Source organism: Lactuca serriola, chromosome 7 (genome assembly GCF_051521515.1).
Source record: "Lactuca serriola cultivar US96UC23 chromosome 7, Lser_US96UC23_V15, whole genome shotgun sequence".
Lineage (NCBI taxonomy): Eukaryota > Viridiplantae > Streptophyta > Magnoliopsida > Asterales > Asteraceae > Lactuca > Lactuca serriola.
The window spans coordinates 9,330,218-9,402,306 of record NC_136414.1 but is presented as its reverse complement, the minus strand read 5'-3'; the positions used below and the strand labels follow the sequence as shown (position 1 = coordinate 9,402,306).

At 36.6% G+C, this 72,089-nt stretch overlaps 1 protein-coding gene, 4 long non-coding RNA genes and 1 pseudogene across 11 annotated transcripts; 4 read left to right on the top strand and 2 right to left on the bottom strand.

Moving 5' to 3' along the window:
• Window positions 1–29,208: 29,208 nt before the first annotated feature.
• Window positions 29,209–30,315, top strand: LOC145063724 (peptidyl-prolyl cis-trans isomerase FKBP62 pseudogene; annotated as a pseudogene).
• A 4,057-nt stretch (window positions 30,316–34,372) lies between these two features.
• On the top strand, window positions 34,373–35,145 carry LOC145062695 (uncharacterized). The gene is made up of 3 exons (XR_013687683.1): window positions 34,373–34,587; window positions 34,732–34,831; window positions 34,922–35,145. It is a non-coding gene; the product is annotated as an uncharacterized LOC145062695 (long non-coding RNA).
• Window positions 35,146–42,268: 7,123 nt separating this feature from the next.
• On the top strand, window positions 42,269–44,320 carry LOC145065010 (uncharacterized). Of its 6 annotated transcripts, none has more exons than XR_013688200.1 (5): window positions 42,269–42,437; window positions 42,567–42,963; window positions 43,095–43,391; window positions 43,498–43,809; window positions 43,965–44,320. It is a non-coding gene; the product is annotated as an uncharacterized LOC145065010 (long non-coding RNA). The 6 variants fall into 6 exon arrangements; XR_013688202.1 differs by having other exon boundaries at window positions 42,567–43,199; window positions 43,296–43,391; XR_013688199.1 differs by having other exon boundaries at window positions 42,567–43,391; window positions 43,498–43,547; window positions 43,652–43,809.
• Window positions 44,321–45,443: 1,123 nt separating this feature from the next.
• On the bottom strand, window positions 45,444–49,483 carry LOC145063723 (protein FAR1-RELATED SEQUENCE 9-like). Its single transcript, XM_079011311.1, has 3 exons — window positions 49,400–49,483; window positions 45,553–47,820; window positions 45,444–45,470 (listed from the first exon to the last, which is right to left on the bottom strand). The coding sequence occupies exons 1-3, from the start codon at window positions 49,481–49,483 to the stop codon at window positions 45,444–45,446; spliced, it is 2,379 nt and encodes a 792-aa protein (XP_078867437.1).
• Window positions 49,484–59,102: 9,619 nt separating this feature from the next.
• LOC145064936 (uncharacterized) lies at window positions 59,103–63,805 on the bottom strand. Of its 2 annotated transcripts, XR_013688154.1 has the most exons (5): window positions 60,362–63,805; window positions 59,930–59,943; window positions 59,728–59,804; window positions 59,350–59,477; window positions 59,103–59,283 (listed from the first exon to the last, which is right to left on the bottom strand). It is a non-coding gene; the product is annotated as an uncharacterized LOC145064936 (long non-coding RNA). The 2 variants fall into 2 exon arrangements; XR_013688153.1 differs by having other exon boundaries at window positions 59,728–63,805.
• Window positions 63,806–64,024: 219 nt separating this feature from the next.
• On the top strand, window positions 64,025–64,806 carry LOC145064935 (uncharacterized). The gene is made up of 3 exons (XR_013688152.1): window positions 64,025–64,163; window positions 64,298–64,397; window positions 64,488–64,806. It is a non-coding gene; the product is annotated as an uncharacterized LOC145064935 (long non-coding RNA).
• The last annotated feature ends 7,283 nt before the right edge of the window (window positions 64,807–72,089 follow it).

Genomic DNA, 72,089 nt, shown 5'->3' with positions numbered 1-72,089 from the left:
CATGTTAGCCTTTCCGGGATGATATCGAATCTCGCATTCATAATCATTTAGTAGTTCTACCCACCGTCTTTGTCTCATGTTGAGTTCTTTCTGGTTGAGGATATGTTGGAGGCTTTTATGGTCGGTGAAGATCGTACATTTCGTGCCCTAGAGATAGTGCCTCCATGTCTTTAGAGCGAAGACGACTGCTCCTAGCTCAAGATCGTGCGTTGTGTAGTTCACTTCATGCGTCTTTAGTTGCCTTGAGGCGTAGGCGATGACCTTCCCTCGTTGCATCAGGACACACCCAAGTCCTTGGTTTGATGCATCGCAATAGACCACGAAGTCCTCCGTTCCTTCTGGAAAGGTTAGGATGGGCGCACTACATAAGGCTCGCTTTAGTGTTTGAAACGCGATGTCTTGTTTTTCTCCCCAGTCGAAGGTCACACTCTTCTGAGTTAGGGTGGTGAGTGGCTTGGCAATCTTGGAGAAATTTTGTATGAACCTTCGGTAATACCCGACAAGTCCCAAAAATTGCCGGATTTCTGTAGGGGTTCTTGGAGTCGTCCAAATCTTTATTGCCTTGATCTTAGAAGGATCCACGTGTATCCCCTCCTTGCTTACTACATGTCCTAGGAAATCCACTTCCCAGATCCAAAATTCGCACTTTGAAAATTTTGCGTAAAGCTTCTCTTCCCTCAATGTTTCCAAAACTTGACGGAGGTGTTGGCTGTGTTCTTCCTGGCTTCTTGAATAGATGAGTATATCATCTATGAACACGATCACACATTTATCCAGGAAGAGACGGCATACTTGGCTCATCAAGTCCATGAACACTGCTGGAGCATTTGTCAACCCGAAGGGCATCACTACAAACTCGTAGTGACCATAGCGTGTTCGGAAGGCCGTTTTGGGGATGTCTCCTTCCAGCACTCGCAGTTGGTGATAACCAGATCTTAAATCAATCTTTGAGAAGTAGCTTGCTCCCTGCAGTTGGTCGAACAGATCGTCTATGCGCGGTAGGGGATATCGGTTCTTGATCGTGAGTTTGTTCAGCTCTCGATAATCGATGCACATGCGAAAGGATCCGTCCTTCTTTTTCACGAATAGGACCGGTGCTCCCCATGGTGAGAAGCTCGGTCTGATGAAGCCCTTGCTCAGCAGCTCGTTTAATTGACTGGACAGTTCCTGCATCTCGGCTGGGGCTAAACGGTGAGGCAACTTTGCTACTAGAGTAGCTCCGGGGATTAAGTCGATTCTGAACTCAACTTGGCGCTCTGGTGGAATTCCTGGAAGATCTTCTGGGAAAATATCTGGGAAGTTGAAGACTTCCGGAATGTCTTTAATGTTCTTTGGTTCTTGTTTCTAGTCTACTACGTGGGCTAGAAAGGCATGGTATTCCTTGTGAAGATATTTTTGTGCTTTAACACAGGAGATGATTTGTAAATTTGAACTAGGTTTGTCTCCATATATGACAAGAGTTTCGCCGTTGGGCAGGATGAGACGAACGGCCTTTTCCTGACAAAGAATATCGACATGGTGAAGACTTAGCCAGTCCATACCGATGATTATATCAAAACTTCTTATCGAAATGGGCATAAGGTCGATTTGAAATAAATGTTCGTTTAAATTTAATGTGCACCCTACGTACATATCGCTTGTGCTTTCCGTTTTACCGTTAGCCATTTCTACAGTGAATATTTTATTGAGTGGTTGGGGTCTTTGATTAAGTAAGTGTTTGAATTTATGACTCACAAAACTTCTCTCCGCACCGCAGTCAAAGAGTATGCATGCATAAATGTTGTCGAGGAGAAACGTACCCGTAACCACCGTTGGGTCGGCTATTGCTTCATTTTGTCCTATTGCCAGCACTCTCCCAACGCCGCCAACGTTCCTTGTCTTGGGGCAGTCCCTCTTGAAGTGCCCAGTTTCTCCACACCCATAACATGCCTGGCTTATCCCAGTACCAGGAACTTGAGTGACTGGTCGCAAAGGTGCCTTACAGAAACGGGCTGTGTGCCCTTTCCTGTCGCAGTCCTTACAGTGCATCTCGCGGCAATTACCGTGGTGATGGTAGTTGCATTTGCTGCACTTTGGCAGGTTCCCCGCATATTGTTTTGTTGGTGCAGGGGTAGCAGGAGTTGTGGTGGGAGCAGTAGCAGCATGAACCGCAACCATTTGTTTCTTTGAAGGTTTTTGCGAAGTTTTCCCCTTTCTCTTGTTCCATAATTTCTTCTTGCTGTTGTTGTTGTGTAACGCCCGTAGATCAGGGCTAGTCAATTTAGAGACGATAAACGTCAAAAATGAGTTTTTCTCTCTTCTCTCTCCTGTTTGCATCGTTTTGCGTGCCAGAAGTACCCTGAAGCCCCGGTAATATCCTCAAGCCCCGAAGCAAGTCCCGAGATCCCGAAGATCCCGAGAAGTGAGATTCCCGAGCCGAAGCTCTGCCCGCGAGAAGCTCGATTTTTGTAGAGATCTTCCAGATCTGCTGAGGATTACTACTTCTGTAAGTCGTAGTGTTGTCCGATCATCTTCTGATCAAGTGAGTGTATACTACCTTTCATAAACACGATAATAATACAAGTATGGTTTGAGTGTATTAAGTATATTGTTGTTTATATGTGTGAGTGTGTAGTTACTTTCTTCTAACACATAAATATGAAGTATTTGCTATGAAATACGTGTTATGTGTTTATATATTATTTGTCTATTTGAGATGGGCGTGGAATTGATGTTTTATACAAGTGTTAAATGATTTAAACTGTGTAAGTATTTATATCTACGAAAATGTTGGGTAGAACTTGGGTAGATGGGATAGTTGGTGACTATGGAGTTAGCGCTTATTGTATAAACCTTGGCGACGATGTGACTTCGTGCCTATTTGATGAACCTTGGCGACTATGGAGTTAGCGCTTGTTGAGTAAACCTTGGCGACTATGGAGTTAGTTAGCGCTTGTTGAGTAAACCTTGGCGACTATGGAGTTAGCGCTTATTGAGTAAACCTTGGAGACTATGGAGTTAGCGCTTGCTAAGTGAACCTTGGTGACTATGGAGTTAGCGCCTGATAGCTATGGATTTAGTACTTGATAAATAAACTTTGGCAACAATGGATTTCGTGCCAAATTCCTTAGGAATAAATGAATGAAAGATAGTTGGTTCTTAGGATAAAACCTTGAGAAGATAATGGGGATGGGTAATTGGGTTGATTGTTTGCTGATTAAATATAACAATTATATTATTGTGGGTTGAAAACCCTATATGCTCACCAGGCTCCCGAGCCTGACCCACTCAGTTTTCTTTTCATTACAGGTAATGGCACAAGGGTATAAGTTGGTGGACTTGACGAGAGATTTTGGATTATGGATCAGTAGTTAAATAACTATTGTAAGGTCTATTTTATATTGTTTATGCTTTTGGTCTGTATCGAACATGACATCCCAAGGTTTTATTATTTAATGAAAATACATTCTCTTTGAGAAATGTTTGGATAAATGGTTATCATATTTTTGTTTTTGGGAGCAAATTCCGCAACAGTTTTCTTTAAACGATTACTCTGATTTTAAAAACAAAGCATAAACAAATCGGTCTTTTCTGGCCGTGAAATTGGGGATGTCACAGTTGGTATCAGAGCATTAGTTTAAGCGAACTAGGAATATGGATTTATTTCTAGACTTAAACTTAGAATGCTAAGCAATGATTGTGAGTTGAGTGTGTCCATTATATTTTAGGTAGTACACGTAAATTGACTCAGGCACTAGTTTATTTTAGGAAAATTGCCTAAAATGCTATTATGTGCTAATTGTTATATGTTTGCCATATATGATGTTAATTGTTCGGATCTATGGTCTGTTGCCGACCGGATCTGGAAACCTTATGTGTTTAGGATTCTAAGCGTGCGTCTACGATATTAGAACTAGCATGTAAACGTTTCGGAGTGATAAGGATGATTTGAATATCTATCGTGAATAAGGATCTAATTTCACCTTATTCGGTGTATAGATCAAAAATGGTGAGAACGAGGAGTGGAGTTGGAAATGACGATGAAAACAGGAATCAAATACCAGTGATTGAACAAATACCTGTTGTAGCAGCAGCACCTGAACCAATGACAATAGACGGAGTTCAAGTGATGATCCAGGCAATGTTGGATAATCAGATGGAAGAAACCAGACATCTGATTAGGCAGAATCGCAAAGAATTGTCAATTCAAGTTGAAGAGCCCGAAGTAAATGGAGGGCAGTCTGAAGGAGGAAACTACAGTGGGACCGTTGGTCAAGCCAACCCACCAGTAGTTCGCCAAAACAACCAGGATGGAGGAAATGACGGACTTGGATGCAAGTACAAGGATTTCATGGCATCCAAACCACCATGTCTTTCTGGGAGCCCGACACCGGTGCAAGTCATGGACTGGATCTCCGAAATGGAGACAATGTTTGAAAGTTGCGAGTGTAGCAACAGACAAAAGACCGCTCTTGCAATCCCTCATTTTAGAGTACTGAGCTGGTGGAAGTTACTGGCTGGTTCGATGCCCAAGGGGGAAGCTAGCAAGATGTCTTTGGAAGAGTTCATGGTGCAACTGAAAATGCAATACTGCTCTGAGCAAGATCTTCTGGAAATCAACAATGAGTTCCAGAATCTGAAGAAAGGAAAATTGAGCGTCACTGAATATGCTACGAGCTTTACGGAGAAGATGAAGCTTATTCCAAACCTAATTCCAACTGAACTTTCCAAGGTCAACAAGTTTGCCAATGGATTACTAGCGGACTTTGGTCCGATAGTCAAGCAAGCAACCACTCTGAAAGCCGCCATCTGGGCAGCCAAGAATGTTGAGACCCAAATAAAAGAAAAGGGTCTGGAAAGAGCTGAAGTTGGAGAGAAAAGGAAGCGTGAAGGATCTTCAATAATCGACAAAGAAAGCAAATTCTCGAAATCTAGGGGAAGAAATGAAGTTAAGTGGTGTGAGAAGTGTAAGAAGAAACACTTCGGGAAATGTAGCGAGGAGATGACTTGCTACAAATGTGGGAAGACAGGGCACTATGCCAACAAGTGCGCACCCATTAAGAAGGTGTGCTATAGATGTAATGAAGAAGGGCATATTTCTAAAGACTGCCCAAAGAAAGACACACCTCCACAGCCAAGGGCATTCCACATGTTCCTCAACAAAGCAGAAAAGGATGGGAGGATTAAAAGATGAAGACTTCATATTAGCATATAAAGTCTGTATCAGGAAGCACAGGCTGTTAGAGGCATAGTATGGGGTGAACTTGAACTTTTGTGTAATAGTTTCAAGAATTAATATAAACCCTGGTTTTGTTATCTGATGTGTTGATTGATTATATGATTTATGTATGGTGACTTGGTTAACTGCGAGACAATGCTTGGGACGAGTATGAGTAGGTGTGAATGGTAGTAGAGATCTATACTACCGGAAGCACAGGACTCGCACTTGGATCAGGGAAAGTCAGAAGGTTACCAAGAAGCTAGAAATTGATTCCGTTTTATTCAAGTATGTCATTACCATTGTTTCGGTAATGACTAGTAAGATGTTTGTTATTTCGACCCTAGTGGTCATATCAATTGAGTCCGACTACGATGAGAGGTCATCGGGACACGACCCATCGGTTAGTTACAATAGATAAATGAATGTATTTATCCTAAGAGGAAGACGGAGTCCACAATAAGGATTTATTTTGTAACTTGAAGGTTACGATTTAAAGTCCAACATAGTAAGAAGAGCAGATGCAGGATTGAGCATCAAGGTTATTACTTAGGATGGAGAGATAACTTATGGAGTCAGTATATGAATCCTATTTCGTTGATGATTCCGGGACGTAATCATCCTAAGGGGGAGATAATTGTAACGCCCGTAGATCAGGGCTAGTCAATTTAGAGACGATAAGCGTCAAAAATGACTTTTTGATAAAAGATTATTTAGAATGAATAATCTTAACTAAGTTTTAGTATATGTTACAAGGATTCCGTACATATATAGAACGCCCAAATCTGACTTCGTATGAGGAAGTTATGATTTATTGAAGTTTCGACTTAGCAGTATGCAGCCCGAAATACTCGATTTGAGATCGAGCGGTTTTTAGTTAAATCAATCTAAACGAGAATCGAAGATCTTGTTGCTGGTATCAAAGCGATGAAAAGTTAGGCGAGAACGGACGTCAAACGAAGAAGTTATGAATTTATAACGAAGTTTTCTGTCCCGGCCTACTAAAAATAATTATTAAAAATAAAAGTCAAAATTAGCCGACGAAGTCAAAATGAAATTTGTAGAGCGTAGTCTCACCTACGCGTGGATATAAAGAACGTCGAAAACGGAGTTCGTATGAAGAAGATATGAATTTCCGAAGTTTATTAAATATTTAATATTTAAATTTAATTCTAAATCTTGGTATTATCCAAAGAGGAGTCATCGGACTCATCCGAAGTACGTCCAGCGTACTGCTGTACGCCCCGCGTACCGCGAAGCATGACGCACCTCGCACTCAAGTGACATCGGATACGTAAGCAATGACGATTTCGGACCAGCACGCCCCGCGTAACGCCGTACGCCCCGCGTACTCCGAGGCTCTAGCCTCCTATAAATAGAATGCGAGGGCAGCCGACTCAATTGCTCTTTTTCTCTCTTCTCTCTCCCGTTTTGCATCGTTTTGCGTGCCATAAGTACCCTGAAGCCCCGGTAATATCCTCGAGCCCCGAAGCAAGTCCCGAGATCCCAAAGATCCCGAGAAGTGCGATTCCCGAGCCGAAGCTCTGCCCGCGAGAAGCTCGATTTTTGTAGAGATCTTCCAGATCTGCTGAGGATTACTACTTCTGCAAGTTGTAGTGCTGTCTGATCATCTTCTGATCAAGTGAGTGTATACTACCTTTCATAAACACGATAATAATACAAGTATGGTTTGAGTGTATTAAGTATATTGTTTTTTATATGTGTGAGTGTGTAGTTACTTTCTTCTAACACATAAATATGAAGTATTTGCTATGAAATACGTGCTATGTGTTTATATATTATTTGTCTATTTGAGATGGGCGTGGAATTGATGTTTTATACAAGTGTTAAATGATTTAAACTGTGTAAGTATTTATATCTACGAAAATGTTGGGTAGAACTTGGGTAGATGGGATAGTTGGTGACTATGGAGTTAGCGCCTATTGTATAAACCTTGGCGACGATGTGACTTCGTGCCTATTTGATGAACCTTGGCGACTATGGAGTTAGCGCTTGTTGAGTAAACCTTGGCGACTATGGAGTTAGTTAGCGCTTGTTGAGTAAACCTTGGCGACTATGGAGTTAGTGCTTATTGAGTAAACCTTGGCGACTATGGAGTTAGCGCTTGCTAAGTGAACCTTGGTGACTATGGAGTTAGCGCCTGATAGCTATGGATTTAGTACTTGATAAATAAACTTTGGCAACAATGGATTTCGTGCCAAATTCCTTAGGAATAAATGAATGAAAGATAGTTGGTTCTTAGGATAAAACCTTGAGAAGATAATGGGGATGGGTAATTGGGTTGATTGTTTGCTGATTAAATATAACAATTATATTATTGTGGGTTGAAAACCCTATATGCTCACCAGGCTCCCGAGCCTGACCCACTCAGTTTTCTTTTCATTACAGGTAATGGCACAAGGGTATAAGTTGGTGGACTTGACGAGAGATTTTGGATTATGGATCAGTAGTTAAATAACTATTGTAAGGTCTATTTTATATTGTTTATGCTTTTGGTCTATATCGAACATGACATCCCAAGGTTTTATTATTTAATGAAAATACATTCTCTTTGAGAAATGTTTGGATAAATGGTTATGATATTTTTGTTTTTGGGAGCAAATTCCGCAACAGTTTTCTTTAAACGATTACTCTGATTTTAAAAACAAAGCATAAACAAATCGGTCTTTTCTGGCCGTGAAATTGGGGATGTCACATGTTGGCATTGATATCGTTGTTGTTGTTCCCTTTGGTTGGTTCAGCCATGATAGTCGTGACTCCTTGGCAGACACCATGATCAACGAGAGATTGCTCCAGTTCCTTGGCGCTGTCGAAGGTCATGGGTTTGGAAGCTAACACACTTCCTCGAAGTTGGGGTGATAGTCCCCAGATGTATCTCTCGACCTTTTGGCTTTCCAGGATCAACATCCCTGGGCAAAGTGTTATTAAATCACTGAATCTGTTGGTGTAGCCTGCGATGTCCGAGCCTACCATCGAAAGGCCCCACAATTCCTGTTCGAGCTTCTGAATCTCGCCTCTTGGGCAGTACTCTCGAAGGAGCATTCGTTTCAGGTTTTCCCAACCCATGGAGTTTGCCACCACCAAGGTTAGTGTCTTGACGTGGCCATTCCACCATGTCAGGGCGCGTTCAGAGAAAGTAAAAGCAGCAAATTTTACTTTGCTTTCTTCAGGGCATGCGCAAATTTCGAATACAGCTTCCGTTTTCTCTATCCATTGGGATAGAGCCAATACTCCCCCAGTCCCATAAAAGGGAAAAGGTTTTCCGTTGGTGAAATCTTTGTAAGTGCATACTCCTGAACGGCCTTGACCTTGGCCATTTGTAAAGATTTTTGTTCCTCCTCCTGACCCGTTGTTGCTCATTTGAGCCATCGATGCGGTTACAGCAGTTTGGAACATGGCGGCATCCATAATTGGAGGAGGTGGTGGAGGTGGTGTTGAAGTTGAGTTTCTGCGTGCTGATCTACGAGGAGGCATGTTCTGGTAGAGAAAATAAGAATGAATACTATAAGTTTCTAATGTTTTGACAATCGTAAGCTAGAGGGTTAGTTGTATTTTGTAATTTGTTTTGACTTTAGTTTATGGTTTCGAGGTAGGTATAGTAATTTAGTTAATCCCATAAGTTTCGAGAGGTATATAAAGAAGTACTTCATTTTTATATATATGTCACACCTAAGGTGTGTTACATTATGCTTCTTGTTTTAGGAAAAGTTCAACCTATGTAGAGGTCTCCGATTACAGATACAAAGGAAATAAGAGAAAAACTTTATCCGAGGTCCTATGCAATATCAAATCTGTTGGAGTTGATCAAGTTCTACTTGCGGCGTGTTGTACGTTTGGAGCTGGATTCGGCATCCGACTGCTTGACCCCCATCAGGCGCCTTTCAAAATCTGCTTGTTGTTCTTTCACCTCTCTTATTTCTGCTAGTGCTGTCAACATTTGATTCTGAAGCGTCCCTGTGTAAATTTGGGTATTTTTCATGTAGTCCTTCCAAACGACGGATGTCTGCGGCGTTACCCTGTGTAGCAGCATTGATCTCGTGAACTCTGGCTGCTTGCTTGTCCGCATGGTAGTTCTAGGTAGCTATAGTGCCCACAATAACAGGAAGTGCTCGATCAGTTGAGCCTCCCCCACTGACATTGTAAAAATCTCGACACATGCCGAAAGGAGGGCGTACACCGAGTTGGCAGCTCCAGTAATAGAGGTGGTTTCCCCACATGGGAATGGGTCCGGGTTGATATGGTCTGATTTCGGGAAGATGAGGGATGGGAGGGTCGATTACTTCCGGCTCGGAGTCTGTTCCACTAGTAATTTCCTCGACCTCCTCGTCGACTTTGAATTCCTCTCCGACTTCGACTTCGACTTCGAATTCTTCTTCGACTTCCTCTTCGATTTCCTCCGGGTCTTTTTCTATCCAGCCGCCGTTGCCTTGGTTTGGGTAGTAGGGATCTCCTGGTAAATGGAATCCGACCATTTGTCTGTACTAGGATAGAGGTATGAGAATTTCATAAGAAAAGAAATTTCTATTTAACGACATCCTACTTTTAACTATATCTTATGGAGCGCAAGTTCTTCATTGTACTATTATTTATAACAATACTCTTATAGTATTTCAAATTGACGAATCTAAAATAATTTTATTTGGTAAGTTTTTTTTGGCTTGTCCGCTACGACCATTCCTTGACGTACATTGGTCAAATCCAGGATAAATATAGTTGATCAGGCTATATTTATTCTCGATTTGATTACATACCCCGAGACCCAATCGTAGTGTCGCAACTTGCCTTAATACTTTTTAGAAAACTTGTCATGATACGAGACTAATACATGCGAGTAAAAACGTATATTTTTAAAAGAAAATATATTGTTTATGAAAACGTTTTGTCAGAGGGTTTTTGGTCCCCTTTGCATTTATAGTTTGTATATCTTATGTGGTTCGATATACTTAGTTCACTATAAACAATGCTCTGATACCAATCTGTCACACCCCCAAACCAGAATGGCGGAAACATTCGGGGGTGGATGACTTCACGTAGTATCACAACAATTGAATATTGTAAAGAAAGTAACACAACCATCATATATATAATAAAAATGTATATTGTTGCGTTATACATATTTGCAAAAGAATATTACATTATGATGATATAAATGTTTAATAATAAACGTCCTTAGCGTTCCTTCTTCAAAAGCTGGTGGTTACCTGTATTACTGATTCCCTGAGAAATACAAGTGGTTTCGAAAAAGTGTCAACAATTAAGTTGGTGAGTTCATAAGTGTTTTGTATTGAAAAGTATGTCCTTTTGGTAGAAAATCGATGAACGTGGTTTTCAGAAAATCCAATATTTTCTATATATAATTTGAAAAGTTCCCAAAGTTTGGGTGCGTTAGTATTTTTCGTACTTGAATGATAAAGATAAACTTTGTGTTCCAAAATAATGTAAATACTGAATGCATGTATGAATCTCGTAAATCAAACTTGTTTTTATACTTTCATGTGAGTTTTATAACCATACTAATGACACTGACTGCCTGTAGCAACATTCTTCAGGTGTTGTAGTGTTATGACATTTTTCGCGTTCTTTATATCCACGCGTAGGTGAGATTATGCTCTACAACTTTCATTTAGACTCCATCGGCTAGTTTTGACTTTATTTTTAATGATATGTTTTTAATAGGCCGGGCCTCCTAAAGTCCGTTAAAAATTCATAGTTTCTTTATTCGACGTCGGTTTTCGTTTGTCTTTTTATCATTTTACTCCTATTGTGGAGGTCTTCGACTTTCGTTTAGGTTGCGATAGCTAAATAACGCTCGATCTTCAATTAGAGTTTTTAGCCCTCTACTACTGTTACGAAACTTAGAAAATTCGTAACTTCTTCATACGAGGTCCGATTTGGGTGATCTTTTTATGTACGTTTACAGTTTAACGAACTCTACAACTTTTGTTTAGATACTTAAGGCAAAAATGCATTTTATTGTAATTTCACTTTTTACGTTAAATAATGTTTTAACGGTGTGCCGTAAATATTCGCGTGGTTATAATTTCTTCAATATAACTCGGTTTCAAATGTTCTTTATGTTTTTGGAAACCTTGGCGCGATATCTAATATTTGATGGATCCCAATTTAGATATTTGAACACTTTATTTTTTAGGTTAATTTCGTTGATTCCAAATAGTTTTCGTTGTATTTGACTTTTGAGTGTTACATTGCTTTTGGAAAATATGGGGTTGTCACAAAAAGTAACTACATGTTTTACACATTCCCAATCTTAGTTACTTTAGGGAAAAGTGAATTGATGCAATTCCATGAAATTACACTTTGTGCCCTTGCGAAGACGTTAGTGGAGCGTGCGTGGTTAACCGACACACTAAATGGTTCTAAGCAAAGGTAGCAAAGGGTGACTCAATGTTTGTCACAGTTTGGTGGAGCGTGTATGGTTAACCGGAACATCGAATAGGTGACTCTAACATGTGGGGGCACCATGTAAGTCTGCATGGTTATTCACACCCGCTTTGTGATCCTCGGTATCCCAGTCAGAAACTAGAGAGGCATATCGAGATTTAAACATGCCATTGAAATGTTCAATGAATCTCAAAAGATCTAGGAATTTTCAATAGATTTAAAACTTAAATTTCTTTTTCGTTTTTTCATGGTGGAAATTGGTAAATCGTCATTTACCTACCTTCAAATATTTTGCAACTAGATTACGACATCCCTTTTCTAGGTTGTAGTGTATTGTGTTGGATCCTAGCCTCGATGTTTCATTGGGGGTCACATCGAGGATTCTAATCAACTAACTTGAATTTGTTTTCTCCCATTTTGTAGATGTCAAAGTATGACAACTATGGTATTCCCAAATTCCGTGGAACAAGCTTTCCACATGAAGATGATATTCCACGATTCGATCGAGGAACACGAGATCATGCTTCACTTCCTCCACTTCCTCCTATTATTCTCCCTAACCCACAAGTTCAAAAGATTGAAAAGTTCAAACTCACTCAAGCCCTTTTGGCAAGTAAACATGAAGAAGGAATGTCGGTGTGTGCACACATCCTAGAGATGAAGTCACACATTGATAGGTTAAGAATGTTGGGATCCGTTGTCTGTGAGGAGCTGGCTGTTGATTGGGTTCTTCAGTCACTTCTGAACTCGTATAGTGAGTTCGTAAGAGAGTACTATATGATGAACCACGATGTGACCCTTATAGATCTCACCTACATGCTTATTTCTGCTGAATCAGCGATGGTTTGGCGTACTGGAAAATCAAATTTGATTAGTGAATCTGCCTTCGAGACCTCTATGGATATAGCCAATGGCAACGAAAGGCATGCCATGATCGAAAATTTTGATCATAAGAGAAAGGCAAAGTCTGAAGTAGTTCCATGTGCTGTTCCAAAAGAGTAAATTTGCTTTTATTGCCAAGAGAAGGGGCATTGGAGACGAAGCTGCCCTATTTACCTAAGAGATCTAAGAGATGGGAGAGTCGAAACATATGGCTCTACTTTAGGTAAAATCCATTAACTAACTCTTTTAAGTTCCTATTCTAGATTCTTAATACATGATGTGATAAGATTACAATTGATGTTTTATAGGATCAAAGAAAAGGAGATGAAGCTTAAGGGAAGAAGTGAGCGGAATCTAATCATGAAGAAATGGATTTCGATCGCATTGCTTGAAGATTGGATTCTTGAGCTACTACTTAGAGTTAGAAAATATTGCTAAGAAATATGTATTAACATAGTTTTTCGATGAGTTGCATTGTAAGGACAAATTTTTCCGCAATAAAATAAAATTTTATTTTATATTATTTATTTATCCTTACAATGGCATGCATAAAAAATTGATGTTTGAAGATTTCTATTATTAGCAATAATGGATTTGATTCTTAATTATGTTATTTGTGGAAATGTCGAGAATCTACCAAATAGGGAGAGTTTCTCATCGCCCAAGTTTTAATTGGACAGAAACTTGGAATCATGCAACGTGTATGATGTATGAAAAACTTTCACATTTGGAAATTAGACCAATTCGTTGACAAAGTGTCAAGTGAAGGACTAAAAGATCGAGTACACAAAGTTGTGTGTTGATCAAGTACACCACAAGAGTAAAAAAGATATTCGTCATGATTTACTAAAAGTTTAGTAAATATGATTATACTTATAAGATTAAGTGTAATTCTGAATTGACTGAAAGAGTTTAAATCAATAGCAGAACGAAGAAGAAGAATCAAGTAGGTAGAAAAATAAAATTTTCTCTATTCTAAGAAGAAGGGAGAGTAATTTTTATTTTGTTTTATGATAAGTCTTAATGATTAAGAACCATATCTCAATTGATCCTCTAGATGAGTCTTAGTACAATTGTATGTCTGAGAAGAGGAATCAAGAATTGAATAAATGGTTAAATCAAGAAGTCAATCATACTTCGTTCCAAAAACAAGTCTTAGAGTTAAGATTGTGACATTGAGTGACAAGTCTTAAGAAGGTTTATAACATTCATCAAATGTGGAAAGTTGTGATGTCTTTGATAAGACAAAGACCAACTAGGACCAAGTTTGTGAAGTGTTTTGTCTTGATAAAAGCTACGCTAACTCTTGAATATTTGTTTGTCAAGAAATGTTTATTGAAAAAAGAATCTTATATGTCAAGGAGTCAGTGGGAGTCTCAATGGTCTTGAATGGTTTCAAGAACAAATTAAGAATAAACCTTATCGATCATCACTAGCACACAACTTGAGGTTTACAACCTATCGTGTTGACACTATCTTGTTTCTATGCGGTTCCAATTGAGTTAATTATGCATGTGAGTTCTATGAGTTCTCATTTGAATGCATAAAAGCCAAGGACCTTGATTAATGAAAAGTACATTGATAGGAAAGGGTGAGCTGCTTAACTACTTGGAAGACATGGTGGGCAACCATGTTACCATAAGGCAAGAAATCAAGATTGAGAAGGTTCGGTCCATATGAGTTTGGGTTTGTCGCTAACTTTGGTTTTGACAAATTCGCATGGATAGGAACACATACACCATTAAAATCTAAGTGTCATAAGATTCCCTCCTTCATAAGAATGACTGTGAGGAAATGCTTTCGCTAAGAGAGATTTTAAGAAGATAGTGATTGTGAAAATTGTATTCTCAAATTTGATTATGGTTACGGTATCCCTTTCCATAATTCGAATTGTGAGATTTGGCAATTAGTCTGAATTGTTTAGACACACATATGAGCTATCTAAGGCAAAGGTGTATAAGTTTAAGAAGCTTAGATAAAGGATAACATGTCAAAGCTAGTGGGAGCATAAGTGTTATGCTTATATGATAATAATCATCATGATAGTGGGAGCATAAATGTTGTGCTTGTATGATTATTAAGGCAAGTATTGCAAGTTAGCAATATTAATTATAGAAAACAAGAGTTATACTTTGCAAAGTCGTAAGGGTTGAATAGTTGTTTTGCTATAATGAAGGGAGAGAATATTATGCTTCATTTCAAATCTAAAGGCTTAGGTTGTGGAATGTTAATAAATTTAGTCAAGGATACATAGTGTGTTCTCAAATTTCGATTATGATTATGGCATAGTTCGAATTGTGAGAACGTGGCACATAATATATTATGGCAGAAGATTGATAAAGTATCAGATCTTTATGTAAGACATTATGCATCGTGTCCCATAGCTTCGGGTATAGGATCGATTGCAAATGCTATAATATTTGACCATTCTAAAATTTTCCAAATGTCTAGTGCATTTTGAGGGAAAAAGGACAAGAATCGGTTTTGACTAAAATAATTAAACAACTATCAAAGGAAGATCCAAAGTTCGCTGAGGATTGGTCGCTTGTGAATAGTTGGAAGCATTGTATTGGATGGACCATATCGACATTATTATGAATAGATAAGATTCTATTAAGAATGAATTGTCATATGGAAAATATGGAAATGTTTCCATATTGGGAGTTGGATATTGAGAATCTATATCCAGATTAGAAAGTATTATACAAGAAGGATGTTCAAAGGAATGTACTTTGAGTGAGAGACATCATATCTATAGAATTGTTTCTGATAGAGATTAGCCAAGTCTTGATGATTTTGAGCTATGACTTTATGAAAGAATCATTGCATAAAATGTTAGAATCTAGCATATTCTATAAGTGTCAAGAATTTGATATTCTTATACTTATGATAAGGATTGGGAGTTGTGAAATGAGTATGATTGGAAATATGTTCATTTGATCTATTTCACAAAGTAAGGACCGTAGATAAACATTGTGTGCATGCTAAGAGCATGGGACAATTGTTGCTATAATTCAAGTAAGAAGTTGATTACCCGAAACAACAAATAATGAGTAATCAATATGGTGATTAAATAAAATGTTTTATTTATACCCATAGTTTGGGGCCATATGGGATTAGTATTATTCTTGGGTTTCACTTTGCATGTTTTGACTTCCTGAATAATTAAATTGATTCAGAACAATCAAATTATTCGAACGGACCACAGTCGTTCATATGTTGGAAGAAGGTATGAATGAAGACTGTCGTGAATTGGTGTGTGGATTGTCTAAAGTGTATTAGACATAAGCAAATGTTTGCTGCAACGTTCATGAGTGCTTATGAATATGAGTTTGAGCATTGAATTAAACCCATGCTCACTTGGATCACTTCATGGATTTTATCACGAGTGATTGGTGAGAGGATAATATTTTATATTCTTGAAACCGAGATGTGTGAGTTGTATCTTGCGAGTTGGTTACACATTGATAATATGTAAACACACCAGTAACTTGGTGTTATAAACATATTGTTGTGTGTGATTCGGTAAGTGAGTGCAAGCAAGCATTGAATCAAATTTTATCCGTTCCTTTTATCCAAAGTGGAAAGAAAGCGATATCTGTGGGCCCCTTGATGATTTAGTGATGACACCCTAAGTGCTTGGCCAAGCCGGGACTAATTTGATGTGTTCAATTGTAGTCTGTTGTCAGTCGTTGTAAATCGGAAATCGAGAAACAAAACATAGACAGAGAGAATGATTTAAATCCATGTCTCAGTCTATACGATATCTAGAATAGAGGAATATATGATCCCTTATCTAAAGGACGCGTATCTATTAAGATCAGAGTTGACAACGACTTTTGAAAGCTACGATTGCAGATCAGGATCTGAAGTCATACGCAAAATAGTTATTAGACTTATCCAAGTGGGAGACTGTTCGATTAGTGTCTAAGTCCATAACTATTTTGGTATGTACTTGACCCGATGGTGCATGGTCCTTTTGGGTTGCCTTCACCAAAGCAACTTGATAGGATGAATTATGGAGAGAGAAGATTAATTATGATTTATTAATATATTATGAGAATAATATATTAAAGGAGAAATCATATTGTTTAATTAATATTAGTCAAGAATTAATTGATAATTAATTTTGTGGCTAAAAGAGATTAATTAAACTTAAGGGACTGGAACTGTAATTATAAGATAATTGCATTTGGGCTATGGATTACCTTGGAATAATAGGTTGGACAAATTCTATAGGGAAACCCATTAGAAATCGTCCAAGGGATATTCTAAAAGGGTCCATGGGCTGCTTAGGGCTTAAGCAGACAGATTAGGGTTTCCTAGTTGAAAACCCTAATAGCCTACATGTATATATAGTACCCTTAAGCCCCAAAATACGTGGCTAAGAGTTCCTCTAGGGTTTCCACACGTTTTGGGCAGCCTCCTCTCTCCTTATTCTTCATCCTCTTGCTCTTGGTGTTTGTGAGCCATTAGAGGAGTGACACTTGTGACTCTAAGCTTTCTAAAGTCATTACAAGGAGGATCTGAGATTGTTATTACTACATAACAATCAAGGTAAGATCTAAAAACCCTTTCACATGTTAATATGATTAATTGTATGCTAGAACTAGGGTTTAAAGTCTTGGATGAATTGCATGTACAATAGAGAAACCTAGATCCAAGCATTAGGGTTTGCATGAGCACATAGGATGTTCTTATGGCTAAAACCCATCAATTCAAATCTTGTTTTCATGAATGATGATACAACCAAAGCTTATGGAGACCTTGAAGCCAACCGTTGGACCCATCAGAAGATCTTATTGTTGGGAGAAGCTATGAAATTGAAGGGTCTTATTAATGGTTTGGGCTAGGCTTAGCATGTGATTTGTTTTGGTTTATGTCTGTAATTGCACTTTTTGTTTAGTCTGTGTTTTGTGGTGTTTATGGCAGAAAACTATGTTTGCGGTCATGTGTTTACGGCCATAAACGTGTTTACGGCAGCAAACTATGTTTGCGGTCTTGTCTAGTATAAATAGTCTACGAGTTTGTCTTTTGAGGGGTTCGATGCTCTAGAGTTTACGACTGGTATTTGAGTTGTATCTGACGATTCAAGTGTTTAATCATATGCAAGCTCAATTTATTCATCTTATTCTTGTTATTCTTGTTTCGTGATTGTTTGATTATCAGTGATAGATCCAGATTCGGACCTAACAATTGGTATCAGAGCAAAAACTGGTATCAAACTCATTCGATCGAGATATTGAGTATAAGCTGTTATTCTAGCTGTTTGATCTTCAAAGTTCTACGTTCTAGGCATTAAAGGAACTGGTTTTATCTGAAAAATTCGAGATTTGAAGGCTATTTGAGAGTTTACTACCAACCGTAAACTCTGTTTACCCTCGTAAAAGAACATATTCAAAAACCGTAATCTATTAATATTCAAGTACCGTAAACAATTTTGAAGAACAACAAACCCATAATCCGTAAACTCCAAAAACAGTGAACTTATACCGTAAACCCAATTTACGGTCGCAAACAGATCAACTGTAAACTCCCTTTACGACCGTACACTCTCTTTACGGCCGCAAACATTTACTTTTCTAGATTAATCGTAAACTTTTTCTTGGAGCTGCAATTTCAAATGGATTCTCAAAGTCAAACCAACTTTCAAGAACTTGATGTTGTTATGGGCACTACTACATGCATTCCAAGGTTGATGTCTGCAGAAGGTTTTCCCGAGTGGAAGTACAGAATTGAGAAATACATTAAAATGAAAGATTTCAAGATCTGGAGAAGCATTCTTAGAGATCTTGTTAGAGTCATTGTGTCAGTTGGAGGACAGTTGATTGACAAGGATATTGAAAACTACACTGATGAGGATTTTGAATTGATTGAGGAACAGGAAAGAGCATTAGCCACTTTAACCATGGCATTATCTCCTGAGATTGCTCAAGGTTTCTGTGAGTACAATTCAGCTAAAGCACTATGGGAAGCACTTATTGAGGTCTATGAGGGCAATGAAGATATGAAAGAAAGTCGGCAAGACATGCTAAGACAAAGATTCAACCTGTTCAACTACGTTCCTGGAGAAACTCTTGAAGCTCAATTGCAAAGGTTCACTGCACTCACACCTAGCATGAATATTTCAGGGATTTAATTGACCAAGTCAGAAATCAACAAGAAACTTCTGAATGCTCTTCCTAGATCATGGGATATGAATGTTGCTGTGATTAAGAAAACCATGGACTTGAATCGCCTCACTCTTGCAGAAATCATGGCGGTCATTAAAGCTTGTGACATTGATGACAAACAGAGAGAAATCAATAATGTGAATTCATATTCTAGTGCAAATCTTGGAATTTCATCTAACAATGCGTTATCATCTTTCATGACTTCCTCAGGTCAAGCCTTCGCAGTTCAACAACCTCAGATTCAGACTTTCAACGCTGCACCATCCATCCCTCACCATCAAACTCAAAATGTGTCATTTTCCGTCCCTCAACCCACTCCTCATCCCAATTCTGCTCCAAATGTGTCTGTTAAAGCCTCTGCCTCGAACTCCAAAGAATCTGATGAAAATTTGGTTCTAGTTGTTGGACTAGTCAACTGTTATAATGCCTTGGTAGCTGGAGATCTTCCACCTCAACTATCATTTGCTGATTTGGGCCAAATACATCCTGAAGATGTAGAGGAGATGGAAATTACATGGCAAATTGCCATGGCCTTTTTCAGAGCCAAGCAATTCGCCCAGAAAACCTGGAAAAATAATTGGGCCATGAATGCTGACAAGAAGGTGGGATTCAATAAAAGCATACTGAGGTGTTTCAACTGCCACGAGCAAGGTCATTTTGCTCGTGATTGCCCGAAACCAGATCGCAGGATCAACAACAACAAGCAGATGGTCGCAGTAGGAAACAACCGTGCAGGAGCTACAGCTAGTGGAGAAACAGCTATGGTTGCTCAATCATTTGACTGGGAGGACCAAATTCAAGCCCTGAATCTCTCAGAACCAGAAAATGCTCACCTAGCTCAAATTGATGATGTTGCTTCAACGAATACTGATGATGATCCAGAAGCAGAGATGATGGAACTATAGCTTGCCCTGATGGTCTCTACCTCTTCCGAGCCCAAGAAAAGCAAGGTAAATCTACCATCCTGTTCATTTGCTTGTAAAGAATATGTTAACCTTCTTCGTGATGAAATTCAAGTTTTACGTAGGCAAGTAGAGGACCTTAAATATGAAGGCTATCAACTTAGGAAAGGACAAAAACCCCTTAAGGCTCAACTAGAAGCAAAAATAAAGGATTTTAGAAAAAATCAATCAGAATATAGTGAAAAATGTGAACTGTATGATTATGTTAAGAGACAATTTGACGCAGTAACCAAAGAACCTGACACTTTGAAAATCAAAAATGAAAAAATAGATGTTTGTTTCAAAAATTACACTGCATCAAGTAAGACAGTTGAGTCCTTATATGAAACCCAATTAAAATTCAAAGAAAATCAAAACAAGGGTTTAGGGTATGATAGTGTCCCTCCGCCTTTCAATCATAACTACACATCAATTCCTATGACACAGAACGAAATTTCCAAGGAGTCACACCTTCGATATGGAAAACCTACTGGTTTTGTCTCGGGAGGTTTTATTAACATTGAAAGTACTAATGTTTCTACTTCCTCTGCAGATCAACCATTAGATCAGGCAAAGCGTGAAGCTGGAGAATTTATTTCTGTTTCTAAACTTGATATTTCTGTCATGAATAATTTTGATTGTGTTTCTGATGTTAAGATTGAAAATGTTTCTTGTGTTGGCTCATCATCGAATACTGTTGAATTTAATTTTTTCGATATGTTTGATGAATTGTTTGGTAATTCTGATGCTTGTGATTCTCATAATGAATCATCAACTCCACAAGTCAAATCAAATGAGGCACCGTCACTTATTTCTCAACCTAATTCTCATGCATGTTCTTCTAAGAAGAGTAAGAGTGTCTGTAAAGAAAATAAATCTGAAAAATGCAATACAAATTCAAATAATAAACAGATTTGTTTTAATTGTGGTGTTGGTGGTCACATAACTAGGAATTGTCAAAATAGGATCTTTGTAAACTATCTGTCACCAAGAGGGGAGAATGAGTCTCGAGGAAGGTCTTTAATTAGAAAATCCTCAAGAACTCGTTCTCGAAGTAATGATCAGAAAGATAATAAAAACAGAAAAAGGGATGGTTTTCAAACAAATAAAAAGGTTTTTACTAACAAAACTCAAAACAGTTTGCCAAAACCGAACAAGGCTCAGCCAAGATCCGTTTCGTCAAAAAGCAATTCTAGATCCTCTACTAATTTTGGTAGAACATCCAGAAGGACTATGCAAACTCCTGTGATGTCTATTTCAAAACCACCAGAGAATGTTGTAAAACCTAAACTTCAATGGAAGCCCAAATCACTTTCAAATTCATCGTTACCACCCTCTGAAGTGATTAGAAATGAAGATCCTAATTTGCAAAATTTAAAATCTAAATCAGAAAAAGTGAAAAGGAAACCCAAGACAGTGATGACCTGGGTTCCTAAATCTAAATGATTCCGCTCATTTTGCAGGGACAGTTGCGGAGGAATGTCGTTCGTCCTTGGTACGTCGACAGCGGCTGCTCCCGGCATATGAGTGGAGACATCTCCCAACTGAGCGAAATTCAATCTTTTAATGGGGGTTATGTTTCCTTTGCGGGCGGAGATGGTGGAAAGATCACACAACGCAGAACTGTTACGAATGGAGTGCTGAGCTTTGAAAATGTCAACTACGCTCCCGAGTTAAAGCATAGTTTGTTGAGCGTTTCTCAGATATGTGACAAAGGCTATACAACTCATTTTACTGATAAAGAGTGTATGATTCTCAAGCCTGGCATTGTCATCCCAGAAGAGTGGATCCTAGTCAAATCTAAACGGGATGGGAATGCTTATATCATCGATATAAACAGCAATCTCCCTGATCAAGTCACTTGTCTTTTCTCAAAGGTCTCTGAACACAATGCAATGTTGTGGCATCGAAGACTAGGTCATGCTAACGCGAAAAACCTGAATCGTCTTGTGAAAAATGAGATGGTCCGAGGCCTTCCTGTTAGAGATTTTATCACGTTTGAGAAGTGTGTTTCCTGTGCTCAAGGCAAACATCATCGGAAACCACACCTGCCCAAGCAAGTCAACTCCATAAGTCAAGTGCTCCAATTGTTGCACATGGACTTATTTGGACCGGTCAACGTCCTGAGTATTTACCGAAGCTCATATTGCCTCGTTGTGATCGATGATTTCTCTCGATTTATGTGGGTCTTCTTTTTATTCAACAAAGCAGGGGTTGCTGATCTAATAAAGAAGTTTGTGGTGATGATTGAGAAGCAGACTAACAATAAAGTGAAGGTGCTTCGCACTGATAATGGAACTGAATTCAAGAATTCGGTTCTTGACCATTTTTGCGCAGAAAAGGGGATAGTGCGTCAATATAGTTCTGCTCACACGCCTCAACAAAACGGTGTTGCTGAAAGGAGAAATAGAACGTTGAAAGACGCCGCAAGGACGATGCTGTGTGATTCCAAACTACATGTTTTCTTTTGGGCCGAGGCGATTAACATTGCTTGCTACGTGCATAATCATGTTCTAATCAACAAAGCACAGATGAAGACTCCGTATGAAATTCTTTATGGACACAAGCCTTCTGTCATCCATTTCCGTGTATTTGGCTGTCCTTGCACCCTTCTTCACTTAGATTCCAACCCTAAATTTAATGCCAAAGCTGATGATTGTTATTTTGTGGGGTACGTCGCGCGCACTGCGTATAGAGTTTACAACAAGAAGACGAAACAGATCGTTGAATCTTATGACGTGCGCTGGTTGGAGGAGAATGAAACAGATGCTCGAGTGGGTCCCGACTGGTTATTTGATTACACATCTCTATTCAAATCATTTAATGTGTCTTCAGATAGTTCGAGTGGATCCTCCTCTGGTTCGAAGATTGTGTACAAAGACGAAGACGAAGAAGTTGTCTACAGACCCCCATCGGTTGAGGGGGAGTTCTCTGCTCCTCTTGATGGCGAGTTTTCTGCTACACCTGAAGGGGAGCCGTCTGATCAACCATCTAGTCCAAAGTCTAATGTTTAAGATGGAACTCCTGATGCTGATGCTACACCTCTTACCCCTATTGAAAGAGAGTTCATGTCTAGAGATACTTCCGCTGCAACTTCTACTTTTATGGAACTACTCTTTCCTGAAGAAATTGCGAATGAGTTTGTAGCAGAGACATCAAATAGGACTCAATCAGCAGATGATGGAGGTTTCAACATTCACACTCTTCTTGTTTCTCTCAATGATATCAGCCAAGACATACCCTCCAAAATTCAACGCGATCACCCGATCGAAAATGTCATTGGCCAGCTGGGAGATGGAGTTAAAGCCAGAAGTCGAAGTGGAGATGTTAATGCATGTCTCTACTCTTGCTTTATATCTCAAATAGAGCCAAAGAACGTTGACATGGCTCTGAATGATCCCAGCTGGGTGGATACGATGCATGAGGAGCTTAATCAGTTTGAAAAGCTCGGGGTTTGGAACCTGGTTGACTTACCAAAGGGCAAAAGGTCTCTTGACACGCGTTGGGTCTATCGTAATAAACAAGATGATTCGGGAGTGATTGTCAGAAATAAAGCAAGGTTAGTGGTTCGTGGGTTTCGACAGATTGAGGGTCTTGACTATACTGAGGTATTTTCTCTCGTTGCTTGTTTGGAGGCTATTCGCATCTTTCTCGCATATGCTTCTTATATGAATTTCACAGTTTACCAAATGGATGTCAAGACTACCTTCTTGTATGGCTGGGTGAAGGAAGAAATTTATGTTGATCAACCCCCTGGGTTTGTTGATTCAAAATTTCCTAATCGGGTCTACAAGTTGGACAAAGCTCTGTATGGGTTACATTAAGCTCCTCGAGCATGGTATGCAACTCTCACAAAGCATTTGCTCGAGCATGGATACTCTCGCGGCACCATTGATCAAACTTTGTTCATCAAGCATGTGGGTAATGATCAGATACTTGTTCAGATCTATGTTGACGACATTATCTTCAGGTCAACGTGTCCACAGCTTTGCAAGGAGTTTGAAGGTGTAATGAAGAAAAGGTTTGAGATGAGTTCTCTTGGGGAAATGACCATGTTTCTAGGGGTTCAGGTCAAACAATCTTCTACCGGAATTCTTGTTCATCAAGCAAAGTATGTGGATGATATACTGGAGAAGTTCGGGTTCAGAGATGCAAAAACTGCTCTTACACCCATGGTGGAGAGACCTCTACTGGCTCCTGATCTTGAAGGCGAATCCGTAGATCATACGTATTATCGATCGATGATCGGTTCGCCATGTATCTGACTGCTAGTCGACCAGACATAATGTTTGCAGTCTGTCAATGCACACGCTTCCAGGCCAATCCTAAACTTTCTCATCTTATTGCTGTTAAACGGATTTTTCGGTATCTCAAAGGTTGCCCAAAACTGGGCCTTTGGTATCCGAAAAATCCAGAATTTGACCTTTATGCTTTTGCAGACAACAATTATGGCGGGTGTGAGCTTGATAGAAAATCGACGTCAGGAGGATGCCAATTTCTTGGAGATAGATTGGTCTCATGGCAGTGCAAGAAGCAGCATACGGTCTCAACCTCAACAGTAGAAGCGGAATATGTAGCTGCGTCTGCTTGTTGCTCTCAAGTCATATGGATCCAACATCAACTGTTGGATTACGGTTTGAACTTTCTAGAAACCCCAATTTACTGTGACAATGAAGCTGCTATTCAAATTGCTAAAAATCCAGTCCAACATTCCAAAACCAAGCACATTGACATCAAAATTCATTTTATCCGAGATTGTTATGAGCGTTCGCTCATCAGGCTAGAACATGTTCACACTGACAATAATGTGGCGGACTTGTTCACAAAGCCTTTTAATAAAGCTCGATTAGATGTGCTTGTGGGATTATTAAAAATGATTCGTTTTGAGGATTAAATTTTTTTAATAATTTTTAGGTTTTTCTTAGTTTAAATTTGCGCATTTTAAGTCATTTCATTCTTTCCCATGCACAAATTTAGGGGGATAAATAAACAAAAAAAATCCAAAAACAAAGAAAAATAAACAAAAATCCAAAAACATTAGAAAATCAGAAAATCAAAAAAAATATGTTGGTTATGAAATGTGCTTGAGGGAGATGTTCTGGGAAGTGATATTATCAAGTGATAACAGGCAATCTGAGTCTGCGTAAAGTACCCGAAGTTGAAGGGTCTATGCTCTGGTTTGATGCATCGGTAGGCACGAAAGATTCTAAATGGACTTTGACTAGGCAGAGTTGAACTTAGGAAATTTATAGACTTGACAAATCTTGACCTAGTTAGATACGTTTAGCCTGACAATATGACGCTCGAATAGGTTGAGCAGGGAGATATATATGGGAATCTACTCGTCACATAAATTGAACCCGTACGTGGAACCGTGGTTTAACTCTTCCTCGATGTGCGGATTATGTCCTTAATTTCGGTTGGATGGGGCGACTGGTAAATTACGATAAATTAGGTCTGTAGAATATCATTTTCTTTCTTTCCGTCTGTTAGTCATATGTTGTCTCCTTTGCGTGACTTCCAATCCGACCTGGTACACAACATATGCAAATCTATTTCTCTGCATGTTATATATGTGAAATACTTCTTATCTGTTAGCCATATGCTGTCTCCTTTGAGTGATTTCTAATCCGACCTGGTACACAGCATATGCAACCTTCTACTTCTAAACCCCTCTGAAGTAATAAGTAATAGAATTCTGAATCTATCCTCTCTCTGAATGGTTGTCTGCTCACCCGGTGTAAGGAGTACTCTGAAAGTTCTTGATGGCTGGGGCATATCAGGAAGCGGGAAACACGTTCTAGTACACTTAAAATTAAACACATACAGATTATCTATAGATCTCGCTGCTCAATTTAGATGGACAGCAATATCCCTGGTCGTCGTCAGATGAATGGACCTTAAGATATAGTATCTAAGGAATTAGGATCAGATATAAATTTTAGGATTTTAAGTTCACCCTGTCTTGTAACAAATAGTATGTCCTAAATCTGTTATAATTTTTCGTGTTTAAGTGGACCACAATACCGACGATCGACCAGACAAAGATGTGAATATGAAAGGTACCGACAAGTGGATAAAGATTGTATAACAACTTTGATCCTAGTATCTCAAGATGAAGTCAAAAAGTTTACTTACGCATATTATTTAGATAGAATTTATTTTATTTTAATTTTATTTTATTGTATTTTTAATTTTTAACTAATAGAGAAATTTTTTATTATTTGTTGAAATTAGAATATTTTTATTTTATGTTAATTTTATTTTTATTTTTACTTTTAATTTTTATTTTTTATTTTAATAATCCTCAAAAAAATTTATTTTTGAAAAATCTGTTTGGAAATTGGATTGGCAATCTAACAGTGTATGCGGTTTGAAAAGTCAAAGGAGTATAAATGTGGGAGTTTACTGCGGTAAACTCTCTTTACCGCCTCCCTCATTCAAAAAGCGTAAACTGCCCCTTTCTCTCTCTAATCTTCGAAAATCAAGTGTGAGTTTTCTCAAAATTGTTTAGTCCTCGTCAAAGGTATGTTAATTCCGACCCTGAACTTGTAACTTTTTGTTCGAATCGACTTAGAATCATAGGAGAATTTTGTGTTTGAAGATTGTCGGAGTTTACGGTGTTCGAATGTTCATACACCGTAAACTCATACAGCGTAAATTCATAGACCGTAAACTCGTTTTGCTTCATAGACCGTAAACCCTTTTTGCTTCATAGACCGCAAACCCACTTTGACCTTTGCGACCGTAAACGGTCCCTTGGTCTTATGACCGTAAACTAGGTTTGACCTTACGGCTGTAAACTCCGTTTACGGTCCGTTGACCTAGTTTGACCGTAAACTATGTTTTCTTACTTGGCTTGTTTAATTGCAGATAATGGCATATCTTAAGACAGCTGAGATGCACAATCTTGCAATAGTGTTGGATGATCCACCAGAGGCTCACAAAGATTTCATGTCCATGATGTATCGCTTACGAGAATGCTGCTTGGCTTATGCAATCACAGTGAATCCTGTCATTTATGAATGTCTTATTCAAGAGTTCTAGAAATCAGCCAAGATGACCGAGAAGAATAAAGAAGTAATTATTGAAGCTGTGGTGCAAAACTGCAAGATCAAGATTTCGGAGCAATATATCAGAGACACATTGATGATTCTTGATGATTTTGACTGTCCAACTGAAGCTGATGCTACAAAAATTCCAAAGATTCTTGAAAGAATGGGATATGAGGGCTCTTATCCTCCTACCGTGAAAAAGCTCTTGCCTCCTTACTGGCGCTTCTTGGCTCACGTGTTCATTAGTTGTGTGTCAGGACGGAGATCGGGAGCAGATGAGATCTCAATCAGAAACACAGGAGCGATTGTATCTTTGGCATCCGGCAACAAATATAACTTTTCAAGGTATATCTTTGATGAGTTTTTAGTAAATATTGGTGCCATGACTCGGGGAAACAGAGACTCCTTTCTGATGTATCCCCGATTCATTCAAGCTTTTATTGACGATCAATTACCAAATATGGTCAAGTCTGGTGAAAAGATGCATACAAAGTCCCTAGGCCCTCACACCGTTTGTCTTATTAAACAAAATAGAAAGGGCAAAGTCGTATTTCAAGGTTTACATCCCTTGGTGAAGTTCGGACAATTTGCGGAGATCAATGAATCTTCCGAATCCCATGAAACTTCTGAGAAGACTTTATCAGAGCCGACTTCATCAGAAAAAGTGTCATCTGAGTTTATTATCACTGCTTCCGAACATGAAGATGACGAGACTCCTGCTCAAAAGACTCAAGTTGATGATGAACGCTGTTCAGGTTCAGAGTGACTACAATGAGGAATCAAGAAAAGATGACGAAGAAGATGAGAATCTTTATTTATCGGGATTTGATCAAGATGATATTCCACAGAACTTTGGTGGAAATGATGACTTTCTGTCTGAGGTGAACCTCAAAAACTTGCTTGACAATGTCAATGAAGTGGTTCCTGTGACCACTGAGACAAGGAATGAAGAAGACGTTTTTGTAGTCTCTCCTCCTGCTTCAAATCCAGCGGCAGAAATAGTAATTGCTACGGTGACAGTGTCAGGGATTCCTCCCCTTGACATTGGCCTACCTACATCATTGCCAATGGAAGAAGATCTTACCATCTCTCAAGCCACCCCTCCTCCTAACAAACGCCGTAGACTTGTATTGAGGTTAGCAACTCAGAGTACAACGACACAAGGTGCTACAGCTCCACCAACAATCACACCAGCTATTGTCTCAACCAAACCCATCAGTGAAGGCCCCAGTAATGTATTTGAAGCTGGTGGTCCCTCATTTCAAGCAGATCCCTCATCTCCTAGACCAAACAAAGATGATGCCTCAGTCAAGCTAGCTCATCCATTAGCTGAAAATCAATTTTCGACACCACCTTCTCATGGCAAGGGAATCTTTATCGGAGATGATAACACAAGAAATGACTCCCCCTCTCTCCATGGACTTCAAAGCCAGCTCGACGCCATCAAACAGAAAAATGTAGAACTTGATCAAAGAAATAATGAGCTTGTTATAAAGGTCGCAGATCTCCAATCTGAGAATACCGAGCTCAATATTCAAATGGCCAAACTTAATGAAGAAAATACTTTGAAGACCAAGCAAATTGCAGATCTTCAGACTCAATATGGTAGTCTGGCTGCAAGTTTTCTAGAGTTGCAAAAGAAGCTTGAAAGCAGGTTTGGTGATGATTTCAAGACAACTGCTGATGAACCTCATGTCGATTCCCCTGCTCCAGATACTCATCATGTTGATGCTCCCATTTCCTCTCAACCAATCAGATCCCCAATTGTTGTAGACCGTTTTGAACTGGATCCAGAACAGTCCTCTAGAGCTGCAAAGGCAAAAGGTGCCAAAAGGAAGAAAGTCGCTGATAAGTCAACTGACAAGAACAAATGGTTATTTAAAAGAAGTGTGGATCATAAATCTCCTTGGGATAGGCGTCGCATAACTTTCACTGCCCTGAGCACTCAAACTTTCAGAGACGTATATGGTGATAGGTCAGGAATTATATCATGGGGATTTCATGATACGTTGGATATGTTTATGGTACGAAGGAAGAGTGGGAATAAAGAATTGTACAAGGATGCTCATGATTTCCACTCCTTTACCAAAGTTGATCTTATTGAGCTATCTAAAGCTCCCTTCTCAAATCCGTCAAATAATCCCAAGGCTAGCCAATTCAAATCTTTCTTGGAAGATCAAGTGGCCAAGGGTTTTCCATCAATGAAAACTGCGGAGTCTTTTGTTGCAGTTCACAAGCACGTTTTGGATCACGAAACCAGCGAGCCTATTCGAGCAGTGATGTGGCCTGCCACTGCTCAAGTCAAACACATCCCTATCCCTCAAAATTGTCCTGATGGATCTCTTCACTCTATGCTGTATTGGGTGTATGATGAAACATCAAATGCTGTTGTTATTAAGCTCAAAGAAGATTGCATTCGCTTGAATGACAAAAGGGATCTACTCCAGTTTGGTGAGCGGGACATTCATTAGCTTGCAAATCATCAAATTATTGCTGCTGATGAGTTATTTGAACCTGCTGCAAAGGAATATACAAGGATGGTGGCTACGATTATCGACAAGAGAATATGGAATGGAGCTATGGGGAGATCCGATGTGCTGGTTGTTGACAAAGACTAAATCCAAGCATGCTCCAAACCAAGGGAGAGATTGAAGGGTCTTATTAATGGTTTGGGCTAGGCTTAGCATGTGATTTGTTTTGGTTTATGTCTGTAATTGCACTTTTTTTTAGTCTGTGTTTTGTGGTGTTTACGACCGTAAACATGTTTACGGCAGCAAACTATGTTTGCGGTCTTGTCTCGTATAAATAGTCTACGAGTTTGTCTTTTGAGGGGTTCGATGCTCTAGAGTTTACAGCTGGTATTTGAGTTGTATCTGACGATTCAAGTGTTTAATCGTATGCAAGCTCAATTCATTCATATTATTCTTGTTATTCTTGTTTCGTGATTGTTTGATTATCAGTGATAGATCCAGATTCGGACCTAACAGAAATTCTTCCATAAAGATAAGATAGAGATTGCTAAACGGAAATTAAACACCAGATTGAAGGGGGACAAGGTCATCCCTATAGTCATACTAAAATATGGAATTGGAGACAAGGGAAAAAACGCATCTGGTAATGAAGGTTCCATCCCTGAAAATGCTACACTACAAATAATATCATGGAGGGTCTCTACAAATATTACAGATGACAAGAAAGTCCTCCAGAAAATCTTGGAAGAAGGGGCGGGATTCCGGCTCCCAAATGAAGGGGTTGTTTTTCAATTTAAGTTGGTAGATAAAGAGCAGGAAGTTGATTGGCTTGAAGAAGTTGTGATGATGATGAAGAAAGGTGAAGTGGTTCTTCTGAGTATTGCACCAAAATATTCTTTTGGTTTTATTGGTTTCAAGCAAGAATTAGCAGTATTGCCGACTAATGCAACTAGTACATATGAAATCGAGCTTGTCTCTTTTCTTAAGGACAAAGAATCCTGGGACATGAACACCACCAAAGAGAATATTATAACTTTTGGCAAAAATAAGAAAGAAGTGGAAGAATATCGAGCTATGCTCAAGCTTTTCATCTATTATACCTTAAAGGTTGCTATAAAGTGCAGAAAGTTGTCATCTTTTGGCCAGCCATCAATGAAAGAAGTTGTTGATTGAATCCAATGAAAGAGAGGAAAATAGTTGTGTTGACAGCAAGGTAAAACAAAGGAAGCAATGGCTGATTCCATTGCAACAATGTCCAATCAAAGAAGCAAAAGTGCCTTTTAAACAAAAAATCAATTTCCCAACTCCCGGCTTGAGGACAAGCCTCTTCTTCGAGACGGTGGTATTGATAGAGAATGTGCTATGGGTCTTATATAAATATATGGGTAAACATGGGGGACTTAATTGTAATATCTATTATTATCTATTTTGCACCCTATCTAGAATTATCTCAAGAATAGCATAAATAGAGTAGTGATAGGAATAGTGAGGTATTCAGTATTTTGTAGCTTTGAGTATCGGCTTTAGCTTGGGTAGGATGTTTCTCTTGAGAGAACTTCTCTAATTAGGGCAGGAGTTTGGATTTCCTTTCTGATTTGTTCTTATTTCCATTTAGTAATCAAATAGCTACCTAGATTTATACTCATATTTTAGTTTCATTTATCTGTTATTGGATTCACGTTCCTATCATATCTCCTCTCCTACTAGAATAATAGAATTCTACCAAGACATGGAAAAGTACCAAGATACTTGGTCTAAGGGAACACATATTGATCACCAGAACTAGAATATTAGTTCATCGATTTCATTTGCATCTCAGGGTTGACTTTCAAATGTTAAATGATGATTCTTTTGGACAACTAACTTGTTATTGATCTTCTGCAATTTAATGATATTGTACTTCAGTAAAATAAAATTTTGACAAATGAGGATTATATTAATTTAAGATTTTTTTAAACTTTAATAAACGCATACCACAACAAATCTCTCTTACTGTGTATATGCAACCAAGTGAAGTAAGTTGGATATCACAGGACAAAGCCATAAGCATAAATAGGGATGAGCATATGGACCGGGAAACCGACCGGAACCGGTACCAGAACCGGAATCGGAACCCGATGGAACCGGTCGGGCTGGGACCGGACGTTATTTTTGTGGATTTTTGGAACCGGGAACCGGAACCGGAACCGATATAACCGGAACCGTATGATGCTATTTTTCGAGGACCGGTTCCAACATTTGAAGACACGACAAGAACCGGTTAGAACCGGAACCGGTAGAACCGTCGGGCCGGTTCGGTTCTTGATTTTAGCCGAAGCCGGTTCCCGGTTCTGGCCGGTTCGATCCTTTTGCTCATCCCTAAGCATAAACTTGGTTGCTTGAATACACAGGTTTTGTGATTTTTCAAATTGCACGGTTCTTTTTTTTTTTAAATAACAAAAATTTTAAACATGTCCATGATAAGTGAAGGTATGATATAAGAATCTACATTACTTAATAAGCTATATGTAAAAAGACTTGTGTAATTAAAGAAAAGTTTGACCAACCAAAAGCACCTCATTTCAAGCATTGATGGGAGTCTTGAGATATTGCAAAATGAAAAAAATTTGAAATGATTAAAATCAAATTACATCAAGTTATTAGAGAGCAAATTCTTCCGATTCTCTATATCGTGTAACAGAGTGGAAAAAAGGTTTTAAACCCATGCGTTGCGGCGGGTATTTAAGCAATAAATTTTGTTGAAAGTACATTTCTATAAACAGAAAAAACCAATTAACGGTCATTTTAATAATTTCTTTTGAAAATATAATGGAAGTTCATTGCTACAAATGCTAAAGAAGCCATAAACCATAAGTAGGTTTGCTAAAAAACATGAGACAAGGTTATAATTGGTTTTTTGCTTATTAAAGCATTGAACTTTGAAAATAAATTTAGTCCTAGATTTTGTTCAAAATTTGAATATTCAATAGTTTCCTTTTGTATTTTGGTGCATATAGGGACCAAAATCATTACAACAACGAAATATAGGAACCCAAATTGCAACAAAAAATTATTTGGTAGCAAGTATGAAAATGTTAAGTAAAGTCAGTGACCATAAATGTAATTTACTCTACAAATTAAACAAAGCAAAATTATATACACATATGATACTCATGGATACACGGTTGAAGCATTGTACTTTCAAAGTACCATGTTGTAATTTGGCATAGATTTTGAAGTACAATGCTAAAATAAATAAAACAAAAGTATGACCCCAAAATATTCAAACCAACAGAAATACGTTGTTGTATCTTGCATTTAACTTGTTGTTACTCCAATAAATTAGATGCCAAAATATACAAACCAATGAAAGTATAATTTTATAATCGAGACTTCTTCAACTAAAAGCACCAGACCTTCAATATAATGCTAGAAAACCACAGATAATATAAAAACCATACTTTAGTCCCCCAAGTAAAAGTACCTTACTTTTGATCTCATTGCTTGCTTGAGCATTCACATAGCAAGTTCAAAACACTTCTTCAACTTGGATGGTCCTTTTTTTGCCTAAAAAAGAAATAAGTATTCAATATAAACTAATATCAACCTCTGTATTCCAAAAATAAGCAAGCCAGCCTACTTAATTTCCAAAAAGAAAAGCGAATTGGATAGTCCATAATTCCATTTTTTTGTCAAATGTATAGATCAAATTAAGGTGAAGTTAGTAGTCTTTCTATTTATGCTTAAAATTTCAAAATATTAAATTCCCAAAATACCCCCAAATATAGCTGGCTTAGGGGTAATTTTGAAGAATTATAAGCTTCTAAATTAAAGAATAAATATTAAATCACTGAAATTTAGATATATAGTCAAAAAAGCCCGACCTGACCTTTGGGGCCTTTGAGTCTAAAAAGTCACATTCTAATATGATTATAGTTCGTTTTACTAAGCTTGGTCCGTATGTACAACTCTAGTTCAAACTGATCAACATTTATGTATGCCATTTTTTTGAAAACCCTATCTGATTACATCAAAGTATCGTACATTGTCATTTTTTGCATTTAAACTTTTTCTTTTCAATTACATCAAAGTACCTTGCCATGTTCATGTACTTTGAAAGCTCTATCCTATTAAATTAAATATTTTTTTTCAACTTTGACCAAGCACTAATGCCATAATGGGAAAATGATAGTAGAATATTATATTAAGCAAACCAACCAAACATTTTTGCCATTTTAGCATTTTAGCATTTAATCGTTATAGATCCCAGACTATAAGAGCAATGTTGTTTTTTGTATGTGGTTTGAATGCAAGAAATAACAAAGTATTTAGAAAATGGAAAGGCACTTTGATTGGCTCTTGCCATTTGGTACCTTTTGTAATAGCATCATATATAGAAAATGGAAATGTGTGTTTAGTTCTATTTCATCCAAAAACGTCATAAATAAATTAAGGAGTACATATCGATGAAGTGTCTGAGAATAAGCACTAATAACAAAATCAAACATCAAAAATCAAAAGAACCAAATCTAAAGATCGAATTATAACGCTAAAAATGATTATTGGCAGACATTCATAACAAAATCAAACAACAAAAATCAAAAGAAACATCATTCAATAGAATAGAGATCAATATCGAGATAACAACTACGATGAGTATACCTATATATCACTTGCTTTCATGACCAAAAAACAATCTATTTTAACCTGGACCTAAATCAAACCCAAAAAAATCGATTGAAACAATCTATGTTTTCTCTTGATTCCAGTCACCTTCATCAATCGATGCAGATTTTTGATTCGCGTGGTTGAAGCCATATGCAATGGGCGGCGGTGGTTGGAAGAGAGGTGGCGGTGAAGGATGGTTGTAAGTGATGTGACGTCTGAAAGTTAAGAGAAAGAGGTCCCCTTTCAAGCACTTACTACAGTGTAATAACATTTCATCAATGTTAGAATACAAACATCAGATAGATTAAATCAAATCAAATGTAGCACTACGTTCTGTTCTGTTCTGTTTATTTATTATTCATGTTCATAATTTAATGGAATCCAACACTGAATTAGGAGAATTCCTATTATATATAACAAACTAACAAATAAAACACAACCATTCTTTTCCCCTGTTTAAAAGAAAACCATTAGTCTAGGAGTAATTTGACCCAATCAATTCCTACGCAAATGTAATCCGTCCGTGTTTCCGCAAATTACAAGATGGCTTCACTATTTAAAACGTGTATCTCCTATTCCTATCAATCAAAATCAAACACAAAAAGTCAAAAACAATCTCTTCGTTTTCCATTCCACCATGGATCGCTCGACAAAAGTGTTCATCTTGATTTCTTTCTTCTTTTTATCGGTCATCTCAAATTTCAATCTCGTTCATGCTGAAGAATTGTTTGATTGTACTTTTGATCAGGCAGTTATGAAAAGCCAAGACAAATGGATTGTCCAGTTCCTTATACCTCAGTAATTTACTATTCCACATATACTTACTATTTTTACTATATATATATATATATATATATATATATATATATATATATATATATATATATATATATATATATATATATATATATATATAATATGTGTGTATGTGTTTTCTTATAGGTGTGGAGCCGTTAAAGGCCTTAAACCTGAATGGGACAAAGCTTCCGCTAATATGTGCGGAAAGGTCAAGTTTGGTGAAGTGAACTGTCAGAATTGCCCTGTAATATTCCTCGATTTTTTTCCCTTCTATTTTTTAATTTAAACTAATATTAATATTCCATATTGTTACTAATGGATTGCAATTTTTCAGGAATTATGTGGTAAGTATAAGGTACCACATTTCCCATATATTTTACAATTTGGCACAGATAAGACAAAAGAACCTATCCAATACAAAGGAGCATGGAGTGCTGGAGCGCTGGAAGAAGCTGCCCTTAGTATCGCCTAAAAATAAGTTTTGAGTGAGGAATATTGCGTCGGGATACGACTTGTTTTAATTTGTCATAATTGTGAAACAATGACACCTTTGTTTTGTTATGGTGTAACTTTTGTGTAAAGATCTAATAAAGGAAGATTTATATTTTGTTTATTTATATTCCAAATAATCTGACATATTTATAGCATCTCTAATGAATTTAATTTCATGGACTTATCATTACTCATTAAATATTTATAAACATTGGAGCATATAACTGGTTTTGTTACCATTCATCAACCATTTAATATTCTTCAATCACTCATTTATCAATTACGGTATCACATTTTATCTTTCGAATCAATAATATTTTTATTTTAACAAATTAATCAAATTTATAAATAATTATAATGAAAATGAGTATTTTTATAGCTACATAGTTTATAAGAAAAAAATCAATTCCAAATATAATATATGTTTAAAATAAAGGAGGGGGGATTATAAAATGTTTAAAAAATAAGATGATATACTAAACAAGCAATGAAAGTAGGTTGTTTATAACAAGTTCAATTTTGGTGTAACTGCGTTTGGGGTGCGACATAAACAACCAGTACTATAGAAGCACGTTGGTGATGGTGGTTATGGGTACACAGATTTGGAGGAATTTGGAGGACACATATGATTTGACAAAATTTATCAGTGAAGGGGGTGAAATGGTGGAGAGAAAGATGAATTGTGTGTTTCAGTGAGAGGATTGTCTTGAAAAAGGTTTTTTGACAAATTCGATTTGTAACGGTGGCAACTATGATGTAACTACATATAACTTTTATTGATTTAGGTTCTTCTTTTCTAATGACGATCACTAAACACATGCATACACACAGACACAAACGCACACATACACCATATTTTCCATACTTTCTACTTATTCTATCATTTAATACTTCCCTAACATTTTTTGGCTCACTCACTCGGATACAATTCGTTGAGTCTATTTTGGCATATTTATAATCAATTATCAACCCACATCTAATTCTAAAAATGTTTCCTAGCCATTTTCATCGACATTAATAAATTAAAATCTAAATAAAGAATGTTTGACCATCTATTCGGTGGAAAAGAACATTGTTTCTTTAAATATCACCTCGACTGGAGGGAAATATAGTGAAAGTTCTAATTCTCTTGCCTCCAAATTCATAGTTTTGGCCCCCTAAGATTGAAATTTTTTTATTTTTCCTTAAAAACAATATTTCCTCCTTGGCATTACTTAAATAGCCACATAAATTGATACAATTTCATTTACAATAAAACAACATTTCATAGTATGACTTTTTATCAAGAGAGTTATTTATTTCAAATTATATTATTAATATTGTATAATTTATATTATTTTGAATTATATTCTATGTTCTAAATATGATAAATAATTATAGAGACTACCATAACAATAAATATTATCAAAATATTCATCCTCAGAAAATAGTATACCGATGATAGCAACATATTTACAACCACAAATTAACCAATTAAACCCAAAACAATACACATTATCGTAAAATGAGTGATCTCATATTTACGACTACAAATAAACCATTTAAACCCAAAACAATATACATCATTGAAAAAAGAGAGATTTGAGTTCTTGGTTAGGACTTAAACAATCAATCAGATCCAACAAAAGCTTTCTTCCTATTTTGAAACAGTTTCTTAATTTTCATCATATATACATTTTTTATGTTAGCTTGAAGGTATGAGATCAAAAGAAGCAGGCAGTGGGCGGTCAACAAAGGGAAGGGTTTCAATTAGGCGGGTGGAACTTTGATTCGAAGATTATGGTGAAGCCTCTGATTCAGTGAAGTCGATTAAGATGAAGGGGTGTTTCAGATGATGGCTATACGCGAGGGTTTCACGGAAGCAACTTTAAAGGTAGAAATACCATTCTTTAGTATAAGAAGCTTTTGGGGAGAACATGCAGAACACTCTTGACACTTCAAGAGATGAAGAACTTTCTCAATGTGCTTGCATACTCTACAAATTATAGGAATATGTAAATATATTAGCAATGCATTACATTTATTTACCATTAGAATGATTATTTGTGTTTGATATTTTCTATTTTGTGCAATGGATTGTATTTTTTGTGTATAATATTTTATTTTATATTATGAGACATTAAATGTGTGATTTAATTTGAATATTAGTAAATTTAAAAATAATATATGTTTTTAAAATTTTGTCAAAAATCATGATATACAAATGTACGTCGAGAATTTATAAAAAACAAAAAGGTAAATCATTTATGACATACAAATGGTATACCATAAATACATGACACATAAATGGGTGTTATGTTTATTTATGATTGTGGCTTTAATGGCATGCAAAGCATGTTATTAAAGGTGTATTTTCTAGTACCTAAGTGCCTTATCTACCACTATGCGAATGAATGCAAAATTTACACATATGATACTGATGGATACACGGTTAAAGCATTGTACTTTCAAAGTACAATGTTGTAATTTGGCATAAATTTTGAAGTATGCAAACCAACAGAAAGACATTGTTATATCTTATATTTAACTTTTTGTTATCCAATAAATTAGATTCCAAATATACAAACCAATGAAAATATAATGTTATAATCGAGATCTCCTCAACTAAAAGCACCAGACTTTCAATATTATGCTAGAAACCCACAGATAATATAAAAACCATACTTTAGTCCCCCAAATACAAGTACATTACTTTTGATCTTATTGCTTGCTTGAGCATTCACATAGAAAGTTCAAAACACTTCTTCAACTTGGATGGTCCGTTTTTTTCCTAAAAAAGAAATAAGTATTCGATATAAACTAATATCAACCTTTGTGTTCCAAAAATAAGCAAGTCAACCTCCTTAATTTCAAAAAAGAAAAGCGAATCAGATAGTCCATTTTTTGTTAAATGTCTCGCTCAAATAAAGTTGAAACTAGTAGTCCTTCTATTTATGCCTAAAACTTCAAAATGTTAAATTCCCAAAATACCCCCAAGTATAGCTGGCTTCGAGGTAATTTTGAAGCTAATAGAATATGTGATAAGGCCAAAATCAATCCCCTCTCATTGATACTGGTGTGTGTGTGTATACCACCTCATAATATAACATAATTACAAAAAAAAAAAACAGAGTATAATAAATCGCTAGTCTAATATACCCCAGGGGGTCTAAGGTCTAAGGTGGAGGTTCACGGATGCTTAGACGGACCACAAATCGTTAAACAAAACTCGTGGGAGTCCCATCGTGAAGATGTTAGCGAACTGGTATCGGGAGGGCACATGTAACACCCGAATTTGTTCATGTTGTGTTGGTTCAGGCCCTGCTTCACATACCAAAAACAGAGTAAAAAAAGAGAAGATGGGCAATTTTTCTGTGTTTATTCTGATACTTCAATAAATCGATTACAAGGATATTTATATAACATACTTTCAACTAATTATCCTAAAATGACTGCATATACTGCCTACTAACTTTCTATAGCCAAACGTGGTTATTTACTTAGTCATACTCCTAACAAAAGACTGAATTGCCCTGAATAAAATACATGGCTTTGACCTGGTTTGGATTAACACCAACATTCTCCCCCTTAATCCAAATCATTTCTGCCAAACTTCTTTCTTTCTCTCAGTCTCTTTCTCAGGTAAACTGTCGGTCTCGTTTACCTCTTCGGTCTTCGGTCTAGGTGCCACCGGTCTTGAAGCTTCTCATTCGGTCTTGCTTCTTTCTTTCTTCCTTGATCAAAATAGATCGCTCTTGCTGCTTGATTTCTTTCTTGTCTGCTACTTGCTGCTATCTTGCTTTTCTTTCTTGCAACCGACCCTTCCTGCGTCTTAATCACTTGCTGCTTTGACATGCTTGCTTGTTTTGTTCCTCAATAACCGTCTTCTGCTATCTCTGGGATCGAACAACCACAACCGGACTTTCATCTTTCAACACCCTTGTGAGCCATTAACACCAGAACAGAAGCCAGAACACACCACAACCGAGAACCACCCTGGTTTGATCCTCCTTTCTGTGTTTCTTTCTTTCTCCAAAAAGCAACAGCCAACAGGTTGCAGGTCACAATCTTCGTTCTTTCTTATTTCTTCTTTCTTTCTTTGTATCTCTTCTTGCTTACTGATTCTTGCTAAAATAGAACAAGTTTCTGCTGCTGCATCTTTCTCTGATCAACAACCATGATCAACCTTGCTTCTTATCTTCCTCTTGACCTTTCTGTCATAGAATTGGTACTCGGGCTTTCAAAGCTTCTGGGGTTTTCACTTGACTCAACCCCTTCATCATCTTGTTCTTCTACCTCTTCTCTCCCTTCACAATTTTATCTGTTAATCTCACTGGCTTCTTCTTTTCCGTTCTCAACCCTGCAACCAAGGGCTGCTCCTCCTTTCTTGACACCGACTCTCAAACCTGCTTCAACCTGCTTTGATACCAAATGTTGGTTCAGGCCCTGTTTTACACAGCAAAAACAAAGTAAAAAAAGAGAAGATGCAGGGAAATTTTTCTGTGTTTATTCTGATACTTCAATCAATCGATTACAAGGATATTTATATAACATACTTTCAACTAATTATCCTAAAATGACTGCATCTACTGCCTGCTAACTCTCTAGAGCCAAACGTGGCTATTTACTTAGTCATACTCCCAACAAAAGATTGTATGGCCCCTAAATAAAATACATGGCATTGACTTGGTTTGGAATAACACCAACATGTTGCACTTTTTCATGAACAAAATGAATGTCGATTTAAATGTGTTTTGTACGTTGATGTTGAATCGGGTTTTGAGACAGATAAAGGGCACTGACATTGTCACAATAAACCAGTGATGTGCGTTTAGGTGGCATACCAATCTCAAGTAACAGGTTACATAGCCAACAGATTCTAGCTACAACATTAGCGACCCCTCGGTATTCTGCCTCGGTGCTGGAGCGAGAGATAGTTGTTTGGCGTTTAGAAGACCAGGAGACCAAGTTGTCCCTAAATAAACGCAATAGCTAGAAGTGGAGCGCCTAGTGTCTGGGCAACCTGTCCAGTCTGCATTGGTGTGAGACGAGGTTGGTTGGGGAGCTCGTAGACATGTGCAATCCCATGTGAACGGTGCCCTTAACATAATGGATATGGATAATGCGTTTAAGAGCATCCCAATGAGCATTTTTTGGGGCGTACATGTGCATGCACACCTGCTAGACAACATAAGAAATGTCGGTCTTGGTGAAAGTAAGGTATTGAAGAACCCCAACAAGGCTACGATATGTGGAGGGATTATCGATAAGATTGCATGCGTCACTGCTTAGTTTTCCTGCTGCATTAACCGGGGTTTGTACTGGATTCCAGTTCTCCATTTTGGCCCTGGAAATGATATCCGATGCATATTTTTACTGAGAGCGGAACATGCTGGTAACGTCTCACTTGATAGAAATGCCAAGAAAATAGTGCAAGAGCCCGAGGTCTTTCATGGTGAACTCAAATGACAGGCATGAAAATAGTCGGGTGTACAGTGACATAGAAGAGGCAGTGAAGATGATATCGTCCACATAAAGGTGGAGGTATGTTGTGTAAATAAGAGGGAGTGATCTCATGTGCTATGTTGAAAACCAATGGTGGTAACATAGTCAGTGAAGCGTTGGTACCACGCATGCGGTGCTTGTTTTAGAATGTAAAGTGAGCGCTTCAACCTGCAAACATGATTAGGGTGTGTAGAGTCCTGAAACCCAAGAGGTTAGTGCATGAAAACTGTCTCAGAAAGGTGCTCGTGAAGAAATGCGTTCTTTACATCCGGTTGGTTTATGACCCACCGTTTATGTAAAGCAATGCTAAGCACCCGATTTTACTATCGGAATAAAAGTTTTATCGCAGTTAATCCCTACTTGTTGTGACCTGCCATCACAAACCAAACGTGTCTTGTAGCGCTTTAGTGACCCATCAGCTTTAGTTTTGTGCTTAAAAATCCACATGTAGCCAATAATATTCATATTTGGAAGACGAGGTACCAAATCCCAAGTATTATTATCGATAAGAGCGTTAAACTCATGTCCACGTCCCCGACCTCTGCCCCATCCACCTCGACCCCGCCCACGATAAGATCCATCTGAATGGCCCGGACCTGGGGACCGGGGCTGCTGCGACTGAGAATATGGTCCGTTGTCTCGCTGATCAGAGGTGGTTGTGCTGGCGATGTTCGTTGCTAGTGCGGTGATGGAGGCAGTGAGGGCGGTGACGGGTGGGTTATGCAGTGATTCTCTGGTTTCCTCGAGACAAAGTTTAGAGTGGGCGGTGTAGAAGTCGAGTACCGTAGTGGATTGTTGGATAAGTGTGGTGATGTTGTCGTATTAATCCGAGAGACTGAAGATAAGCTGTAGAACAAGTCGCTGATTGTCTACAAGAGCCTCGACATTAGTTAGCTGATTAGAGAGAGATTTTTGACTTCTTGGTAATATGCCACCATGTTAGGAAAGTTGTTAAGCTTGACTTTTGCAAATTTCTGGTGAAGATAGAGAGCACGGGCCGGTTTGCTGTCTATAAAGATGTTTTCAATGGCCTTCAAAACGGCTACAACGGTGGTTCCTGGCGAGAGAATGGTTACGAAGAGATCTTTAGAAATCATCACGTATATCCATTGTAACACAATGACATCCAGACGTGACCCTGTTCATCAGCTTTAAGATTTTTCTCTGGCTGAAGTAGATGAAGCGGGTGGAATAATATGATCAAGGACCTTAAATGCACGACAAGGTATCTTGAAAAGTTTGGCCCAAGATGTGTATTGGATGTCATCCGTATCAAGGAAGATTGGTATGTAATTCTTGATGTTCATGACAGTGATTGTGGGGTGAATGGGGGCTGTCGGGCCTGTCATTAGAGAGTGGTGGAGGTGATCAGAAAAACGAGAAGAGAGGGAGAGGGGCGATTAGGGTTAGCACCAATTAGAAAGGGACGTAATATGTCTATAATAGAATATTTTATTATAGACATAATAGAATATGTGATAAGGCCAAAATCAATCCCCCTCTCATTAATACCGGTATATATATATATATATATATATATATATATATATATATATATATATATATATATATATATATATATATATATATATATATATATATATATATATATATATATATATATATATGGAAAAAGTGAATATACCCATAAGAGTATATAAGGTTAGCCTTAACCCCAAAACTACGTAGTCTTGGATTAAATTTCTCAAAAAAAAAAAAAAAAAAAAAAAAAAAAAAAAACATCGGAAATGAAGTTTATCAAGCCCCCAATCAATTCTTCGTCTTTAGCTCTTCTGTGTTAGCTCGTATCAACCAACAGGTGAGGTGATCGTTGGGGATTTGAGTTAACATCCGATTATTTGATCATCCAACAGGTATTTCGATCCCACACACATGTTTTCGGTTTTTTTTTCTTGGGTTCAAGAGGCACAATCACCCATCGTTCCAATGAGTTCTCTATCTAGCCCTCGGCAAATCAATTGACTAGATACTTACACTTGCAGGTGCATCAGGGTGAATGTGATGATGGTGGACGGCCTAGAAGCTCGAATAGCGATGGGTATGTATATGGGTATTCATAATCCGACTACTCTTCGCTCAGCTCCCTCTTTCATGCGCACGAAGCTCCGAGCCAAACCTAGTGCTACCCTTATTGCTTCTTCTTCTCGGACAGAAGGTCGAACAGTTGGTGGGCTGCTGTTGCAACCAAAGCATGACCTAAACGAAGTAAAGGGAGATGATGATACTGTTAATAATATCATCATCAAGAAGAAGAAAAGGGTGTTCTTTTTGGATGTAAACCCAATCTGTTATGATGGTAGCACCCCGAGTTTACACTCTTTTGCTCACTGGATTTTCCTTTTCTTCTCCGAAGTCAGCCTTACAGACCCTGTTATTGTCGTAAGCACCACCTCTCCCCATTACGTTTCTATGCCGAATTTTAAGCCCAACAGGCCAATTGTTTTATCTCAATGAGAGTTTGGTCGTTTTAGATAACTCAGTGATTTAAGTCAAAATCTTTGGATTTTAAGGTATCTGAAAGACTTTTTGGAAGCAATCTTATCAAATATAGCTCTTTTTTCTGGCAGAGAAGTAGAAGAAGTGCACTGGAATCTTCAGTTGATTGCTAAGCTGTTGTAGTATTTTATCCATATGTTTTAGTTGATTTCAGCAATAGTTTATGCACCCTTATGAATATTGAGCTCATTTCATTATTAATGGAATCTCGCTAGGCTACTGTAGTACTATATCCATTCAACAATCTCGCTAGGCTGCTGTAGTACTATATCCATTCAACAAGTGTGATCCACTCTCTAATTTAAGACTTAGTAAGTATACACTTTCTCTTGTTGATGTGACTCATGAAAAGATTGAGTTGTTGTTCATGAAACTATTTTAAAGAGGGTATTTCTTACAAAAATATCTTGTTTATAGGATGCATTTTGGGTGATGAAGCAGATGGTGTTCCTAGAATTCAACATCTGGTGCCTGGTTTTGGCATGAAAACTGCCTTAAAACTTATAAAGAAAATTGTCCTGCTTCTGCAATACCTGTGGTTTTTAATGCTTTGAAATTATTTGTATTGAAGGGATGTTAACGTTAGGATACAGGAAGAGTGGTTGCATAAGAGACACAAACAGAACGATTCAGAAATTATATCAAGCTTCCTTGATTTATTGGAGGAAACTCGTTGTTCCAAAGCTCACTGGATTCATATCTAGCCCTTGTGAAACTTTCTCTGTGTAGGTATGAACACTTCAAGTTCTCTTTTTTCCTCTGTTTTTATCATCTTATTGAAGCTTCCTTATTTTGGAATGGAATCCTTCCAGTATTAAGTTCAAACCCTTTTCAACCTTCTTCTTCATTTTCCATCCATTAATTTTCAAGAATTTGTTTTTCAGGCTCTTGGAGTCCCTGTTCACCATGATGTATATCAGATTAGAGCATCCCATATACCACCTAGAAAACTAGTTTATTGACCCATCAAGGAATTAAAGCCAAGATAGCCATTAAATGGGGAAAGCCTCATTTCCTTTACTTTCTGTATTAAGTTCAGTTGTTTTTTTTTTTTGTTTTTTTTTTCTGTTGAAGTCAAAAAGAAACTCATGTGTATAGCTAATTGGATTGACCGAAGGGTAAATTGGTCATTTATTCATATTTTAGATAGTTCATTAGTTCAATAAGGAAATACCCCTGTATAGTTTATAGTTTACTTAATTAAATGACCATTTAATCAAAGGTTAAAACGGTTATTACTTGTATTCAGTCTCAACCGAAAGATTTTATGCATAAAACACTTTATCTTAAAGAAGAAAAAGAAACGGGCCCTATGTTTTGACTTCAAGCTCTATAATGTTGAATATGAATAAAATGAAAGATTACTTGTAATAGCTCAATTGAACCTTGTTTTTTTTTTTTTTTTGCTAAAACTATGAAAATATTGTGTTGAATTTGTAGAATATTCGTATTTGATTCTGAATATGGAAAAAGAATTGGGTGATTTTAAAGTCAAAATCTTTAATTTTACCACCTTTCAGTTAAGATAATTCACTCTGAGGTCTTGAGGATTACCATATTTGGGACAAGGGCAAAATCGTCCAACGATGTTAAAAAAACATCAAACTTATGTGTAGATAACACAACACTAACCAAAATGATAGCATACTTTCTTTCTTACCCTGTAATTGCAGATAAGTTTCGTTTTTTCACAAAATACCCTCATAATTTCATTTTTTTCACAAAATACCCTCATAATTTTGTTTTTTTTTTCATAAAATACCATCGTACTTCTGTTTTTTTTTTCACAAAATACCCTCATAATTTCGTGTTTTCACAAAATAACCTTATAATTTTGTTTTTTTTCACAAAATACCATCATACTTCTGTTTTTTTCACAAAATACCCTCATAATTTTGTTTTTCACAAAATACCCTCATAATTTTGTTTTTTTTCACAAAATACCATCGTTCTTCTATTTTTCACAAAATACCCTCATAATTTTGTTTTTTTTTTCATAAAATACCATCATACTTCTGGTTTTTTCACAAAATACCCACATAATTTCGTTTTCTCACAAAATACCCTCATAATTTTGTTTTTTTTTTCATAAAATACTATCGTACTTCTGTTTTTTCACAAAATACCCTCATAATTTCGTTTTTTCACAAAATACCTTCATAATTTTGTTTTTTTCATAAAATACCATGATAAACAATCAACAAATTTCATTCTAAAATATTAGAATTGTTAAAAAGCATCAAAAACTTCTAAATTATCTATACACCGTTTATGTCTAAAACATGAAAAAGGTGAAGTTAACCCAAAAAATGTCATGAAGCATCTAGTTTTTCTTTTGCTCACAGAAACAACACATCTCATCATTATGTTTCTTGCAACGATTCATCCGCCTGATACATGAAAAACATAACAAATTGTTAATGTGATTATTAGAGTTCTCAATCATGAATATTAAATTATTATTATTATTACCTTTCTTTTTAAACAACTAGTAGCATAATGACCTAATCCTTGACAGTAAGAGCATGTTCGTTTTTTGGGGGCTTCTAAAGAAGACTTGATTCTACTTGCAAGTTTAGGACGCCCTTTTGTAGTAGTTGGACCAACAGGATCGCGGACAGATAATTGTGGCATCATATCGATTTGCGAAACTCCCATACAAGAACCTTGAGATGCATTCTCTAAAGACATAGATTTCTTTCGATTTGTTTGATCATCTAAAAGACTTATCAATAGCGTATTGACTTTTTGTATCTCTAAAGGGGAGTCTCTAGCTTGTTCAATTAGTTTTGTAAAATTTGAACGGACACACCATAGTGTGTAGGCACTAACTCCATTTTCAGTATTCATTTCTCCGAGTCCGATACTAGCACTACCTAGTTTGTACCTAGCATTAAGGGTCCGTCGTGGTAAAATATAGTGACTCGGGAGTTCCTTAACATGCTTCTTCTTCATCACATATAGGCTATGTTTACACAAAATCTCATTTGTCTCATACTTCGCACAGGAACATGTGACGTTGACATGATCCAAAGAATGAAAGGTAACAATGCGCCAATATTTTTTATCAACATCCAATTGCCCAACTCGGTATGTGCTTTCCACTGTAGTTTTTCCTATAGTCTCATGAGTCAAATTGGTAATAGCTTCAGTCCATTCTTTTTTGAAAGTATCAAACATCTTTCTAGTATAACATTGACCTGCTTTTGCTTCGATTGGATGCACTGAAGAAAGAACCGGCCTCGAGTTCATAGTCTTGAAGTCTTCATCTTCTTCGGCGGCCCTTCGAGACTCAATTGCTTTGTCGTATTGTACAACAAATTCATTCAACATGGTCCTCGAATTAACAAATCCATCAAAAAATGAATTGATACTCTCACTTCGTCCGGTTGTTGTCATACCAGCAAAGAAAGTATCATTCAAGAAGGGTTTAGCCCAATGTATACGTTGGTTATACATGTCACTAATCCAACAGTTGCTTTCTAGTTCATACTTAGTACGCATAACCTCCCATGTTGCTTCAAATTGTTCAATGGTGTCACTATTTACCCATTGTTTGTGCGTTTCTTGAAAATCACTGTAACGGGAAACATATGATCGAAGGTGTTCAGTTTCATGTTTCATGATATGCCATGAACAAAAACGATGTCGAGTATTCGGAAACACCTTTTTTATTGCATTTCCCATTGCTTTGTCTTGATCAGTAATAATTGTCTGCGGATACTTGCCAAACATACATTTGAGGAAATGTACAAATAACCATTCAAATGTCTCTTCCTTTTCGTTTTCAAGCAATGCTCCACCAAAAAGTATAGACTGTCCATGATGATTCACTCCAGTAAAGGGAGCAAAAGGCATCTTGAATTTGTTAGTCATATAAATGACATCAAACACAACAACATCTCTGAATTTTGTATAGGCATCTCTTGATCTACCATCAGCCCAAAAGATATTTCTAGGATACCCATCATCAGACAAATCCACGACAAAATACTGGTCACTGTCAACTAATGTTTTATCTTGAAAATGTTTTATAAGTCCATAGAACTTCTTTCCTCTATGTTGTTTTCGATGCTCAGATAAGACATCAGCACATTGCTTTGAAGTTACATCAGCTACATTTGAGGTTTTCATTGTGTTAACAGCCTTTTTAATCTGAGAAGGTCTCAACCCTGCTTCACCAAATTGCACCATAAGAGATTTACCTTCTATTGAACGGTGGAAATTGCTATGAGATCGATGCTTCATAACCTTCGTAGGTGTCATGGTCAAGTCGTGATTGTGTATGTCATTAAAGGAGTCCACCAACCATTTCCCATCCTCCTGTCTTGTTATTCGAATCTTTGCTTGACATCCGGTTCTCACATCTCTACGACGTTTTTTCTCATTTTCACTTGAATCATTTTTGTCCATCCGTTTGAAACCTTCTTTGTTGCATACATATATTTTCCGAAAAGGCTCATTTGTTTTAGGATTTTTAATTGTGTCATCTCTACGTATACCAAATCCATGCAAAAATGAATAATCATTATAAAATGTATAGGCATCATCGGGTGTATCAAAAATCTTTCCCAATATCGTTTCATCATTAATATCATCTTCATCAAATTCAATGTTCACACCGATACTGTTTATTTTTTCATGTTCATATGTTGCTTCCATGTAATCATTTGTGTCAATATCTTCGGTTATATATGGTTCTATAGCTTGATTACTTGCTTCGGCTTCACTCATTATCACCTGCAGTAGACAAAGATGCATATTTCCAAATAAAAGATTAACACAAAATTGTTTTATATTGAATATAATGGAAACATTATACATAAAAAAACATAATAACAAGCAATGACAATGTCTAAAAACAACAATGTCACTTTTAAAATCCATGAACAAAAAAGATTCATTAGATAATAAAGAACACTGTAACAATAATCTCGAATATTAAATTCTAAAAAACTTTAATAATCATATCAATGTTAGTTTTAGAAAAACTACTTGGAAGTATTCTTAACCAAAACATGGGATATTTGTAGTTTTTGTAGCATCATACTTTCGTTTAAATCACATAATGGCAGCCAAATTTCAATTTTAAATACAAATGAAAACCGAGAATAAAGAACTACAAAAGTTAAATACATTGGGAAAGTAATACGTTCTCATCAGATGTAATGCTGGTGTAAAAGAGCTCATCCAAAGTTCAAAGAATTCTTCTAAAAAAATCATTCATTAAAATAAATTACAACCGATTCCAATTGAAATAAAAAATCCAAACTTTGAAACTTCACAATTAGTTCATGTTGCTGATATTTAGTAATCATATACACATAACATAGGCCATAAAACACGAGATCAATGACTTACTTGGAAGTGGTCTGGAAGAAAAAACAGGGGATGCTGCGATTTGTAGTTTTTAAAGATCTAATCAAACCCAATTCGTTATGAGTTGTGATTTCTAAGAACTCGCTGAATTGAATTCCAATTTGAATAAACTCGGTAATGGTGAAATTCGAAATTACTAGACTGCTTTTTTTTTAAATGGTTTCTGTGAAGTCGGTTTTTCTTTGAATGGAGATTTTTTTTTTTTTTTGAAATCGATTTCTTTGAATTCGATTTCTCTAATTTTTTTTTGTGATAAGCAGCCAATTATTGTATTGATCAAGGAAGACGTGATTTGCAGCCGATCATCAAGCATATCATGGAAGACGTGTTTTGATGTTATCAGTAGTTGAGTCTAATTAGGAACATAGCAAATAATTTATGGAAATTGTATTTTTTTTTTTTTTGAGAAATTTAATCCAATAATCGAAACTACGTAGTTTTCTGGTTAAGGGTACCTAACCTTATATACCCTTATGGGTATATTCACTTTTCCCTATATATATATATATATATATATATATATATATATATATATATATATATATATATATATAGGCTTAGGTTATTATATTCTAACTAATTATTGTGTGGATATAGGATTGATTGTGGACCAATCATTTTAGTTATTTTAAGAAAGTGATTAATACATAAGATTGAATTAAAGATAATTTAAAAATAACATATAATTTCATAATAAAGGTATTTTAGTCAACTAACATAAATTTAAAAAAGGAAAATTGCAGATTTTATGGAATAACTAATTCTTTTAACTTAAAAATCTGATATTTTTTTGGATAATAATTCTAATAATTCGGTCATTCTAACAGAATGTGATTATGGTTATCTTGAAAAGAAAAACATTTTATTCTAATGTTATCAATACTACTAAAATCATTTATTACTTTTATTCTTAAAGAATACAACTATGAATATAAATTACATTTATTCTGAAATTGTTGATTATCACTAGAACATTCTTGAAGTTGTAGTAAGAATCATCATCTCCTTCTTGTAAGGACTTCATCTTCTACCTAATCGAGAATACACTAGATCTTCTTTCAGAATCCAAAATACGTTATATCTTCTTTTCAAATCAAAAATACACTTATTAGAACTAACGAATTATTTATATACATATAAACACATTCTGATGGAATACATTTATAATAGACATTCGGATAGAATACACTACATACCAACTGACAAAATAATCTGCCACATAACAATAGCAACCAACAATGAAAAAGAAACAAAAAAGAAACCAAAAATAACTAGTGTCTAGTGCATTAGGTATTGATAAGTTTGGAAATCCATCTTCAAATATTTTGTCATTCAATTCTTATCCAGTATGATTATCTAAGTGGTAATAACTAGTTTCTAGTGCTTTATCTAAGTTGAATAATAGGGTTTGATACTAGCAACAACAAAAATTGATCATTAAAAAACCTTACCCAGAAGCAAATACATGATTATCAAGTTAGCATCAACCAAAAATAACCTAACCCAGAAGCAAATACATGATTATCAAGTTAGCATAAACCAAAAATCACACTTTACATAAGAAACTGCAAGCAAAACGATGTTTATAAGATTTGGAGGAGTTGAACCTAAAAAACTACGCGAGTTGATCTGGAATAAGATCACAAATAGATGCAATCAATCTTATTACCTTCCCTTGCATTCCTCTTTAGCTCAATCTATCTCATCTTTCCCTTTCTCTTCTATGTTCAGCCAAACACAAACACCACAGGAGGGAGTTTTCCGAGAAACAGCAGGAGGCATTGTCCTCTCATCCCTTCTTCTTTTTCTATCAATTAAAGCAACAAAACACCCCCTGATAGAACTGTTATGATTTTGACTATTCTGTTACCTCCTTGTTCATCAAGTTTAGTTGAGAAAACCTCCACCAGAGGTGGAGGTTTCTGGCAGTGAAGAGGGTAATGAATCCCTCTCATTTTCCTTACTTCTCATCAATTTCCCAACAAGCCAAACACACCACCTGTTACTAACTTTGTTCAACCCTCTTTCCCGTCAAACAAATAACTCTAAACACCCCCTACAGTTGCTTCTTCCTTTTTCGTGTGGGGTTGCGGAACGGGTCAGAAAAGAAGAAACAAGGAGGAGTCACCAGAGCAACCCCTCGCCTCCACCGTTGTTGACAATAGCCACCACTGATCACCGCGCCGTTGCCCGCTTCTGTTCGTCTTTCCTTTCTGATCAGATGAAGACGATGACTAAGGATCAATAACGTGGCACCGACTTTGGTTACAGAACTGGAGAAGCGAATTGGGATGCAGCTTGAAGAGGCTATAATGGCAGATCTTCTGATTCCTTCTTATCACAGAAGTGAGACTATGTACGATGTCGATCTTGTTCACTTTCGATCGAATCCTATGGGGGGTTTTTCAAAGTGACGTCGGTGGTAATTAAAAGGGGATAAATTAGGTTAAAATCAACTTGCATAATTATAAAAGACTATTTGGGGAATTTGTTTATAAAATTACCTAATTACCTTATTTATTTATTTAATTATTTATTTTATTTTAAAATTTGATTGGTCCACATTTATTCCTCCCTCCACACAATAATTAGTTATAATACTTGAACCTAGCTATATATAGGGTTAGGATCAAATGTGAACTATAAATATTGTATGAATGCATGACCAATTCTTGTCCATTAGATTTAAAAGATTAAAGGGTTAAGATATGAGGGTACACATTGTTAACATGTACAATGTTAACATGTACTTTCATTTACTCTATAATTGCACTTAATTAACTGTAACGGCAAAATTGTAAGAATGGTAAAAATATATATGGAATGTGAGAATTTAATTGGGTATCAATTTAAATTTTATATTTAAATTTCAGTTTACGTACTGCAATAAATTTTTACACAATAGTAAAAAAATATGAAACATATTTCATTATGTTAGAATTAAGTTTTCTTTTTTTAACTACATATAAAATTAGATTTTTTTTCTTCATCATGGGAACAGTTCAGAGTTAATTGTTGTGACTTATTTTGTTGCCATTGTTATGCTTATGAATTACAATCTTTTAACAATTTGCATGGTTGATACTGTTGGATTAGTGTCTAAGTCCATAACTATTTTGGTATGTACTTGACCCGATGGTGCATGATCCTTTTGGGTTGCCTTCACCAAAGCAACTTGATAGGATGAATTATGGAGAGAAAGGATTAAATATGATTTATTAATATATTATGAGAATAATATATTAAAGGAGAAATCATATTGTTTAATTAATATTAGTCAATAATTAATTAGTAATTAGTTTTGTGACTAAAAGAGATTAATTAAAATTAAGGGACTGGAATTGTAATTATAAGATAATTGCAATTTGGGCCATGGATTGCCTTTTATTATAAGGTGGACAAATTCTATGGGGGAAGCCCATATGAAATCGTCCAAGGCCTTATGGAAAGGGCTCTATGGGTTGCTTAGGGCTTAAGCATCCAAATTAGGGTTTCCATGTTAGATAACCCTAATTGCCTCACTATATATAGATCCCTTAAGGACCAAAAACGTGGCTAAGCTTCTTGCTAGGGTTTCACACGAGTTTTGGCAGCCTCCATCCTCTCTCCTCTTCATCCTCTTGCTTATGGTGTTTGTGAACCATTAGAGGAGTGACACTTGTGACTCTAAGCCTTCCAAAGTCAATTCAAGGAGGAATTGGGGTTGTTATTGCTACATAACAATCAAGGTAACATCTTAAACCTAATTATATGTTAATATCGATTTCCATATGCTAGAATTAGGGTTTATAGTCTTGGATAATTTGCATGTACAATAGAGAAACCTAGATCCAAGCATTAGGGTTTGTATGAGCACATAGGATGTTCTTAGGACCAAAACCCATCAGATACAACGTTAAGAATCAATTTTTTTTTAAATAAAGCTACTTATATATCATGAAAATGGTTAAGAGTCAATTTTTTTAGTTAAATCATAATGCTTGACGATAAGAATGATTACGAATGACATTCACGTAAAACATTCTTATAGAATAAGACATTAATTACATGGTCATAACTGACATTCTTAAAGAATGGGTTAACATTCTTGAATAAGAGTTTGAAATTCTCTAAGAATAGACAGTAAATCCAAGTGCATAACCAATATTCTTGAAGAATAATTCAACATTGTTGAAATAATAAAATAATATTCTTGAAGAATAATTCAACATTGTTGAAATAATAAAATAACATTGTCAAAGAATAAGACGGGAAATAAAAAAAGAACCTAAAATTCAAATATAAAAATCTAACATTATCATAAGGATTAAGACAGTTTACAACTACACATCTAACACTCTCATCAGAATGAAAATAACATACAATTACATAAACTTATGGCTTGATCTTTTCACAGGATGAGGTGTTAACTACAACAATGAAGATGACTATAGGTCTTTGTTACTTCCTAGAAGGTGGATAAGAAACCAGATGGTGTGAAGTTCTTCATTGTTCAATAAGAGGAACAAGGTGAGGAGATTGTTTGGTTCCTTTGCTTGAAAACCCATTATCCAGCCTTCACTCTCTTGATTATCATGATACCCTTCATGCACCATTTATCTCTTTGATCATAAACATTCTATGAGAATAAATGTCATAAAATTGTATTCTTTGAGAATAACATTATGTGAGAATAACAAACTTTTATCTCCTGTTCATGAACCCCAAAAAAGTGAAGAATAAAAAGTGTAAATTTAAACAAAAAAAGTCAAAATTCTTAAATTCTAAATGCTTTATTCGTCTCTCACCTAAAAAACAAGCGAAATAATCGATTTGGTAAATCCAATTGTGTAATGAGATAACTAATAAAAACCAAAGTTTTGATTATACAAAACATCTGGGGTTTTTAAATAAAAATATAAAAAATGATGAAATCGGAACTTACATGTTTATATAAAATGAAGGGAAAAGGGAAAAAGTAAATAAAAATTGAATGATACCTCAAGTTCCATCATGGCCACATATTTATGCAAGGGAACTTCATAATTGAGAATAGTTTGCATCAATTTCTCCTCGTATAAAATATATTAAATAAGCGTAATCATGTTGAAACCAAAATATATAAAGAATTCTTATCTAAACTATTAGATTTATCAATACCTAAGTCGTTATGTAGATACTCCACACATGTTTGTACTCGATCCTAACTTTCAATCAAGGTTGTGTACATTGTTTTATACTATTATTCTCTAATAAGGGTCTGATTCATCTATTAAGATTTGATTCTAAAAAATCATATGGGTTGTAATTAAAAATCTTCACACGATGAAAACATAAGATAACTAGATTTAGAATCAAGTTGAGAATGTTTTAGAAAGAATTTATGATAACATCGACATAGAAAGAGGAAGAGAAGCAAAAAAAATGTCTTAAATAGAGAAAGAGAGATAAGAAGATAAACAAAACCTAGAATAGGAACCCACCCCCTTTCTTTTTACCTCCTTCATTGCGTCTTTCTGCCTCTGTCGCAAACAAGGACTAACACCCCTTTTATATTTTTTCCCGATTTGCAGTGGTGTAGATAGAAGATGAAAGGTTGAGATGATGATGATACCAATGGTGGTTTGACAATGGTGTTGTGCAACTCTGGAGACGACAAGTTGAAGGCAGGAGAAGGCATTCTTCATCCTTTCCTTTTTATGTGTGAATTCAATTTTATTAAAAAAACTCTCAAAATTAGGTTGATCATATAGTTAGTGCTTTTGAAATCAAATTCCTTGTTAATCTCAATTACCATAATTATATGATTATCATTTAAAATTAATTGATTGGTTGAGAATGTGTCATACATTCACACAATATTTATAAGTTATATGTGAACCTAACTCTATATATATATATATATATATATATATATATATATATATATATATATATATATATATATATACACACACACACACATATATAAAACAACATTACAGTTGACCACCTTGTAATATAACATATTTACAAAAAACAAACAAACAAACAAACAAACAAAGTATAATAAATCGCTAGTCTAATAGAAGCATTATAAACCTCTAAAAAAAGAATAATATTAAATCATTGAAATTCTAATAAATAGTCCAAAAAGCAAGAACTGGTCTTTGAGGCCTTTGAGTCTAAAACGTCACATTCTATTATGATTATAGTTCGTTTTACTAAGTTTGGTTCGTATGTGCAACTCTAGTTCAAACTTATCCACATTTATGTATACTAGTCATGTACCCGCGCAAAGCCGCGGCGACGAATAGTTTTTTGGCGGTCATTTTGGTGAATAGTTTTCTTGCGACTATAGAGGGGCGGTTAATAGTTTTGTTTCAGCGAATAGTTTCTTTTTTACAACTAATTTCCATTTCGGAAACATGGCATATTAAAGGAACATACATTGTATGATATTTTGGAAAATAGTTTCCTTAAGAGTTGTGTTATGGATTTTTAGTTTTGGTTTAGGGTGTGACTAACATTAGTATTATAGTTGTTAGTGGTGTGATCCTAGGTTAGGAGTTTAATATAGAGATGTTATGGTCGACATTAAGTGACAAAAGTTTTTAGAAAATGATAGTTATGACTTTTTATACATATATTCCCATGACTATTTTTTATCGGTTAGTTTGTAAACATCATATTTCAGTTATCCAGATGAAATGGCTAAAACTAATTGATTTGATCAAATCGAACCACATTCTTAGAAACCGATCCAACTTTCATCCAAACCGGTTTCAGATATAACATGTATACAAATTAGACAATTGTGCACCTCTAGGTAAATACTTATGTTTATATTTTTTTAAAAGTTGGGTAAATGCAGAAAAAATTACTTAATTTCACTTGTATGTAACAACATTTTTTTTCATATAACGTAATATGAACTTGGAAATTGTATGTTGTTAATGAGGTTGTTTATTGATTTTCTTTGTGGATGACCGATCATGATTGATGTATAAACCTCGTCACGGAGAGTCGACAATTTCGAAGCAATTTTTAAGAAAATATATACAAGATTTTGAAGAAAAAATATTCATGTAAAAGATTAGATGAAACAATACCCAAAAAATTTTGGAATTAAAAACTTTACAAAAAGGACATCATAAATCTTTTTTGGAAAGCAAAAAACAATTTTGTTTATGAATTTAAACCAATGTTCTAAATAACGCAGGACGTGATTTTGCGGCAATGTCAAGCCTCAAGCTTTTACGAGCCTTGACGAGCCATGTTGTTTGTAAGGCGTGACTTAAGGCGGCAAGTTTGTATATAATTAATATTTTTATATGTATTTTCAAATATTATTCTATTTTATATACATATATGAGTTAAGGCAGCGTTTTGGTAAAGCTTGACGGCAGACACAAGCCTTGGAGCCATGGTACGCCATGGCGAGCTTTTTAGAACCTTGATTTAAACTCATGATTTTAAATTTTCAATAAATCACACTTGTTAATGTCACACTTAAATCATATTCTATCGACAATTAATTTTGCCGTGTTTTAAAATTGGCCAATCTGAATAAAAAAAAACAAAAACAAAAGCGTGTATCTAACTTTAATCAATACGATCTCAATTTGCAACAACAAGGATACACATGCGGCGTGCGACACGCTAATTTCCTTTTGGCGAATAGTTTTTAGAGATTATGTGGCATATGGAATGGTTGTAGGTAGTGTGTTTAACACACACACACACACAAAAAAAAACGCACACAAAGGATCATACATGCATCACGTTTAAGGAAATCGTCTAGTTCTAGGAAACCGCCAACCCAAAAACCAAACCATACCCGAATAACCAAAACCTGGAAATTTGATTGACGTTTTGTTCAAACGGTTTTTCGGTTTAAACCGAAAAATGCTCACCCACAAGTAACTTTTACAAAACATGAAGCGTTTTTTGGCGAGACTTAAAAGGACATTGGTAATTCTCGAAAAAAAACTACCAACTTTGTACTATTTTTCTTTCAAAAGCTTGGGTCTTCAAAATGATAATAACATTCGAGTTTCACAATGAATGATAATAACAGTTAGGATTTTTATCTTTAACTATGAATAAGGTTCATCAAAATCTTTTAAGGTTTAAGTCTCGAAATTGATTTTAGTTGAATTTTTCTATTAGTTTGTAGGAAGTTAAGTAATATATACATTGTATCCCACATGAAACTTTAAGACTTGGAAGTTTTCAAATTGGATGCTTTTAAAAAGTTTCTAAACTGATTATCGACTTGTTAAAATGATTAAAAACGCAAAAAGAATCAAGTGTTAGGGTCAACAAAATAGGATTTTAATGCGGGTTTGAACAACGAATAATTGTTTCATCTAATTAAAATTTGAAGTGAATGGATTCAAAACATCTTTTAGAATTCACAACTCAATAATCCACATCACAATGTCCCAAGACTAATCCAAAGTAAAATTTTATAATTTGGTGGGTTTTTAAAGTAGAATGCCTTAATAAAAAAAATATAAAAAGTGTAATGTCGTAATAGAAGAAAAATGAAAGAAATATGTTGTAACGACCCGTCTCCGGTATGATATTTCCTTGGTATTTATTTTGAAGTTTTGCAAGAGGGACTCGGCGAGTTCATAGCCTGACTCGCCGAGTAGGGTCGGGATTTCGAGCACGTGTTAGCTGGCGACTCGGCGAGTCCATATTCCGGACTCGGCGAGTCTGTCCGTCTGGGAGAAACCCTAAATCCCCGGGTTGCCCACTATTTAAGCCACCTTATAGCCCCAATCTCTCCTCCTTCACCCTCAAAAGCTGTGAGAAAACCCTAATTCGTTCTTGAGTGACTCTAAGTGATTTTGTGTGCTATTGTGAAGGCTTGAAGAAGGAGAAGAAGGAAGGAGCAAGGAGAAGGACTGTAGAACAGAGATTCAAGGGAAAGCAAGAGCTCTTTGAGGTATTCTTCCGTTTTCCCTCTCTTTTATGCCTTAAAACCCTTTCTAGATCTTGTTAATGCCTTTCTCAAAGCTTTATGTTGATATGGAAGATCTCTTATGTCGAGATAACCTTAGATCTGTTCATCTAGGAGTTGTAGAGCCCAGATCTATTGCCTTTATGGAGCTATTTTGCATATTAACCCTAGATCTACCCCTTTTAAGCATCTTTTAGACTTTATTCCCTTGTTCATGTGTTTGTACACGTAAAGTTGGAAACTTTACGTGGTAAATCAGCTTATTGGACTCAGATCTATCATTTGTATGTTTTGGATTCGAGCAGAATCGAGTGTAGAATAGTTGCATGGCGGTGACTCGGCGAGTCGGAAGAACGACTCGGCGAGTCGAGTCGCGAGTCCCCGATTTCTTCCCTTTTGAGCAGTGTCGAGTGGGTCCAGTGAGTAGTGGAGTGGACTCAGCGAGTTTGAGGGTAGACTCAGTGATGGAGGGACTCGGCGAGTTGTTCATACGACTCGACGAGTCCAAGGCAATCTTCTTAAGCTCAAGAACAACTCGTCGAGTTGTTCATATGACTCGGCGAGTCGGATGAAGATTCTCTGAGTTCTTGGATCGAATGGGTACTCGTCGAGTCGATGTCATACTCGACGAGTAGCATCGAGTAGGGTCGAGGAGTGAGAATAGGGACTCGACGAGTTGGCGGCCCAACTCGGCGAGTCAGGTCAACTGTGGGTTGACTTTGTCTGAGAGTTGACTTTGACCAAGGGTAAAAGAGTCATTTTACCCAGTGCAGTGTTTAGTATTTGATTGAGTGTGTTTATGGACTTGTAGCCGGGGAGATACCGGAGCAGCAGCAGTTAGCCCTCCAAGCTATTCACTCAGCAGCCAGTTCACGAGGTGAGTTCCCTTTCAGTAGGAACGGGTCTAAGGCCACAATGCCGGCCCGTTTAGCTAGCAGTAGTATCCGGATTTTTATCCGATGCAGTAATTAGCATGTTTGATGCCTTCGTGGCTCAGACAGGATTATGTGTGTTCATGTTAAATGATACGTTTATGTTATGATCAGTCAGCTTCGGACTTCGGTCCGATGTCAGCTTCGGACTTCGGTTCGATGTAGGGGACAAGGTCCCAGTCAGCTTCGGTCTTCGGTCCGATGTCAGCTTCGGACTTCGGTTCGATCTAGGGGACAAGGTCCCAGTCAGCTTCGGACTTCGGTCCGATGTCAGCTTCGGACTTTGGTTCGATGTAGGGGACAAGGTCCCAGTCAGCTTCGGACTTCGGTCCGATGTCAGCTTCGGTCTCCGGTCCGATGTAGGGGACAAGGTCCCAGTCAGTCAGCTTCGGACTTCGGTCCGATGGAGGGGGCAAGGCCCCAGTATGTGCTTGATATATTATTGTATGGTATGTGGTAATTTGGGGGAGCTCACTAAGCTTCGTGCTTACAGTTTCAGTTTTGGTTTCAGGTACTTCCGCCAGCAGAGGAAAGAGCTCGGGTTGATGGCATCGCACACACCACAGCTTCAGTTTTTATCCTGGGAGTTGATTTAGTTCTTGATTTTTTTTATAACATGGATATGATACAGTTTCCCGCTCAGTGTTTTATTATTATTTGAGATATAGCATGTATGGTTTTACGATATGACACTCAGGTTATGGTTTTTGGTTATGTTGAAAAATGAAATTTTTGGGTCGTATTTTTGGGTCGTTTCATATGTTAGAATAAACAAACGATGGTACTTTCCATAGCTTAAAATTGTCCTGCCCTTGACATCTCCATCCATAAATAAATTAAATTTGAAACTTGCTGTCATGATTTTATTTTTCATGGCCATAAAAATCCCAACTCCCAAGCTCTTTTTAATTCCCATTTTGGACAATTCTACCCTTGACATCTAAGAGTTTCCAAATCTCACTCCTATGCAATCAGAAAACACATTAGCCAGTTATCACCAAGAATATCTAAAAACTAAATTTGTATTACCCATGAAGATAACATAAATCAATTTTTTCGTTTCATAATAACCTTTTCTACTTAATTTTCGAATTTAAGCCCTTGTGACCAGATTTTATACAAAACTTCTTCCCACTCTGGGTGCAGAGTATATGAACCTACAAAATGACATAAAAACAATAAATGACATAAGTATCATCTTTAACATTCTTCATAGTAAACATGTGTGTATGAGAGAAAGTGAGATATATCCATGTCAGGCTGATAAAATATATGAAATGCCTATTTCCAGGGGCTTGTTATAATAGTTTCTATTAGAGAACCTGATGAAAAGTCATTTTAGGGACAAAAAGGAGAAACAATCTTAAAATCATCATGGAATGTGGAATAAAAGAACATTTGATATACCTTTTGTCAAGGTTGCCCCCAAGGGGTACTTCTTTCCTACTAACTATTATATGGGCACTCCTATCCTTGAAGTTAACCTTGTAAATGAAGCAACGATTCATTTAAACAAAATAAAATTCCCGTAGGATGCTATAAGATAAAATCCGTGAAAGATTATAGAATATTATAACTAATACAACCAAAATCCAAGCTCTCTACTCACTTTCTTTATTGGACCTGAAATCATGAAAGACAAATGTTATAATCAATGAAGAAATAAATTAATAAGGAATATCAATATGTATTACATAAACAACCGAAAAGCAATAAATATATTGAGTGACTGGTTCATCTATAAAATAAAAAGATGGTCTAAAAGGCATACATATTTAAAACTTTATATCATGAGTTAAGCTTAAAAGTACCATTATGTCCAACCCAATTTGATTTTTTTTTGGAAATTTTAGGAATAAATAATTCATATGAAAGCTTGACTTGTATCTTGGCAAAACAATTCAGATCTAATCTCACTATCAGTCAAAGATTAGACAACAATCATACTAAAGGTGTGTTTTAACGTGGTAAACTTACCTCAATTGGTTCTTTCCTTTGAATAATAAGAAGTAACATATACAAGTTTAATCATAAAAGTCACCTCATATGTATTCCCATCATCCAACCCCAATGTTCCTATCTCCAGCCATCTTCACCACTAATCAACCATCAAACAAAAACAAAAACTTAGGATTTTTCTTGTTGAGACAGAGATCTGAGAGAGCGACAAAATCAGAGAAATCAAACTTCATAAACATTAACCGACCAAAGAAGTTACAAATAAACCTTTAAAACATAATCAACTTACATTATGAGATTTTGAGTAAAAAACACAATATTTGAATTGGGGGAAAGTAGTAGAAGAGAGAAAAGATATTTGAGGTTGTTGCCTGGAAAATTATAGAATAGATGCAAGATTGGAGATTTATGTGTGAAAGAGGTTAACGGTGTGGTTGAGGACTTTTGATTCTAGCCATCCCTATGTTTTATGATTATTATTCCTCTAGTATGGGGAGTAGGGTTTTCAACAAGATATATGAAGTTGTGTGTTCGACGGTTGTCAACCAAAACATTAAAGTTCGTGGTTGCCAGAAACAATGGAGGCAAACAAAGTAGTATTTACCTTTTTTCTCAATCGATGGCAGTGGCTAGCATCAAAGAAAGCTTAACAGTTACAACGATTTAGCTTGAAGGAGGTTGTACAGAAGAGGAGGGGAGATATACGGGAAGGGAACCGATACAAGGGCATGAAAGTTGGGGATTACATATTTGAATCTCACAGTTATCTTATAAATCAGAGAGCTGAGATTGACTTAATCAAACTGATTGTAACTTTAGTTTAAAGAGTAGATTTATAAGAATATATTATTATTTTATTGATGGTTAGTTGTACTTTAAGTTTAAAAACTTGAACGTCTTAAAAAAATAATATTATTATATTAAATCTGTTTTTTTAGAAATAGTAGGATTTCTTTTATAAGATAGTAAAGATGTATTGAAACTACGTTGTCATTTTTTGAAAACCCTAATCAAAGTACGTTGTCATTTTTGCATTTAAACTTTTTCTTTTCACTTACATCAAAGTACCTTTCCATGTTCATGTACTTTGAAAGCTCTATCCTATTAAATTAAATATTTTTTCAACTTTGACCAAGCACTAATGCCATAATGGGAAAATGATAGTATAATATTATAATAAGCAAACCAACCAAAACATTTTGCCATTTTAGCTTTTAATAGTTATAGATCCCAGCCTATAAGAGCAATGTTGTTTTTTGTATATGGTTTGAATGCAAGAAATAACAACATATTTAATAGCAACATATCTAGAAAATGGAAATGTGCCAATTTTTCTTTAAAGATTCACAAAACATAGAAAAGATGAGACGAAGACTTACCCGACGCCTCTAACAAATTCAAACTTGAGGTGTAAAAGCATTAAGTATGCCAAACATTGCCCAAGGCCAAAAGGAAGTAAAAAAACAGAAGAAAGAATTTGGATTGTCATAACAATACTTTGGACCAATTAGTATCTTGAATTAATGTTGAATAAGTTTTAAATAAATTTCATAACTTTCTTGCCACCTTAAAATCTTGATGGCAACCAAAAATATGCTAGTGGATTGCAGCGATTCTCAAGTAATCACAAATAAATACACCTCCACATGGTAAATTTATATTATTCGAAACACACATAATAGTTCCTAAACATAAAGTCCTTAAAAATAGTAGAGATTTCATTAACTTTTTGGGTTAAAGACATCCATAGAATAGATTTTTTATATATTTTAAAGTGAAAAAATGCATGTTGTTAGGTCAAACATAATGCAATGAGCCAATGATGCAGAGAGTTAATTCAGAATGGGAGTATCAACAACAAAAGAGATAGTTTAACTGTTTAAAGATCCCATGTGTCCGATGTTAGGATTTGTAGATGTTTATAGTTATAGGAAAGCAAGCAAAGCCAGGTATAGTATATACACACAATTATTAAGATATTGCCTTTATACTTTCATGCCTAATCCGTGTAACGACTAATGGGCTTCTCTGGAAGAATAACCTGCAGCGAGTGTAAAAAAATCCTATAAAAATAGAAGGACAATGTTCAAAGCAAGTAAATTGCACAAAACAGGATAGGTTATCACAAAGTGTCCTCACACTTTATTTTTGAATCCATAGAGACTAACTCAGTAGTGACTTAACCATGGAAACCCATGATTATCAAATTGTATTTTGGAATCAATAAACACAACCGAGAAATCAACTGATTCCACTTATACCAACAAAAAGACCTTACCAAGACATCACTACATAATGATTCTCACTGTTGTGTTGCGTAACCTGACAAAGGAGAACACTCAGTTGTTTCAAGATATTTAGACAAAAACATTAAAATTAAACAGGTATAAGAATGGGAGGAAAGAGAAAGAGAGGCCTGTCTGCTGCATATAACATGAAAAGGGGTTGCACGCTTTTCTCACTACTGTATAGAAAGATACTATCGTTTAATTTAAAGTCCATGCATGCTATTTTCTTGATCTGGTGATAAAAATGATAAATTTGTAGAAACAAAGAAAAGTCAAGCTAGTCACTTGCCGAATATTTAGGGGGTGAAACTAAAGAGACAAAGTTTGGAAAATAAAACTAAGGTCTGTAAATGGAACTGGAGATTTGTGAATCTGTAAAATCTTTAATCGCTCGTGTCTGTCTGTAATCATATGTTCTACCTAAACTGAAAGACAATTGTTTACATGCATACATGATACATGTGTGTGTGTGTGCGTTTAATTTTGTTTCCTCCAAAAACGTCGTCACATATAAATTAAGGAGTATAATTCAAGGAAGTGTTTGAGAATAAGCACTAATAACAAAAGCAAACATCAAAAATCAAAAGAACCGAAGCTAAAGATCGAATTATAACACTAAAAATGATTATTTGCAGACATTCATAACAAAATCAAACAACAAAAATCAAAAGAAACATCATTCAATATAATAGAGATCGAGATCGAGATAACAACTACGATGAGTATACCTGTAATAGAGTTGATAGACTGATGAGATGGGAAGTGTGCATGTTATATATGAATTGCTTTCATGCCATGGCCAAAAAAAAAAAAAAATCTATTTTAACCTGGACCTAAATCAAACCCAAAAAAACCGATTGAAACAATCTATGCTTTCTCTTGATTCCAGTCACCTTCATCAATCGATGCAGAGTTTGATTCGCGTAGTTGAAGACATATGCAATGGGCGGCAGTAGTTTGAAGAGAGGTGGCAGTGATGGCTGGTGCGAATGAGGATGGTTGTAAGTGATGTGAGGTCTGAAAGTTAAAAGAAAGAGGCCGGCCCCCTTTCAAGCACTTACTACAGTGTAATAACATTTCATAAATGTTAGAATACAAACATCAGATAGATTAAATCAAATCAAATGTTCTGTTATGTTCTGTTTATTTATTAATCATGTTTATAATTTAATGGAATCCAACACTCAAATTATAAGGAACTAACAAAAAAACATGAACCATTCTTTTCCCCTGTAAAACCTCCTCAGTTTAAAAGAAAACCATTAATATAGGAGTAATTTGACCCAATCAATTCCTAAGCAAAAGTAATCCGTCCATGTTTCCGCAAATTACAAGATGACTTCACTATTTAAAACACGTATCTCGTATTCCTGTTCCTATCAATCAAAATCAAACACAAAAAGTCAAAAACAATTTCATCGTTTTCCATTCCACCATGGATCGCTCGACAAAAGTGTTCATCTTGATTTCTTTCTTCTTTTTATCGGTCATCTCAAATTTCAATCTCGTTCATGCTGAAGAATTGTTTGACTGTACTTTTGATCAGGCGGTTATGAAAAGCCAAGACAAATGGATTGTCCAGTTCCTTATACCTCAGTAATTTACTATTCCACATATACTTATTCTTTTTACTTTATATATATATATATATATATATATATATATATATATATATATATATATATATATATATATATATATATAATATGTGTATATGTGTTTTCTTATAGGTGTGGAGCCGTTAAAGGCCTTAAACCTGAATGGGACAAAGCTTCAGCTAATATGTGCGGAAAGGTCAAGTTTGGTGAAGTGAACTGTCAGAATTGCCCTGTAATATTCCTCCATTTTTTTCCCTTCTATTTTTTAATTTAAACTAATATTAATATTCCATATTGTTACTAATGGATTGCAATTTTTCAGGAATTATGTGGTAAGTATAAGGTACCACATTTCCCATATATTTTACAATTTGGTACAGATAAGACAAAAGAACCTATCCAATACAAAGGAGCATGGAGTGCTGGAGCGCTGGAAGAAGCTGCCCTTAGTATCGCCTAAAAATAAGTTTTGAGTGAGGAATATTGCATCGGAATACGACTCGTTTTAATTTGTCATAATTGTGAAACAATGACACCTTTGTTTTGTTATGGTGTAACTTTTGTTTAATTTCACGGACTTATCACTACTCATTAAATATTTAAAAACATTGGAATATATAATTGATTTTGTTACCATTCATCAACCATATAATATTCTTCGATCACCAAGTTATCAATTATATGGTATAATATTTTATCTTTCTAATCAATAATATTTTTATTTAACTAATTAATCAAATTTATAAATAATTATAATGAAAATGAATATTTTTATAGCTACATAGTTTATGAAAAAAAATCAATTCCAAATATAATATATGTTTAAAATAAAAGGGTGGTGGTGGGGGGGTGGGGGGGGGGGGGGGGGGGGGGAATGATTCAAGCTATAGCAAACAAGCAATGATACATTTCAAACATATTAAACCTCTTCTATAAATACCACACTTTATACTGACACAATTTCTTCTTTCTTTTCACACAATCACATACTTGTTTTGCATTCATTCAAAACCAATGGCTCCTAAAAGAATGAATTGGTCAGAAAATGAAGAAGAGAACTTAGCACAAGCATAGGTAGCGGCTTCGGAAGACCCAGTAACACCTCCTAATTTTTGGGTAAAAGTTGGAAACGTTTTCCATGATTTAATGGGTTGCCAAAGTCATAGTCTTGATGAAATATGCTCGAATTTTCACTATATGAGGGTTAAATGTCTTGAATTCAATGGTATATATATAATTTTGTTATAAACAACGTATACGATGGTGACCCGTTTGATGTGGCCATGCACCAATATGAATACAAGAAACACACACCATTTAAACACGTCAAATGCGAAAATTGAGAGAGTGTCCAAAATTTAGTCATTAAAAGTAAGGTTTAAAAACTAGTTTAAGTTGTTTGTGGTTGCATTTTTATGTTTTTTTATGTTTTTTTTATGTTGTGTTTTTAAATTAATGTAATCTTTGTTTCATTGAATAAAAAACTAGTTTTAAAAAACATGTTTTATTATGTTTTTGAATTAAATTTAATTAAAAAAAATATATGTTTTATTGTGTTTTTGAATTAAATTTAATTAAAAAAATGAGATGGACTGGTGTTTAGTGGTAGGTATCCCATGGTTAGTAATAGGGAGCGTGGTGATGATGTGGCACCCACCACTATAGTGGTTAGTGGTGGGTATAACGGATGGCGTTATAACAAGTTAATTTTGGTGTAACTACGTTTGGGGCGTGACAGATAAACGAGCAGTATACAGAAGCACGTTGGTAATGGTGGTTATTGGTACACAGATTTGGAGGATTTTGGAGGACACATTATGATTTGACAAAATTTATCGTTGAAAGGGGTGAACGGGTGGAGAGAAATATGAATTGTGTGTTTCAGTGAGAGGATTGTCTTGAAAAAGATTTTTGACTAATTCGATTTGCAACGGTGGTAACTACGATGTAACTGCATGTACTTTTTGTTGATTTAGGTTCTTCTTTTCTAATGACGATCACTAAACACATGCACACACATAACACCATATTTTTCATACTTTCTACTTCATCCATCATTTATACTTCCTTAACATTTTTTGCCTCACTTACTCAGATACAATTCGTTGAATCCATTTTGGCATATTTATAATCTATTATCATCAACGCATGATACTCTCTCCCATGACATATCCTGCTTATCACAAACAGAAGATGTAGAAACGTTAGAAGCATTAGGAGATTTTGGAGTTTTCACCTTTGGTACCCATCTATATTCGGGTTTAACCCATTTCTTGTTCGATCCGATGGGTGCCTCGGCACTTGCTTTGGAACTTGAAGTCGGCTGCCGAGATGACTTTGACCTAACCGGTCTTGGCTTCACAGGAGCATCTCTTGAACTAGACTTCTGGGCCCACATTCCCTTCTTGTTCTTGGGAGTTGGATGTTTGGCCTTGGGAGTTGGATGCTTGGCCTTGGGAGTTGAATTCTTGGCCTTCATGGTATTCCAGTCAGCATTGTCTGAACGTGGCCTTGAGGGATTTCTTTTGAAAAATCTCCCTCTTGGCGCATTCTGCCAGCCTTGTGCATAGTAGGGAATGTACGCGCGATTAGGACAATTTATGGCAATGTGTCCAGGTGTTCCACAGTGAAAACATGTCTTTTTCTTCACTGTGAAGTTGTTTCTTCCTGCCCCTGGTGGCGTATCCTTGCCTTTTCTCTTGTTGTTCCCACATGCACACTTGCAACAGGCATTCTGTTTCACTGGAATTGGTGGCCTGTATTTCTCAACAACAGGTTTGTTAGGAGTAACAGAATTCGAAGCAACAGATTCTGAGTTCAAGGAGCCATTGGTTTGTTCAGTAGTGTTCTCCTTGTTCTCATTTTATGCTACTTTACCTGCACATGAAGTAGAAACATTAGTATTTTCTACCTGAATACCTCCTGACACAAACCCAGCTGGTTTGCCATATCGAAGATGTGCCTCCCTGTCAATTTCTTCCTGAGTCATAGGGATGGATGTGTAGTTATGATTGAAAGGTGAAGGAACACTATCATACCCTAGACCCTTGTTTTGATTGTCTTTGAATTTTAATTGGGTTTCAAATAAGGACTCGACTATCTGACTTGACGCAGTATAATTTTTAAAACTAACAGCTGTTTTTCCACACTTAATTTTCAAATTGTCAAGTTTTTCAGTCACAGCAGCAAGTTGTCTCTTAATATAGTCATAATTTTCACACTTGTTGCTATACTCTTCCTGAAGCTTCCTGAAGTCCTTGGTTTTTGCTTCTAATTCAGCCTTCAGGGGTTTCTGTCCTTTCCTGAGTTGATATCCTTCATATCTCAAGTCCTGAATTTATCTTTTTATTAAATCAATTTGTTCCCGAAGAAATTTAATCGTAGCTTCACAAGCTGGAGTACATGTAACTTCAGTGACCGGAATGTTTTCAGAACTCATTGTTTCTCTACACTTCAAAGCATCAAGTTCTTGAATTTCATCAGCAAGACTAAGATGATTGAGATCTTTTGTCTTCTTGATGATAGCCACGTTCATATCCCACGATTTTGGAAGTGAATTGAGTAGCTTTTTGTTTATCTCAAACTTAGACAAGAAGATCCCAACTATATTCATCTCAGTAGTAAGTGTAGTAAATCGCTGCAACTGAGTTTCGAAGGTTTCTCCAGGGATATAATCGAAAATGTTGAAATTTTGTCTTAACATATCCTGATGACTCTCTTTCATGTTTTCAACTCCCTCGTAGACCTTAAAATCAATTAAAAAAGCACAACTAGAAGCTAAAATAAAACTTAAAAGTCAAATTTAAAAACTCAAACTCAAAAGTCAAACTTGAAAGTCAAACCAAAAAGCTAAATTTGAAATTTTAAAAGTTAAATGAAAAAGTCAAAGATTAAACTTGGAAGTCAAAGTCAAAATTTAAGGTCAAAAGTTAAAAAAATAAAAGTCAAAAATTAAAATATAATTTTATTTATTAATTTTAATTTAATTTATTTTTATTTATTTTTATTATTTTTTATTTATTTGTTTGTTTTTTTTGTTTATATAATTTTTAAAAAAAATTTGGATGAAAAAGGAATTTAAAATTTAAAAGGAATTGAATTTTGGGTTAAAAGTGTCAAAATAGGAAAACTTGCTGCGAAAAAGATGCTTTATGAATTAAATGGGGAAGGAAGGTATCAACTCGTGGCCTAGAGGAGTTGGAAGGAGCTCCGCCTGGTGAACCAGAGGTCGTGAGTTCGATTCCTGGCCACTCCGAAGTCGCTCCCCTATTTTATTTGAAGCTGCGAGGCGAGGAAGCTGATGCGAGGACGCTGCTTGCGAGGCCAAAAACTCAGTAGCCGGAAACGTGCGAGACCGAGCCGCAAACTGCTGAGCCGTATACTCTGAGCCGAGCCCGCAAACCTCGGGCCGTGATAAACTCTCTAGGGTTCATCAATTTGTTCATCACACCCTAACACCTATATTTATACTTGGGAGTATAGGCTAACTGAACTTGGGCCGTAAATGGGTTTACGGCCGTAAGGTGTTTACGGTCGTAAACTCACCTGTAAACATGATCGTAAACTCCAAAAATATTACAAAAAAATACATTTGCCCAGAAAAGCAAAGTATAAACCATATATTGACCCAACACCATTCATACTCTTAACCCTTTCGAGGGTCAACTTAGGTCAAAGATCAAGTCCAAGGTCAACATCATGGTCAAAGTCAACTTTTGGTTGACTCAACTCGCCGAGTTGGTCCACCAACTCGTCGAGTTCCCTAAATCAGAGTATCTCAACTTCGCAATCTAACTTGTCGAGTTTCCCTTCAACTCATCGAGTTTCTCCTTATGACAGAATCGAGACTTTCCATTTGAACTCGTCGAGTCCTTCCTTGGACTCGTTGAGTTCATCTTCATATCAATCGGGACATTGCCTTGAACTCATCGAGTCCTTTGATCTTCAAGTCCATATTCACGTTCATCTTGTTGAGTCCTCTTCTAGACTCAACCAGATTCCTCATAAACAGAAAAGGGTTGGGGAACCATTACCCGACTCGCCGAGTCCTATGAACAACTCGATGAGTCCCCCAAAGTCAATGTCTATACAATCGATTTCTGTCGAGCTCGTTGCATCCAAAGGGTAGTTATGACCTCCTAGGGTCGATATAACACGTAAAGTCACAAACTTTACGTCCACGCATGGGTCTTCAAGCTCAAAAGGCGCAAAAATTAAGTCTACAAGGTGCATGGGGATCCCATGGCCATAAAGTTGGCACCTTTATGCCATGATAACCCTCCATGGTTCGAGATCTGAAGTCATCACTCTACTATACACTCTAAACCCGAAAGTGACTTAGAAATGCCCCAAAAATGATAAGATTCAATCCTGAAAGAAGATCTAACAAATGGGAAGTCAAGGTTGAAGCTTTTTACCTCAAACAAGATAGAAATGCAACCAACACTCTGGATCTACTGCTTTCTTCTTGAACCTCCAATCCTTTCCTTCCTTCTCCAAGCTTCAAATCACAAAAATGGCACCAAATAGCTCAAGAACACTCACAACTGATTAGGGTTTCGAGAATGGGGGTCTGAGGGTGATGAGGGTTGGTATGGAGGCCACTTAATGTGTTTAAATAAGGTGCAAACCCTCAAATTTAAGGTTTCATCCAGATAGGTGTACTCATCGAGTTGAGGCTTCCGACTCGGCGAGTAGACACTTCCACCCGCGTCCCAAAACTCACATCTACTCGACGAGTTGGACCTCCAACTTGTCGAGTCCCATAGTAAAAATGAAAAAACTTTAATTAAAATACATACAGGGAACTGGGCATTACAAATCTTCCTTACTTATTCTAGACTTCGTCCTCGAAGTCTGTTGCTGCATCCTTGAAAAGCTCGGGGTAGTGCTCCCTCATCTCGTCCTCTGGCTCTCAAGTCCATTCTGACCCCTTGCGGTGCTGCCGCTGCACCTTTACCAACTCTGCCTTCTTGTTCCTCAGATCCTTCAACTTCCTGTCAAGGATAGCTACTGGTCGCTCAATGTAGTTTAGGCTGTCATCAACCTGAATATCCTCAAGGGGTAATACTGCTGAATCGTCCACTAAGAACTTCCGTAACTGAGAAACATGAAAAATGTTGTGGATCTTGTTGAGCTCTGTTGAAAGGTCCCACCGGTAGGCAACCCGACCCACCCGGGCCAAAACCCTAAACGGACCGATATACCCAGGGCCCAACTTGTCGCGCTTCCTGAACCAGATGACACATTTCCAAGGTGACACGTTCACGAGGACCATGTCGCTCACCTGGAACTCCAAATCTGAATGCCTCTTGTCGGCGTAGCTCTTCTGCCAACTCTGAGCAGTCTGAAGCCTGCTCCGGACCTATTGAATCCTCTCAGTAGTCTTAAGTACCAGCTCGGTACTCCCCATAACTCTCTGACCGACCTCGCCCCAACATATTGGGGCCCTACACTTCCTCTCGTAGAGCGTCTCAAGGGGAGGCCGGTCTATGCTGGCGTGGTAACTGTTGTTATATGAAAATTCCGCTAACGGAAGATACATATCCCAACTGCCACCAAAATCCAAAACACATGCACGAAGCATGTCCTCGAGAGTCTATATCGTCCTCTCACTTTGCCCATCCGTCTGGGGGTGGCAAGCGGTGCTGAAATGGAGACGAGTACCCATCTCGTCGTGAACCGCTTCCAAATTTTGGAAGTAAAACGGACATCTCGATCTGACACCACCGAGATAGGCACCCCATGTCGTGCCACTACCTTACGTACGTAAATCTCAGTCAGCTTCTCGATCGATATACTCTCCTGGATCGGGATAAAATAAGCACTCTTGGTCAACCGATCCACGATGACCCATATCGAATCAACTCCACATGCGGTCCTGGGAAGCTTTGTAATGAAATCCATGGAGATATCTTCCCATTTCCACATGGGAACATCTAGTGGTTGCATCTTGCCATACGACCTCTTGTGCTCGGCCTTGACCTTCCGGCAGGTCAAGCATTACTCTACATACCATGCTATGTCCCGTTTCATGCAGGGCCACCAGTAATCAGGGCGAAGATCCCGATACATCTTTGTCGTCCCGGGATGGATAAAAAACCTCAACTTATGGTCCTCTTCCATCAAAATCTGACGTACTCCACCCCAATACGGAACCCAGACCCTCCCATGCAGGGTCAATAACCCACAACTGTCGTAATCAAAAGAGGCCACCTGGCCTATGATCCGCTCACACTTCCGGCACTCTTCCTTCATGCCCTCTACCTGTGCCTCTCGGATCTTCTCCAGAAGTGGAGTAATCACTGTCATCCTCAGATAAATATCCCGTATCGGAGCTGCAACCGCCTTACGGCTCAGGGCATCGGCCACCACATTGGCCTTGCCCGGGTGGTAAAGGATATCACAATCATAATCCTTCACCACATGTAACCACCGACGCTGTCTCATGTTCAAATTCAGCTGATCCATGAGATACCTCAAACTCCGTGTAGATAGTGTTGGATAAGGTGTCTAAGTCCATAACTATATTTGGTATGTACTTGACCTTCACCGGAACAATTTGTATGGATAGTCTTTTAAGAATAGTATATTTATGATTTATTAATATATTATAATAATATATCAATATGAAATCATATTATTTAATTAGTATTGATCAACAATTAATTTTGAATTAATTTAGTGATCAAAAAGAAACTAATTAAATATGGACTCCTATATATATAGAATGGGCCAATGTTCATTTCGGATGGGCTAAGCTTGCATGGAAGTCCATGGAGCTTTTAACCCATGGATCCTATGGAAATGAAAGGTCATGGGTATTAGGGTTTACATGGATGTAACCCTAGTCCACCATACTATATAAAGAGGTCTTTGGCACTTGAAATGGCACTAGTGTGTGAGATAACAAGGGTGGGTCGAT

Excerpts from the sequence above, each read along its gene's own strand:
- LOC145063723 (XM_079011311.1), bottom strand. The coding sequence starts at position 49,483 with ATGAAGTCCTTACAAGAAGGAGATGATGATTCTTACTACAACTTCAAG. Across the intron at positions 47,821-49,399 it reads TCAACAATTTCAGAATAAAT|GTGATAATGAGTGAAGCCGA; the intron begins GTAATTTATATT and ends TGTCTACTGCAG. Across the intron at positions 45,471-45,552 it reads CTAGTTGTTTAAAAAGAAAG|GCGGATGAATCGTTGCAAGA; the intron begins GTAATAATAATA and ends TTCATGTATCAG.